This window comes from Aegilops tauschii, chromosome 5, assembly GCF_002575655.3.
Source record: "Aegilops tauschii subsp. strangulata cultivar AL8/78 chromosome 5, Aet v6.0, whole genome shotgun sequence".
NCBI lineage: Eukaryota > Viridiplantae > Streptophyta > Magnoliopsida > Poales > Poaceae > Aegilops > Aegilops tauschii.
This window is the reverse complement of record NC_053039.3, coordinates 39,214,075-39,284,554: the sequence shown is the minus strand read 5'-3', so window position 1 is coordinate 39,284,554 and position 70,480 is coordinate 39,214,075. Positions and strand designations below refer to the sequence as shown.

Sequence of the window (70,480 nt, the reverse complement as noted above, 5' to 3'; positions counted from 1 at the left end):
GGTCTCGCTGGAAGGGGTCTTGCGGGCAGAGGAGGTCTTGCCGGCCTTCTTCCTTCCCGGGGCTTCAGCGGTAGGAGCAAGTGCCTTGGCGGCAGTTGCTGCAACTGCCTCTCGGCGAGCGCGTCCTTCTTGTCAGAGGGAACGGTGATGATGCTCAGCGGCCCTGGCATCTTCAATGTGTTGTAGGCATAGTGTGACGCCGCCATGAACTTGGCCAGTGTTGGGCGGCCAAGGATCCCGTTGTACGGCAAGGGGATCTCGGCAACATCAAAAACGATCTTCTCCGTCCTATAGTTCAGCTCGCCCCCAAACGTAACCGACAGCGTGATTTTACCTTTCGGTTGACTCCTTCCCGGGTTGACCCCTTGAAACGTGCTCGTCTCCACGAGATCTCCATTAGGAATCTGCAGCTTCTTGATCACAGCGGGCGAGATCAAATTCAGACCGGCCCCACCGTAAACCACCACTTTCGTCACCTTGAGGTTGCGTATCATTGGTGAAACCAACAACAGCAAACACCCGACCGCAGTTGTGCGATCAGGGTGATCCTCGGTGTCAAAAATGATGGGCGTGCAGGACCACTTCATTGGCCTCTGGGCATCGAACGATGGCTCTGCCGCAGTGCCCTCACACGCCCACTGCTTCGGTTGGCGGTGACAGGTGTGCAGCGAGGCGCCACCATCGACGCACATGGCCTCTGTAGCTTTCTGGAATTCGGGCTCGCCGGTCTCGTCGTCCTCGTCGTGATCATCATCTTCCTCCTTCTTCTTGTGGCCCCAAGCGTGCCTCTCTTGTTGATTATCTTTGCCGCGACGACCTCCTTGGCCGCCACGCTTCTTGACGGACCCCTCAGCACCATCCTGACCCTTCTTCTTGTCCCTCCTTTCATATTTAGCTTTTTGCTTTTCTGCAAGCAGCTCAACCTGTCGGCAGTTCTGGAGGTCATGGCCCTTGGTGCGGTGGATCTTGCAGACTGTTTGTCAGAGCCTCCTGGCTTGTCGGCAGCCGCCAAGGCCCGGCAGGCGGAACACCCAGCAACCTCCTTGCCGGGGTCGTCAGCCTTGGCCATTTTGGCAGCGCCGGGGTCGCCGGATCCCTCAACGGCAAGCACAGTCTTGCCCTTACACTTCCTGTTGCGGCGTCGGCCCTTCTTCGTCGGGGCGGAGGCGTCTTCGTCTGTGGAGTCGGTTTCTGCGTCGGCGTCTTCGCCGAGGTACTTCCTTCCTTCCTCAGCCTAAGCACATCTATCAGCCTGAACATAAAGTTCGGCTTCATCCTTAACCTTGTTCATCGCCAGCTCTTCATGCATCTTGCGGTTGCGTATGTTCTGATGGAACGCACTGATGATAGCGGCGGGATGAACATCTGGGATGGTGTACTACACATGGCTGAATCTTTGTATGTACTTATGCAGGGACTCACCATCCTTCTGGGGAATGACATGCAAGTCACTTGCTTGGCCAGGAGCTTGGTGGCCTCCAGTAAAGGCGCCAACAAACTCGTGGCACAGATCCGACCAGGAAGAGATGGAATCCACTAGTTGGTGCATCAACCACGACATGACGTTGGGCTTAAGCGCCAACGGAAAGTAGTTGGCGAGCACCTTGTCGTCGCGAGCCCCGGCGGCTTGCATCGCGATGGTGTAGATGCTGAGGAACTCCGACGGGTGAGTCTTGCCGTTGTAATTTTCCCCAACATCAGGCTTGAACGTGCGGTGGGAGGGCCACTAGAACTGCCACAGCTCTCGGGTAAAGGCCGGACAACCCACCTCGTAAGGCAAGTCGCCAGAGCCCCCCGGCGCTGGGTGGTCCATAGTAGGCCCCGCACACCGATCCGACTGATGGCGTGCCTCCCGCCGTTGCTCGGTGGTATTTCGAGCGTCTTCCTAAGCTCGCTCACGAAGAACTCGACGTTGGTCGTAGCGGGTTCACGGGTCGGACGACGCTGTGGAAACATTGTCACAGGCGTCGGCCCGACGAGCCGGTGGCTCCTGTCGCGGCCGTGGGGGAGGAGAGTGCACCGTGGTCGCAGCATCTCCGGTCCTCCCACCGCCGGCATGCACTGGCTCGACAGAACGCCGACATGAGGGTCCCGCTGGGAGCGGCTCGTCTTTGTTGGCGAAGCTGATGAGGCTTCGGATGGTGGCCCTCCACTCGTCGAGCTTCTCCGCAACAGGGGGAGTCGAGGAGCAGTTGCACGCGCGCCAGCGCTTCTGCTGGTGTGGGCGGTGGCGAAAGCTGCGTTGACCGTGACGCGCTCCGACTTCAAACCAAGTTAGAAGGAGCTATGTCACGGTCTCGCGGTCGCACGCCGCTTCCGCCGGCGTCCGGGCGCGCCCGCCGGCCTGGTGCGTCCTTAGAGTGGTGCACAAGGCTCTTCGCGTGGCGGTGCCCGGGAGCTCCGGCGTCGCTCATCGCGCGCAGCCTGGGAAGGCCACAGCGCGGGTGCCAGCTGGGGCACCGTAGAGGTTGCCGCGCCGCCCATGGGCAGCATGGCCCCGCCCCCGGACCCAGCGGCATGTGGCTCGTCATCTCGAACTCGAACGACGCCGCTCGCTTGGCTTCGATTGCCAGAGTGTCGTGGATGCTCACGGGCACATCTCCGGCACCATCCGTGGCCACCCGGTCGCCTGCTCGCGCTGGCGCGGACGGGCCGGCTCCGGACGCCCCGATCGCTGTGATCCCCTTTTTCTTGGGGGCCATGGTGATGATGAAGTCGATGCGCTAACTCCCAAACCGGATTTTCACAGCTTGCGCCCCTACCTGGCGCGCCAAAGATGCCGGTGGAAACGACACCTATGGGATCACGGGGAATCCCTTCTACGGTTGGCGGGCGCGGGGCTATGGAAAGAGCGGGTTTAGAAGATCAACACGGGGGATTTATCCAGGTTCGGGACGCAAGTGATGCGTAATACCCTGCTCCTGCTTGTTTGTGTTTATCTGGTGTTCTTGGACTAGCTACAAAGCGTGTAGGGTCCAAAAAGTCCGAATCCTTCTCAAGTATGCCTCGGGCCTCCTTTTATAGCCAAAAGGGGTCGCCACAATGGGAAACTTATTTTCTTTTATTTTTTTGACATTTCCATCATTTTCTTTTATTTTTTAAAACTGAAAAGGCGGTCCAAGGGGGGGGTTTGCATTTAGCACCAGGGTTACTAATGGCGCACCTGGTGTGTGGTGCGCCACTAGTAGTTTTGAAAAAAAATAAAAAAAATTGTTAGCAGTGGCGCACCAGTGGATAGTGCGCCATTACTAGTTTTACTAGTTAAAACTAGTAATGGCGCACTATCCACTGGTGCGCCACTGCTAACATTTTTTTTATTTTTTTTCAAAACTACTAATGGCGCAAGGAGGGTGTGGTGCGCCATTACTATGTCAACTAGTAATGGCGCACTATCCCATGGTGCGCCACTGCTAACAATTTTTTTTATTTTTTCAAAACTACTAATGGCACACCACACACCAGGTGCGCCATTAGTAATATGTCAATAATGATGCACCTGTATCTGGTGCGCCACTGCTATATAGCAGTGGCGCACCACATACATGGTGCGCCATTAATTTCCATATCAGCTATAGCCCTTTTCCTAGTAGTGTACGGCCAGCAGCAACAGCCAGGCGGGTCCCATTGTTATTTTTTTAGTAGTGGCGCACCTTTCGTCCAATGCGCCATTGCTATTTTTTCCCCGGGTCCACCCCCTTCCCCAGGCTTACCAATGACGCACCTTTGCCAGGTGCGCCATTGCTACGTGCGCCATTGCTATTTTAGGTAGCAATGGCGCACCCGGCAAAGGTGCGCCATTGGTAAGCTAGGGGAGGTGGGCATTTTTGGCTAGCAATGGCGCACCACCCCCTGGTGCGCCATTGCTATGTGCTACATCGACCGGCCCGCCTTTTTCTTTTCTTTTACCCTCTCACCTATCCACCGCATAGCTCGAGCTCCCTCTCACGATTCCTCACCTCCACCAACAGCCGCACGGCCACCACGTCCCCTCACCTGCGCCGCCGGCCGGCCACCGCAGCCCTCCTTCCGCTGTCGGCCCTAGACCTCTCCTACCCCATCCGCCTCCCAGTCCTCTCCCGAATCCCCCTTTGTCCCTAAGCTGCGCGAGACCCAGCCTCGCCCCACCTCCGCCCCGCCACCTACCAGCCCTCCCGAACCTCGCCACCGTCCAGGGAAGCTCCGACGCCGCCCCCTACAGATTCCCTCGCGGACACACCTCCAATCGAGCCTCAAGCGCGCCGCCACGAAACCCTAGGCCAGTCGGGACCTCGCATCTGGATGCCGTGTCTGTGCTGGTGGAGGCGTCCAGCGGCGTCGCCGACGCCGTGATGTCGACCACCGTAGCTTCTGGTCAAGGTATGAGTCGTACCCCAAGAGGCAGCCCCCAATCCTCTTCTCCCCCCGCGGGATGCAGTGGTAGCATGACGCAGGTGAGACGAATTCGTCGATCTGCTGCATTGATTTGTAGCTGCAGGATTTTTTTAGGGGAGAAGAAATGCAGTTTCTTGTCACGTTTTGCTGTGCGTCGATGGAAATCAGCTCTATAGATGCAACAGTCCCGGTGCATTATGTACTGAACTGTCACTAGCCTAGGGTTCAAGCTCTGAATTTTTAGATGTTTAGATCGATTCAGTAGTTGCTTAGGTATATAGGAATCTATGTAGTGCTTAGGATGTCCTAGTTGCAGTAGAACATGTGTAGGTGTTTTATTGAATTTTACTTCTGATTCAAGGTTTCGTGAGTGGCTGAGATACATGTTGAGAGAACATGGAGGTCCCTTATTGGATGCTTTCAGATCAAAATACCCTGAAAGGTATCGTGGCTCCTGTTTTTTACTTGCTACTCTTATTCTTCTCATAATTTTGCAACTTTGTTATAACTTATTACTCCATGTCCTCAGAACCAACAATGTAAGTACATATTTTACTATTGGTTAAACAATGTCCTCAGAACTTTGCACGTATCAGTGCTGGTTTCCATCTTTGAACAACTAAAAGAAGTTAGTAATTTGCTGATGTGGTAGGCTGTGAGGGTAGGAAAAATGTTCAGTGGGGATTGACTTTTTAGTTATATAGGATTATTACAACTATAGTGTACTTCATGATAATCACATGCTAACGATGTACCGTATGCTTCCTTCATTTGTTTTGTGCAAGGAGGGAGCTTATACTTGCTTTAATCAAACCATTGGAGCTGAAGAATTCAGTTATGGTTCTAGAATAGATCACATTCTCTTTTCAAAACGCACACACTGTCGAGATGAGGACCCTACGGCACAGCGAGCCGCACTGGACGGTGGCGCAATGCATGAGGTACAGAACTTAAACTCCTTCATAGTCACATCAATCACAACGTTTATGTCACTAAATAGTTAATTTCTTAGGAATAGAGCATGTCTCCTTGGGCTAAACTGTAACAAAGTTCAGAATATTAAAGTTTAGATTATTAACCTTAACTTTCATTTATCAAAGATCTGCACACTTTGTTTTGGATCCACACACCTAGGCTCGTCTAATGTGACCGGATCTGGCCAGATTCCTTTTGATGCATCACCTGTTACTCTTTTCGGTGAATTATGTTAGTAGTAATCTTGATTAGCTAGTTGCATGTGTGTTGTTAGCAGGATTAGCGTGGCCGTAGCTTAGGTCAAGCATGTACCTTATGTTTTGTCTCATGTAAAAAGCTTAGGACTGTGTTTACTGAATAATTAAGTTCCTCTAACAGGGAACTATGCATCCTGAATGGCATAGACTCTTGGCTTCATGAAATGACCCATGTCTATGATTCAAGGTATCTTAGATCTTCAATGCCGGATGCAAATAATTGCTCAATTTCACTTGTCTGCAATGTTCATTCTCACATATTTCTATCCTTCTTTGCAGGGATAAAGTAAAGAAAAAGAAGAAAAGATTACTCGAAGATTAGTTTTAGAATTTTCTTTTATTTCCTTGTAATTTTTTTTATTTGATACTTGTAAAGACATTGTAATATTCTTACTTTAATAAAAATTATGATTCTATTTCATTTTTTGTTTTTAAATTATTTTTCCTTATAGGTTGTTTTCTGTAAATTTGGTTTTTTTTGTTTTTCAAATACATTACTAGTGGCGCATTTCAGCCCTTATTAGTGGCGCACCTTCCTTTATTACTAGTGGCGCACCTATAAGGCTATTAGTGGCGCAACTAGAGGGAATACCAGTGGAGCACCTAAGGATTAGTAGTGGCGCACCAGAGGTGCGCCATTACTATCTGTTACTAGTGGCGTGTTAATAGTGGCGCACCTATAGTGCGCCATTACTAACGAAAACAGGTGCGCCACTAATAGGGCTTTTTCTAGTAGTGCACCCTTCGTCATATACTTCGGAGTTTTTCTTTCACGTCGTGTCATGCATGTCGCGCCGGCAAACATGCTCGTCTCCCGTTTAGGGCTTCTTCTCATGTTGCATCGTACCCATTTGAGTTAATTCATAGTGATGTTTGGACCTCTCCTGTTGCCAGTAATACGGGTTACCTTTATTATCTTGTCATACTTGATGATTTTTCGCATTATGTGTGGACCTTCCCGTTGCGCCGCAAGTCGGATGCTATATCCACTCTCGCCGCCTTCTACTCCTATGTTCTCACGCAGTTTGGTCGTCCCATCCTCGCGTTGCAGACAGATAACGGGAAGGAGTTCGACAACCTAGCTGTTCGTACTCTCCTCGCCACACATGGCACGACGTTTCTCTCACTTGCCCGTACACCTCGCAGCAGAACGGTCGCGCTGAGCGTATCCTTCGCACTCTTAATGACTGGGTTCGGACTCTCCTCTTTCATGCCAATGTGCCTCCGCGCTTTTGGCCTGACGCCCTCGCCACAGCTTCACTCCTCATTAACATCCGTCCATGCCATACTCGCGGGAACTTTGCACCTCATCACCTCCTCTTCGGTGCACCATCCTCTTATGATGAGCTTCGCATCTTCGGCTGTCTCTGCTACCCTAGCATCGCCGCTACTGTGCCTCATAAGCTTGCACCCCGCTCCGTCGCCTGCATCTTTCTCGGCTACCCATCTAACACTAAAGGCTACCGCTGCTATGATCCTGTCTCCCATCGTGTTTTCACCTCCCGACACGTTTACTTTGATGAGATGGTGTTTTCGTTTCAGCAGTAGGTATCCCTTATCGCCTCGTCGCCGCCGGCCACCGGCGGCCCTTCGGCGACTCCGTCAGGTGGACGGGCCCGCCCGGCTCTCGGACCGCCTCCGGGCTTTGGCGGGGCTCGCGCCGTGGGACGAGCTGCATCTCGCGCCCCCACGCCAGCGCCCGCCCTCTCGGCCTCCTCGGCCGACCACGACTCGGGCGCCGCTGGCTCGGCCGACCACGACTCGGGCGCCGCGGGCTCGGGCGCCGCTGGCTCGGTCGCCGCCTCGCCGGCCGCCTCGCCGGCCGCCTCACCGGGCCCAGCACCAGCCGCCTCGCCGGTCCAGTCGCCGGCCCCGTCGCCGGCCGCCTCGCCGGCCCTAACGCCGGCCGCCTCGCCAGTCCTGTCGTTGGCCCCGTCGCCGGCCGTCTTGCCGGCTGCTTCGCCGCCTGCCTCGCCGGCCGCTCCGGTGTTGCCGTCTGCCCTGTCACACAGGCTAGACAGGCATTCACCGTCCGAGCCTGCGGTACGCGGGCGATGAGTACCTCCTCGCCGCCTCCACTGCGGAGCCGTCTCCTCTTCCCGCGTCCGCTCGCGCAGCCTTCCGTGATCCTCACTGGCTTGCGGTGATGCAGGAAGAGTTCGACGCTCTTCAGCGGAATCGTACCTGGACACTGGTTCCCCGGCCTCCTCGCGCCAATGTCATCACGGGAAAGTGGGTCTTTCGCCACAAGACCCGCTCGGACGGTACACTTGAGCGCTACAAGGCTTGCTGGGTGGTTCGTGGTTTCCGACAGCGCGCTGGAGTTGACTTCACTGAGACGTTTGCCCCGGTTGTTAAACCGGGCATGATCCGCACCGTCCTCCAGCTTGCGGTGTCCCGAGGCTGGCCAGTTCACAGATGGATGTCTCCAATGTCTTCCTCCATGGCCATCTTGAGGAGCAGGTTTACTGTGAGCAGCCCACCGGTTTCGTCGACGCATCTCTACTTGGCCATGTGTGTTTGCTGTCCCGGTCTCTCTACGGGCTCAAGCAAGCACCCCGCGCCTGGTACCAGTGGATCGCCGGGTTTCTTCAGACACTGGGTTTCAGCGTCACTCGCTCGGATGCCTCACTGTTTGTCTATCGCCACGGTGACACGACTGCATATTTGCTCCTCTACGTCGACGACATCATCCTGACGGCCTCCTCCACAGCTCTACTTCAGCAGATTACTCTTCGGCTGCGTGACGAGTTTGCCATCAAGGACTTGGGTGCTCTACATTATTTCCTTGGCATTGAGGTCGTTCGGCGCCCGGACGGTTTCTTTCTTCATCAGCAGAAGTATGCGCACGAGCTCCTTGAGCATGCTGGCATGCTCAACTGTCACCCTGTTGCTACTCCTGTTGATACGAAGGCCAAGATTTCTGCTCTTGAGGGCTCGCCAGCGTCGGATGCTCCTTTCTACCGGTCCATCGTCGGTGCTCTTCAGTATCTGACTCTCACCAGACCGGATCTTCAGTATGCTGTTCAGCAGGTGTGTCTCCACATGCACGCCCCTCGTGACTCCCATTGGACCCTCGTGAAGCGGATCCTCCGTTACATTCGCGGCACGATGACTCTTGGGCTCACTCTCACGGCGTCCACTTCTCTGGAGATGATGGCTTACTCCGACGCGGACTGGGCTGGCTGCCCAGACACTCGTCGGTCCACCTCTGGCTACTGCGTTTACCTCGGTCCTTCACTCATCTCGTGGTCGTCCAAGCGACAACCCACGGTTCCGCGCTCTAGCGCGGAGGCTGAGTACCGAGCTGTGGCTAACGCTGTTGCTGAGTGCACCTGGCTACGACAGTTACTTCAGGAGCTGCATCACGACGTCTCCCAGGCTACAGTTGTCTACTGCGACAACGTCTCTGCGGTGTACCTCTCCGCCAACCCCGTTCATCATCGCCGGACTAAACACATTGAGCTGGACATTCACTTTGTGCGCGAGAAGGTGGCCCTTGGACGTATTCGGGTTCTCCACGTTCCGACTGCACAACAGTTCGCCGATGTGATGACGAAGGGACTGCCAACTTCCACCTTCGAGGAGTTTCGTTCCAGTTTTGCGTCACTGGCGCCGCTTCGACTGCGGGGGTGTGTTGAGTATATTGTGTACGTGTATATTTGTGTATAGGGCTCACCTCCTATCTCCTCTGTATAGTTGAGGTTGTGGCCCCCCTCTGTACTTATATATACATGTCTGGTGCACCGATCAATACATTGCGATTGCACAGCCCACATCTTTCCCTTCTACACTGACCACCTCATATGCATGTGTTGAGATTTGCGCCAACGGCCACCTCACGGTCAGATTGAATCTCCGCCGTCGACCACGAAGGCAATGGTAATGACGATGGCCATGCCTCGCGTTATACTTTTACCTTTTCCGGCCACCAATTGTTCATTGCTTGCTGCGTGCACGATTCCCTGTTGAGAAATACAGTAGTATCCATATTCCTGGGACCTTTCTCTCCAATTTTTATGAATTGATCCTTTTTGCTTTGATTTGACACAGAAAAGAGCTAGGGTGTCGTGGCATGTTCGCTAATGCAAATGTGACAGCTAGAAAAGAAAAGTGTGTATCTTAATAGAATAGTGAACAATTACTAGTAATGATGGAAGAATGTGTTAAAAAAAGTAATGATGGAAGAATAGGATGCTTAAGTAGGAGATTAAGACGGTGAAGTGTGCCTTATTAGTTGATTGTTATTAATCCTCGGGTGATCGACTATACACCTGTTTATACCATGAACGGTGAAGATACGGTTTTCGCCTAGTTCCCCGCAAATTAATTGGGCAACTTCTTTTTTAAGAAATCGAGATCCTCAAGGGCCGAGTTTTGAAACGTGAGATATTTCGCCGCACTTTGATGTGACATGAATTAGGGAGGGGGTACCCCCGGGGGTACTCTTGAACCTCTCCTTGGTTCAAGCAAATGAATAGAATTTTAAAAGTTATTTAAACTCTAAAAATACAATTCATTTAGTTAAACCAAAGGGTACCATTTGCACCCGGCCTTAAAATGAATGCAAACTAATTCTTAAATTCTTTCCAACGAGCGGATATCAAACTTCAGAGAGTGGAGACTAGATTGTTAACATAAAAGATCACTTCGTAGATGTGAGATAAAGACAGCCGTATGGTTATGGTCAGGCACTGAGAGGGTTTTAAACTTGTGTGAACTGGATTGCCGCAATCCAGGTTAATTAATATACAACCCTTTTCCCCCGCAAATATATATATATATATATATATATATATATATATATATATATATATATATATATATATATATATATAGTGGTGCGACTTTGTTTTCTGTTATTGTCTGACAATACACTACCTTAGTAAAAAAAAGTTGTATTTAAAAGCATGCCAGCTAGCAAAAATCTTATTTGGGGAGCCAATTCATGAGGAACAAATGATATTGTGACATACTTTCCCGTAATAATATAAAAAACCCAACCACCTTCAAAAAAATTATATAAACACCCATGTATATGTTTAGAAACTATGGATACATATTGTCATGTACGGAATTTCGTTTTGTAGCTCGGGACTCCATGTAGCTTCTTTAATGAAAACTTTCAAAAATCATTGTTTCAAGTTTTATTAAATTTTAGAAAAAAACACATTTCACATGTGTAATTTTTTATTATGAATGGTTTAATATGTGAGCTACAAAAAAATTGTGGAGTTTTAGTACTCTCCATTCACTATTAAAAATCTGTGAATTAGTTTTTGTGTGTGTGTAGCTCACATCTTATGTCATTCCAACATGATAATTTATACGAATGTAAAATACATATGGACATGTGGATTTTTTTCCTGAACTTCTTTGAAAACTAAAACTTTTGATTTTTACCTTTTTTTCGAAGGTCTCCATGGAGCCTGAGTTCCAAAACATCAAACTCTTGTCAGGTTGTCTTAATATACAAAATTTGAGTCATAATGCAAAAAATTTGCATCCCATAAGGAACAAAAAGTAGGATGCCTAAATGTACTTGATTTGTCTTCTGTGAACTACTAGGGAGTAGAGTCCATAGAAACAACTAATTTTTTTTTTTTGACGGGGAGTCCATAGAAACAACTATGCATGCAAACTATCAAGAGTACGACTGTGAAAGTTAGAACTTGCAAGAAAATGGGGATTCAATTTAAAGAGATGCAAATAGGAGGTGGCTCGACGATGTAATTTCGAGGTTTAGAAGTTGTGATTATCCTGCTCCTCATTGACGGAGGTTCGAACCATAAAGGTTATAAGACAACAAAATGTCTCGACGTTGTAGCCCACAAAGAGGCCACGAATTGGATGCCCACCTACTAACCAGTGACTGCGTCAGGCTGCCTAGGGCCGCCGCCTGGGGCATGGCCGAGATGTGCTTCTTTCACTGTAGCGTACAGTGGTACTGTTGCATATTATAGCCCACTGTAGGTGCAAGGCTGGCCTGGGGTATGGTCGGATCCTGGCTCCACCATTGTATCCAACCATGGCTTATGGACCACAAAGGTCCAACGTCACTAGGCGAGGTCTTCCAAAAACAAGCAATGTTCGGACCATAACCCCGCAGCAGGGACACACCAGGATATGCAAATGTTCTACGGTTACCGAGCTGGAGGAAATGACAAAGCACAATCTCAAACTAGATTCATCTTCCACCGTCGCATTGAGTTCCCATGGATGGTACGTGCGGGTGGGAGGGCATGCAAACAGAAACAACCAAGGAACATGGACGCGGTCCCTAGGTCTTCATCATCTCTACACAGATCGCCGTGGCATCACCTTGATGGGGTGGCCTCTCCAGCGATGATGAGTTCCTCTCTCTCCCCAACGCCTTGTGGTTGTTAATGAGAAAAATTTGTGTGCAACAAGTAACAAAACACAATGGGAAAGGGGGGAGGCGGGCTCGCAGCAACAATATGTGTGCGCGAATCTGCAAAACAGTCAGTGTAGGCAGGGAAGTGACTGTGCACGAAATGAAGAAAAAAACAGTCGACTGTTTCTTTGGGGGAAAAATGAAGATTTGAGTGAACGGTCTTCATCAGCCAGCACAAACCATGGCAACCCCTTCTTGACGAGTAATGCTACACCTACGTAATGATAATTATGTGATTAACGTAATAAGCAACGTGAGAAGATGGGATGGAAGAGCCCACCCCGTGAAAATCAAGCCATAATTAGTTAGTTAGAAGTATACGTAGCGAAAATTGGTGGGAGAGGAGGATGCAGTGATCGGATTTGATATCGACCGTGACGTGACCGGCAGCTCGACGCACGCACGGACAAACCAAGCACACGGCCGGACAGGTTCCGTTGTACTACTACGATATTGCTGCCAGCGACCACCATGCCCGGCTCCGCCGTGGTGCTGATCGGCGCCTTCGTGGCCGCGCTTCTCGGCGTCTCCCTCTCCACCGTCGTCCTCTGCTCCAGCCGGCGCCAGGCGCACCGCGCGTCGCCGTCGCCGTCGCCGTCACAGCGGAGCGTCGTCGACCTCGAGCTCGGCCTCGGGCTGGGGCGACAGTGCGGGATCGACGAGGCCGTCCTGGCCGCGTACCCGACCGCAGTGTATTCTTCGGCTGCGAGGCGACTGGGCGAAGGCCAGAGCCTGATGGCTGCTGCCGCCGCGTTGGGCGAAGATGGCCAGGCGCCGGGAGACACGCGCGACACGACGTGCGCGGTGTGCCTGACGGAGTACGCAGACGGCGACGATCTTCGTTGGCTGCCCGGGTGCCGGCATGCGTTCCACCGGCCGTGCCTCGACGAATGGCTGCGGCGGCGGCCGAGCTGCCCGCTCTGCCGCACGTAGCCTCCATGCATGCATGCACTAGCTAGAGCAGAGTGTAGAAGAGGAACACGGTAGCGCATGGGTCGAATGAATCACACATTTGTATTCATTCCTTGACTTTATTTATTCAGTGTACGATGCTCCGCGTGAAACTCTAACAGACAAACAAACTGCCTAGATAGATTGCCTGTCGTGTCCTTTCGTGTCGGGACCGGGCGGCAACATATCAGATGGTGTAGCTAGTCAAGATTTTAATATAGATTATATGCGGATACGGTATGCACTGTACCATATGTAGTCCATATTATGTATGTAAGCCATATTGAAATGGGAAATGTTTGTAGCCGGCGGACCGCGGCCAGTCACGCGCGGATTGTTGGATGTTTTTAGCGATCTAAGCGCCTGTTTAGCCACACACGGGGAACAAATGCGAGGCTGTTGGGGTCCGCGCACCGCCCGCGACACGCGTGGCTTTTTTTTCTTATCCCTTCGTTGCTCATCTCCTTCCTTATCCAGTCGCGTCTTCCTCCCCATCCACTCGCATCCCGGGCGCGCTCGTCGCCATAGCTGCCGGCAACTCGATGCTCCTCGTTTTGAATCATGCGCGGATCACCGGCGCCGGATTCACCCCTCTCCATGGCCGCCGACAGCCAGGGGCGCGCTCGTCGCCTTGTCCGCCGGCAACTGGACGAACGCCCTCTCCATGGTAACCATAGCCAGGGCTTCGTTAGTTCACCATGACCAAGCTGCAATCGGCCACGGCAGCGACGAGTCTGTGCTGGAGCCGGAGGGTTGGTGGAACCAGATTTTTTATTTGCTGGATCCACTCATTAGTTTTGCTACAACCCTTTTCTTTTTTGCTACCATCCTCATTTGATTTGATGAACTTTTTTCATTTTTGCTGGAAGCGGTGTCCCGATTTGCTGGAACCAGCTGGTGGATGTGCTGCAAGGTTGACACCTCGCCGGAGGAAGCTGCATCCAGTGGGGAGGAGGGCTGCATCCAACGTCGTTCAAACACCGGGAGTTGCAACCATGTACGCCGGAGCTACAACCGGTGACCAGGGGAGCTGCAAGAAGGGGGTGGCCGTTTTTGCTGATGTTTTTTTCTTTTTTACAGAACCAAAATTTTTGTTTTTGCTGGAACCGATGTATTGTTTTGCTGGAACAGATGTAATTTTTTGCTTCATCGGCTGCAGAGCTCTCAAATGTTTTATGTCATTTTTGCTGGAACCTAAGTTTGGTTTTGCTGCAAGCGTTGTTTGATTTTGCTTCAATCAACCACTGGAATTCTGTAGGTACGATGCATGTCGATGGAGGCCAGCAGAGACGGCGACGCCTGCGGCGAGCTCGACGGCGAGGACGGAGGGGGGTGGTGCACCAGATGCTGCAACCACGGGGGCGGGGAGCTTCAACCGCTGCCGACGGAGGCTCCGTGTCAGCCATGGCCAAGTTTGGCGGGGGATCCGACCACGACGGAAGCTGCGAACGAGTGAGATGGTTGGGAGGAGCAGTGACGCGCGTGCGAAGGAGGCAACCTACGGCGAGGGCAGCAACCGGTGGCGAGGGCGGTGACCGGCGTTGGGGGCGGCCAAGCCGGGTGGTGCTTCGAGTCGGGGGCCTCGCTCATCCATGACGGCTAGATGCGTACGCGGAGGAAGGAAGAAGAAGCTGGGGCGATTTGTTTGCTTTTTTTTGCCCGGATCCAACGGTCGCACGGCTTAAATCCAACGGCCTGGGCTGGACCGGCTAGCGCTGGCCTATTGAAATCTACAAAAATTTATATCTAAAAACGGAGGGAGTAGTCCGTATGGGGCCACAGCCGCCGCGGAGTAAACCATTCATGTCTCTGCCCATGTATGCAAACAAAGCTGAAGTTTTCGTAAAAAAAAAGAAAAGAAAAGGGGCAAAGTTTTTTTTTTGCGGAAACACTTGTATTACTCAAATAACAATGTCTTTATAATCATGAAAGGAGAAACCCAAGACTTCATCCGGCCCAGATCCTAGCCAAGTCATAGTCCACCTTTCAACTCGAGCAAACCTAGCTAAACTATTACTAGCTTTATTCTGAGCTCGCGAAACATGAGTAATACAAATTTGTCTAAGACCGCAGATGATGCAGCGACTTCGGTCACATTTACTTCAGTTTTTCCTTGTCCAAGCATAGTAATACATTATAAGGATATGCTAATTCGTGCAACTCTATAATGCAGTGTTTCTTCAGTAATATAAATATAATTAGTGTAGTATTTCTATTTCTTCTCTTGCTTAGTTGGGCTCTATTTCTGTCTGTGGGAGAGCTGGGACATGGGCATACGAAATTTACAAATGGTGCACGGGCACCATGGTGCCCTTAAAAAAACAATTTTCTACGGTGCAAAAATAATATTTGTTTTTTTGATAGAAAAGCACATACTGTATACTACGTATGTGCAAAATTTCAAAATATTTTACTTCCACACGTGGCGTATAAAGAAAAGACTTTTTTTTTCAAATGGGCCGCTTTTTTGTTGTTGGGCTGGAATTTTTTTTGTACAGCTTACAAGTTACATTTTTTTTCAAAACAAAATTTCATGGATCCATATTGAACACATACAAGTTTCCACAGATTTTATTTTTATTTTTTGGAAGTTCTAAATGTGGATATTTATTTATTTTTTCACAAAAACGGGCACCATGGTGCCGGTGCACCATAAGTTTGAACTAGCCAACCATAGGCATTTTCCTTGTCATGTCGTCTTTCTTTTTCTTGAGGCAAACCTAATTTTGCTTCTGGTTGTTGGGGCGCCGCACACCCTTCGTTCATAATTGGGTTGGCCCTTTTTCGTCTGGTTTTGTATAGGGGGAGAGTGAGTTCGACCGCCTCTATTTCCTGCTCTTTCCTTGTCCGTGTGTCTCCTATGTTTCCTCCTCCCCTCCTCTTGATTCTTCGCCACCATTCGTTTCTCTTCAGCTTCTCGTCTCGAGCAGTACGTGGGTGGTTCTTCTTCATCTTCTCATCCCTTCTGACATGTCTTTCTCATCCCTTCTGGTTTTTTTACTTTTTCCTCTTTCAGAGCTAGTTTCAAGGTGGTGGTTGTGGTGGGTAGGTAGGTTGTTAGTCATTTCCTTAGGCACTTGAAAAATGATTTTGTGCGAGCTGGTTTTTTTATTCATTTAAAACCATGAATAGTATGTACATATATAAGTAATAATAAACAAAAAAGATTTATGAAATACACATAACCAAACTCGGTGAGGCCTTGTTAGTTACAGCATGAACCCACACATATCGCAGGGCGTTTGTTCGTTTCCAAGCCGGCTCCGATTGGATCTCTCCATCGCGCCGTGCCGCCGCCATCGATTTGCACAAGAATTATTTATCTTTTAGACACTCAAAATTTCTTGTTACATACTATCTAATAAGTATTCTCTGTTGATTGCATCAGTGGTTAATGTTTCAAGCATGTCCTTTTAGAAGAAATGGTGAATATTTTTTTTGAGAGCACACAAAGCACGTGCCTTACTTTTATAGAAGGGAGCAAAGCAATTTACAAGAGGTCTAGCGAGTGCTGGACACTCGAAGACTAACACCCACCACCACTCCTACAAGGAACCCAAAACTAATCTCTCACAAAGCGTTGTAAACTACCTCCTCCCCCGCCGCCATCTTCCAATCTCTAAATTCATCAAGTATCTTCACGAGATCCTGTGCATCCACCTGTTGCCCAGCTCTATTAAACACCCTGGCATTCCTTTGCTTCCAGAGTGACCATGCCGTGCAAATGACCAGGGTGTCGAACCCACGTTTGTCTTCCTTCGCGAAGCCCGATCGTTGTAGCATCCACCATTCGACAAAGGAGTCCGTGCTCGCGGGACAGGAGATCTGAATATGTAGCTTATCGAAACAGCCCGTCCAAGTGGCACGCGCGTAGCCACATTGCACCAAGATGTGGTCCACAGTGTCTTCGTCCTGCAAACAAGTATCGCAAGCCGAGGTGTGATCTTGCAACCCATGTCGAGTGCGTCGATCCGCCGTCCACAGGCGATGTTGTGAAGCAAACCAAGCAAAGATCTTGCATTTGAGGGGTGCGAGGCTTCTCCAGATGGCTGCGGCGTAAGGGCAAATCGGCAGGCCCTCGCAAAGTCGAGTGTAGGTAGATTTGGCCGAATAAGTCAAGGAGGTCGCACATGGCCAAAGGAAGCTGTCAGGCGACTGATCATCCCGATGCACCGAGGCAATGCCGTGCCTCAAATGCATGAGCTGAATAAGTGCCATGTGTGAGGAAATGAAAGGGACGTCCAGTGACCATTGCTCCTCCTCTAGTGCCCATTGTACTGTCCTGGTGTTGATGCGGCGTGTTTCTACCATCTCGAGAATGAGAGGCGCGATTGAGGGAGTCCTGGACTAAGGGGTCCTCAGGCGTCCGGCCTGTTATCCATGGGCCGGACTGATGGGCTGTGAAGACATGAAGGCCGAAGGCTGCACCGTGTCCGGATTGGACTCTACTTGGCATGGAGGGCAAGCTTGGCGACCGACTATGAAGATTCCTTCTTATGTAACCGACTCCGTGTAAACCCTAGATCCCCCCCGGTGTCTATATAAACCGGAGGGGTTAGTCCGGAAAGGATAGATTCATTACCATATACACATAGGCTAGGCTTCTAGGGTTTAGCCATTACGATCTCGTGGTAGATCATCTCTTGTAACACTCATATTCATCAAGATCAATCAAGCAAGAAGTAGGGTATTACCTCCATAGAGAGGGCCCGAACCTGGGTAAACATCGTGTCCCCCGTCTCCTGATACCATCGATCCTAGACGCATAGTTCGGGACCCCCTACCCGAGATCCACCGGTTTTGACACCGACATTGGTGCTTTCATTGAGAGTTCCGCTGTGCCGTCGCCAAGAGGATTGATGGCTCGCCTTGTTTTCAAGGATAATATCATCTCCAGAGGAGTCCTGGCCCCAGGCCAAACTCTCCGGCTGGGCGGATTCGTCATGACCGCCGGGTCGGCCCTTAAGCCGACGATGACCTCTCAAGTCATCGAAAATCGCCTCCGCGTCGATCCTGAATACTCCGCCCGCATGGATCCAATGGAGTTGTCGTCGTTAAACGAACTCCTGGATCGCATGGCCGCCTTGCGGGTCGCTACATACTACGATCGGGTTGGGCTTAAACCCGACCAGAGAGAAATCAAAACTCCGCCGATCACCCATCAGATAGTGGTAGTCGAGGAGTGGAGCAACTCTTCTACTATATTGAAGACGAACTATGTTCGGATCTCCGATCTTGAAGGGCCGGATATTCTCCGGCAGAAAGGCGTCTCCCGTCCCCCGAACACTGAGTCGGACGATGAGCCTAAAAAATCAGTCGATATCCCGGAGCCCGAACTGCCAGGTCCGGTAGATCTTCAAACTCCGGATCCAAAATCGGGTCAGGGTTCGGATTTCGCTCCACCCACCCACCCGGACATAGACGCTCTCATGAGCATCAAACAAAAGTCTCAGGAAACGGTCCACCACTTCTGGGCCAGATTCCTCCTTGTCAAAAATAAGGTAAAAGATTGCGCGACGAAGACGTGATAGCGGCATTCCGCAACAACTGCGCGGACGAAGGTATCCTCAATGCCATCAATCGCCGCCGCATAGTAAAGTTCGCTGACTTAGCAACTATCGTACAAAAGTACAGCGCGATGGAAAGCGCCTGGAAAACTCAGGCAGCTCGCTGGGAACCGTCGGTCCCAACCCAACTCATCCTACAGGCGAAAAGGACGCACCCCCGTGGCACGCCCAGCCGAACAGTCAAAAAACATAAACCCATTACGCTGCACGGCACCGTTCTGGAGGGATGGCTCAATGGCCCATGTAAAATACACACGACGCCAGATACCGTGGCAACCCACAGCCTCAGAGCATGTTGGATACTTCGGCAGGTAGCCAAGAGCGGCGAGGACATCCTTATCAAGGACACCCCAGAACAACACCCTCCAGCAAACGACGACAATAGAGTATTGACAGTCTTCGAGACATTCGCTTCAAACAATAAGTGTAAAAGGGCACTGCGCGATCTCGCCGAAGTTTGCCAGGTCGCCGCAATTAACCCCTGGAACGACAGGGACATAACCTTTAACGCCAGTGACGAACCTAAATACAGAACTGTCCGAGCGCTAGCTGCATTAGTCCTCAGTCCCATCGTGGACGGTTTTCGACTCACGAAAGTCCTCATGGACGGGCAGCGGACTAAACCTCATTTACGAGGACACGCTCCACAAGATGGAAATAGACAGGAGCCGCATCGAGAAAAGCAGCACACCCTTTCGAGGTATCATTCCCAGCCGGGAAGCACGGTGTGCGGAAAAAATTACACTTGATGTGGTATTCGGCACGCCGAGGAATTATTGGTCCGAAGAAATAACTTTCCACGTGGCCCCTTTCAACAGTGGATACCACGCCCTATTAGGGCGAGAGGCCTTCATGCGCTTTCAAGCCATACCTCATTATGGGTATATGAAGCTAAAAATGCCCTAGCCTAATGGAATAATCACCCTCATCAGCGATCCAGATATAGCACTCCGCGCCGAGAACAAAACCGCATCCTTGGCCCTCGAGGAATTGTCTGAGGCCCTTGCGGCTGAAGAACTAACCGCACTACGCTCCACTGTGGATAGAGATGATGTCATCCTGGACAAACGACCCAAATCTACTTTCTTCAAGCCAGCAGAAGAAATGGTCAAATTCCAGGTCCATCCAACAGACCCGAAGAAGACAGTTTCCATCGGAGCGCAACTCAGCCCCACAGTAGACGCCGCACTACGAGACTTCTTGCGCGAAAACTGGGATATATTCGCCTGACACCCCTCAGATATGCCAGGAATCCCCCGCGAGTTGGCCGAACACAGCCTCAACATACTAAAGGGATATAAACCGGTCAAGCAAACACTGCGGCGCTTTTCCGAACCCAAACGACAAGCTATGGGTGAGGAGCTAGCCAAACTCATTGAGGCCGGATTCATCAAATATATTAAACATCCGGACTGGCTGGCAAACTTGGTAATGGTACCAAAGAAGGATAAATCCTGGCGCCTATGCGTCGACTTCAAAGACCTTAACAAGGCTTGCCCTAAGGATCCCTTCTCTCTTCCACGCATTGATCAAATCATTGACGCTACCGCAGGACACGACTCGCTGTGCTTCCTTGATGCATATTCTGGATACCATCAAATCAAAATGAAGGAGTCCGATCAAGCCGCAACAGCATTCATTACGCCATATGGGCCATTTTGCTTCAACACCATGCCCTTCGGGCTCAAGAACGTCGGCGCCACCTACCAGCGCATGATCCAAACATGCCTCGAGAAACAGATCGGCAAAACAGTGGAGGCCTACGTAGACGATGTCGTCATCAAAACTAGACACGTTGAAACACTGATAGACGACTTGCGTCTCACATTCGACAACCTCCGCACATACGACATCAAGCTTAACCCGGAAAAGTGCGTCTTAGGCATCCCCGCCGGTAAACTACTAGGCTTCGTCGTTTCCAACAGAGGAATTGGAGCAAATCCAGCCAAAATCCGAGCTCTGTCGCAGTTGGCCACGCCAACCGAACTCAAACAGGTCCAAAAACTTGCCGGGTGCGTGGCAGCTTTAAGCCGCTTTATCTCCAGGTTGGGGGAAAAGGCACTGCCCCTTTATCGCCTTCTGCGGCGCACCGATAACTTCAAATGGACAGACGCAGCGACAGCCGGACTGGAGGAAATAAAATCCCTTTTGGCAAGCAACCCAATCCTGGCTGTGCCAAACGTCGGCGAACCAATGCTCCTATATATATCGGCAATACACCAGGTGGTGAGCGCCGTACTCGTTGTCGAACGAGAACAGGACGGACACAAATTTCCGCTCCAGAAGCCGGTATACTACATATCCACCGTCCTCACACCATGCAAATCCCGGTACCCTCACTATCAGAAGATAGCATATGCAGTCTTCATGGCATCTCGAAAATTGCGACACTACTTTCAGGAGTGTTCGATCATGGTGGCTTCCGAAGTGCCCCTTAATGATATAATCAACAACCGGGATGCAACGGGCCGGATTGCCAAATGGGCCATTGAGCTCCTGCCATTCGACATCACGTACAAACCACGGCGAGCCATCAAATCCCAGGTACTGGCTCATCGCCGAATGGACAGAGGCCGAACTCCCTAAAGAGTACGGCGCATATTCCAACTGGGTCATGCATTTTGACGGCTCCAAAATGTTGGCAGGGCTAGGGGCAGGCGTCGTATTAACGTCCCCCACAGGAGATATCGTCTAGTACGTACGCTAAATATTATACACAGACTCCAACAACGCAGCCGAATACGAGGCCTTGCTACATGGCCTCCGGATGGCCGTATCAATGGGCATACAACGCCTGGAGGTGCGCGGGGACTCGAACCTCGCAATATCCCAAATTAACAGAGACTTTGATGCCAAAGATCCAAAGATGGCAGCTTATCGCAATGTCGTCTTGAAAATGTCGGCTCGATTCGAGGGGCTCGAATTTCATCACGTTGCCCGCGAAAGTAATCAGGCGGCAGACGTCCTTGCTCGCATCGGCGCTAAGCGCGACCCCGTCCCACCTAACATCTTCCTCGAAAGGCTCTTCAAGCCATCCATGGTGTGGCAAGGGGGAGATAGCAACGACAGTCCCGTTCCGAACACAAACACAGATAGCGAACACGCCAATATCATCGGAGGCTCAGCCACCGAAATAACACCATCGGCCCACCTCATCATGGCAGTAATTGCCCCGTGGACCGAACCATTCTTGGCCTACTTTAATAGGAAGGAGCTCCCAGAAGATCAGAACGAGGCTCGCCGCATAGTCCGACGTTCGAAGGCCTATAAAGTTCACGAGGGAGAGCTCTACAAAAAAAGCACTACCGGAGTCCTTCAAATGTGTATCTCCGAGGAGGAGGGGCGGAAACTCTTGGCAGAAATTCACGCCGGTCTCGGTGGGCACCACGCCGCAGCCCGGGCACTTGTCAGCAAGGCCTTCTGGATAGGATTCTATTGGCCTACGGCCCGGGCAGACGCACAGGACCTCGTCCAGCACTGTGTTCGATGCCAACTCTTCGCCAACCAAAGCCATATGCCCCCAACCGCCCTACAAACAATCCCCATTACATGGCCCTTTGCAGTCTGGGGCTTGGACATGGTTCGACCCCTTAAAGGGGGAAGCCATAAGAAAAAATATCTGCTGGTCATGGTGGACAAATTCACCAAGCTGATAGAGGCTAGACCAGTTAAAACGGCCGAGTTCGGACCGGTGATCGCATTTATATCCGATGTGGTGCACCGTTATGGTGTACTGCACATCATCATCATTGATAACGGTTCCAATTTCACAGCTGATGAGGTGAAAACCTGGTGTGCTAATCTGGGCATTAAGCTCGATTACGCCTCTGTCTACCACCCGCAAACAAACGGTCAAGTCGAGCGAGCTAATGGTCTTATTATGAGCGGCATCAAACCCAGGCTAGTGCGGTCTTTGAAAGAATCAGACAAACACTGGGTCGAGGAGCTTGACTCCGTACTCTGGGGGCTGCGGACAACGCCCAACCGTACTACCGGATACACACCTTTCTTTATGGTGTGTGGTGCAGAGGCTGTATTGCCCTGCGATATTATACATGACTCACCTCGAGTGCGTATGTGCGAAGAGAAAGAGGCCGAGTTGGATTGGCAGGACAGCCTAGACGCCCTGGAGGAGGAGTGCGACGTCGCCAAAGCCCGTTCAGCATTTTATCAGCAGCAGGCTCGAAGATATCAAAGCAGAGAAGTACGGGCCAAGAATTACAATGTTGGCGAACTCGTTCTACGCTTGCCGAAGAAGAAAAAGGACAAACTCAAGCCCAAATGGGAGGGTCCCTTCATAATTGACGAAGTTCTTACCGGAGGAGCGTACCGTCTTCGTGACGCATCAGACAATTGCCTAGAGCCGAACCCCTGGAACGCGGCCAGACTCCGAAGGTTCTATGCCTAGCGCCGAACTCTTTGTTAGTGTCCTTCTCCCTTATAGTTTCCATTACTTTTTCTCCCTTTTACACAATTCCTTTTTTTGCTTTAAAGCTCTCATTCGGCTTGACCGAACACTCTGACGTACACATTTTTACATATGTACGCCCATCATACCTAGGGGCTTCTTTAACAGAAGCTTGTTAATACTATTCTCCGAGCATCAAGCTCACCATACATACGCATTCTTCCCGTATGTCTTTTCTTCACCATTATATGCATCGATATGACTTAAGTTTTGGCCAAGCTGGGTTGCCTGGCTCCTGTGTTTACCCCTACGTTCCCGATTGTTCGGCTAGGTGGTAAAGGGAGCACCTCTGCGATTGTTACTGCCGGGTTATCCGGATGTGTACCTCAGACTGGGTGAAGCCGAAAGCTAGCGTTTTAAGGGAATATTCGGTCGGTGGATGAAAAATACTCTTTGCACTCACTCTATTGTGAACCCCCAGAAGCTATACACACTGTGATTTTTACATCACAATTCGGACATGTCTACTAATGCATGCACACCCAGGGAAAGGAACCCTTAACGGAACTATTCTCCCAGGAAGATGTTTCTTACAATCTCAATGTAATATAACATAACTAGCCGGATACAACTTGTCTGTTCAAGCAACTATGACCCCTGCGCCTAGTTTTCCAAGCATACCCCGGTCTATTCGGCCGCGAGGGTATTCGGAAACACTCCGCACCATCGAGTCTGGAGGTTGAAGCGAAAAGGTCTGCCATGACAAATGCTATACAATTCAGCTAGAATTACATAGGGTAAGGAAAGTACATAGTCACTAGGACTCAAACACTTCCTTCTCTATACCGTCCAAGAAGCGGTCTAACTTACAATCCTGTTGGGAATATTTGGCGGCCACCTCTACTTGGTCATACACTAAACTAACGGGAATTTCCTCCCCATTCGACCCTAGCGGTCCGACCCGAGCCATGTGATTAGGATCAAGCTTGGTATATCGAGTTTTCACCATGGCCCAAGCTTCCCGCGCACCCTCTCGACAGGCCGATATCTTCCATAATCGGATACGCCGCCGCGCTCCTTTGAACAGCTCTACAAGCTCCTCCATATTTCCTGGAGGGGAGGCGGATGGCCATAAGGCCTTGGCAACACTCCGCATGGCCAGCCGAGCATGCTCGTGCACCTGCGACAGTCTTTGCAGCAGATCACCAGCTGATCCGGACACCTCCTCTTCAGGACGGCCCATCAATATACCTGCAATCATAATTATATCAGTTCTATCTATCTCCGAACTACTTTAACAATAGTTCGGACACATACTGAATATGCCGCCCCGCAGCTTCTTGTTCTCCTTCACGGAATCGGCTAGCTGGGCCCGCACATCCTAACTCTTCGCCTAGCTGGGTCTTGCAATCCTGGAGCTAGTTTTTCTCAACAATGGCCTGCTTCAGCACACATTCGCCCGCAGCATGTAGCCTCTTGGCTTCTTGTTCATTCGTTTGCGCGACTTCCAGCGCCTCTTTGAGTTCCTCTGACAATCATGTCATAATATAGGCAGGACTGTTAGCATTACTGGCATATGATTATATTTTCTCGATGGAGGGGAAAATTACCAGGCGACGCCTTTTTGGACTTTTCCAGTTCGGCGGTGGCAGCATTTAGCCGCGCCCGACATTGTTCCAGCTCTTGGGTCAGCAGGTTGTTCTTCTATGTAAGAACCTGGTCATACAATGGTCCTTAAATCAATTGTACCAACTGCTTTCAGTCTCGGGGGCTACGGGTATATGGCTATCCTTTTTGACAAAGAAAACTTACCTGCACATCTGTCAGATATTGCCTCGTGGCTTTTCTAAGCCCGTCTCGAGCAGCTCGGATGTATGCGTCGCCCGAGCTAAAGGCATTAAATGCCTCGTCCGAGAACTTCGGGTCTCGTAAAACAGCTCTGCGGCGCCGATGATTCATGGCGCTCTCTACTTCCGAGTTGGTAACAGACATATTGTCCGAACCCTCGGCCGAAGGGCAGCCTGGCTTTGTTCCTACATCGGCTCCCGTCTCCCCGATTGGATATAAATCTTGGTCGTTGGGAGCGCGGCCGGCCGGACCCCCGGACACAGTTCGGCGAACCTTTTTCTTGTAATCAAACAGGCGCATAGGTCACAGTTGGACACAACCACTGAAAAATATATTTATCTGTACCTCCTCGACGAGGGCCCGGCGCAGGAACAAATATATCCGGCCCTCCTCTTTGAAGGCCTGCCCGGCGCAGGAACTGATTTCCTCGGTATCGCCAAATACCTCCCCTGTAGAACGCGCGACAATGCGGTGGGTGAGGCAGAGTACGAGCACCCTTTCAAAGGAGGTGTTTCTTGATTACTTACCTGTGAAGCAGGAAGAAGACCGGGGTAGTCGGCGATAATGGCCACTTCTGTGCCATCATAGCTTGTCTGGTAAAACACCCCCTCCGCGAGCACCACAAATATATCCGGATCCTCTTCAAACCCGGGATCAAGCTCCCGGTTGTGGTCCTCCGGCTGTGGGGCGGGACTATAAAATCCCTCGGTGACATTTCGCCAGTGCTGTCATAAGCAAACAAACTAGAAATTTATCAAAGGCAATTCGGAGATGGAAGGAGTAAAAATAGAGGGGTCGGGCCTTACCCAACTGGGAGGGTTATACATAGAGTACCCGTCTCTGAGTTTGATGCGAAGAAATTCCTTTTCCTCCCCTTTGAACAGTTCGGCAAATATCTTAGCCAAAGTGGCAGGGGTATCCGGACCTTTCCGGCTGCAGCGAGAGGCGTCGTCCTCCCCATTGTAGTGCCACATTGGAAGCCCTCTATATTGGAGCGGCTAGACCCCTCGCGCTATGGAGATCGCCATAACCTCGATTACTGTGAGTCCGGACTGAGTGAGCTCTTTTATCTTGCTCATCAGCTGACGAACCACCGCACCATCTTCCTCTTCAAGACTCCAGGGACGCCCACTGTGGCGTTTCTTCAGCGGGACGCGCGCAAATTCAGGAAGACCCTTTCGAACCGGGTTGGGAAGCACGACGTCCTCTATATAAAATCATTCGGATGGCCATTCATCAGGTGCCTTCCTTGGTGTGCCGGATGGATATCCGGTATCGGCGACGCGCCATACTTCGGCTCCGCCCACTTCAAAGATTGACCCTTCGTGATTGCGCGGGACGAGACAGAACAATTTTCTCCACAGTTCAAAGTGGGCTTCAACACCCAGAAATAACTCGCATAGAGCGACGTAACCTGCGATGTGCAGGACAGAGGCGGGAGTGAGGTTGTGCAGCTGGAGGCCATAATATTCCAGAAGCCCTCGGAGGAATGGATGGACTGGAAATCCGACACCTCTTAGCAGATAGGGGACGAAGCACACTCGCTCCCCCCCCCCCCGGGAGGGATTGGAGAAGTCCTCCGCCTGAGTCACGCCATTGAAGGAGGCCGACCCTGCTCGAACAGGGACCAGATCTGCGGGAGGAAGAAATCCCTGCGTTTGCAACTTTGCTAGTTGACTATGAGTCACAGAGCACTTCTCCCACTCGCTTCTCTTAGGATTGGAGCGGGAGGAGGAGCTGGGAATGCTAGCCATGATGGAATGGTTTCTCCTGGCAGTCTCTGGGGATTTTCTCGACGCAGTGTAGCCTGGATCTAAGATCCAGTATCTTTAAATAGGCGCTCTGCCTTGCGTGGATGGGGTGTAATTCGCAAAAAATACCTTGTCTCCCCGCATTCGCTCGAGACGTGGAAGACGAAGATATTAGCACACAGAAGCCGAAGGGAGTGATATTGGATCAATGGCCGAATATACTACTTGGAGAGGGTACCTGCCTTGCAATGCCGAAGACAATATGAGTGCCGAGCATCTCGCTATTGAAGACTGGTTCGGGGGCTACTGAGGGAGTCCTGGACTAAGGGGTCCTCAGGCGTCCGGCCTGTTATCCATGGGCCGGACTGATGGGCTGTGAAGACATGAAGGCCGAAGGCTGCACCGTGTCCGGATTGGACTCTACTTGGCGTGGAGGGCAAGCTTGGCGACCGACTATGAAGATTCCTTCTTATGTAACCGACTCCGTGTAGACCCTAGATCCCCCCGGTGTCTATATAAACTGGAGGGGTTAGTCCGGAAAGGATAGATTCATTACCATGTACACATAGGCTAGGCTTCTAGGGTTTAGCCATTACGATCTCGTGGTAGATCATCTCTTGTAACACTCATATTCATCAAGATCAATCAAGCAGGAAGTAGGGTATTACCTCCATAGAGAGGGCCCGAACCTGGGTAAACATCGTGTCCCCCGTCTCCGGATACCATCGATCCTAGACGCACAGTTCGGGAACCCCTACCCGAGATCCGCCGGTTTTGACACCGACATCGATGTCTTGCACAGAGTGGCCATGTATCCAACGATCCTTCCAGAACAACACTCTGTCTCCTCGTCCAACTTCGATGCGCACCAAGCAGTCAAAACGGCTCTTGCCTCCAGGCTCGGTACATCTCAACCATTCCCACCTAAGCCGCAAGGCCAGCCCCTGAAGTTTCAGATTTTTGACGCAAAGTCCTCCGTACTTCACCGATCGACAGATTCTGTCCCAAGCAACCAAACACTGCCCACCATGAACTTTGTCCTTCCCAGCCCAAAAAAATGACCGCATCCAGCTGTTTATATCTTCAAGAACCCAAGCGGGTGGCTGTAGCACCAGGAGCTGGTGGATTGGCCGAGCAGAGATAACTGACTTGGCAAGCACTAGCCTGCCCGCTCTCTGGACAAGCCCTCTATGCCAAGCGGGCATGCATTTCCTCACCAGATCAAGCAGTGGTTGCCAGTCTTGCTTCGTTAGTTGTTTGATGGCTACCTGCAGTCCCAGGTATCGACATGGGAACTCCGCAAGCTTGCAGTGCAGAAGCTCAATAACGCGCTCTTTGTCCTCTTGGTCATCGTGGATGAGAGTTGCAGTGGATTTCAGATAGTTGACCTTAAGTCCAGAGGCTTCTCCGAACATATCCAGCGCAAACTTGATGAAGCTGAGGTCAGTGATGGTAGGATGGACGAATAGCGTAACATCATCAGCATAGATGGACACCCTTTGCTAAGTTGAAATACCTTTGTAAGCGGATAGCACTCTCTGCTCCAACGCCTTGCCAAAGATCATGGTTAGGGCATCCATAGCAATCACGAAGAGGAGCGGCGAGACGGGGTCGCCTTGCCGAAGACCACAAGCATGTGCAATGCTTCTTCCTGGCACGCCATTAACAAGAATCTTAGTAGTTGTAGATTGAAGCAAGATCGAGACCCACCGGATCCATTTGTTGCCAAACCCTTTTGCTCTCAAAACCACAAAGAGGAAAGGCCAAGAGAGAGAGAGAGAGTCGAACGCTCTCGATATGTCAAGTTTTAGAAAGACTCCTTTACTTCTCCTCGCCGCAATCTTCCTGGCCACTTGCCGAACCAAGAGAAAATTGCCATGTAGGTTTCTTCCTTTAATGAATGCCGAGTGGTTGATGTTGACCAAGTCCTTCATGTTCAGGCGTACTCTGGTGGCAAGAAGCTTCATGAATATTTTGGTCATGCTATGTGGCAAGCTAATAGGACGATAATCTCCCACTATTTCTGCATCCGGCTTCTTTGGTAGCAGCACAATAAGAGCACGGTTCAGCTTGGAGAAGCCATGACCACCACCCACATAAATCTTGAGCAGGACGGCCATGATGTCATGTTTGATAATTGGCCAGGCTTTTTGGTAGAAAGCACCAATGAATCTATCAGGTCCGGGGGCTCTGTCCGGGTGAAGCTCTTTAATGACTGCCCAAACCTCCTCTTCAGTAAAGATGGCCTCAAGATCATCGAGGTTTATAGGTTCCATGCCAAGATAGTTAAGGTCCAGAGTGAACTGGCTTGCATGCGACGTGCCAATGATGTCCTGATAAGTCTCAAAAAAACTTGCTCCATGCGATCCGGATCCGTGATCACCTCGTCTCCATGCTTGATCAGCGGGATAAAGTTCTTCGCTCTCCCCCCATTAGCGAAGGCCTGGAAGAACTTGGTATTGGCATCCCCTTCTTTGAGCCATCTGTATCTCGACCGCTGCCTGTCAATGGTTCATTGCAATGAGGCCAATCCGAGCAGCGCTAGTTTAAGGGAGTTTCTGAGCCAGCGTTCGAGCTCCGTGAGCTGCCTTTGCTCCATGGCCTTGTCGAACCTGAGAACGATCCAATTAGCCACTACCATTTGCAACTTGATGTTGTCGGTCTTGCGTTGTCCCCAAGCTTGGAGGGCGGTAGCAGTGTTACGCAACATCTCATTAAGCCTCTGGAAAGGGTCTGTAATCCGTTCGTCACATGTCCAAGCCTCACGCACAACCTCTTCAAAGCCTTCCAACTTAAGCCAAAACATCACAAACCTGAACCTCTTCCTATGATAGAAGGGAGCATTGGTAGTTAGATGAAGTGGCGCATGATCAGAGATCCCGGTGGACAAGGCCTGCAACAGGTTGTCCGTGTGATCCATCTCCCAATCAATGGAAACCAAAACGCGATCAATCTTGGTAAGCGTGGGCCTCTCCCTCTCATTAGACCACGTGAAATGCCTCCCATGCATGTATAGCTCCTTGAGCTCATGCTCATCCACGAACCGTCTAAATTTGTTCATCATGCCTCTGTTGAGATTGTTGTTGCTCTTTTTCGAAGCTCTGAGGATCATGTTAAAGTCTCCTAAGATCATCCAAGCTCCCGGACAAGTTGCTCTTCTTGCCGACAAGTCCTCAAGAAACTTGGTCTTGAGCTCATCGCCTTGTGGTCCGTAGACCACCGAGATCCACCACGGCGCGCTTCCTTTAGGTTGCATCCAGCCTATCAGGAAGTTAGCATCGTTCTGCACCCCCACCACATCCACCATAGTGGAATCCCAAGCCAGCAAGATACCCCCTCGAGTTTCCTCCGAAGGCACGTAAGCAAAACCGTCAAAGGACGGCCCTAGACATTGCATAATAGTGTACTTATCAATTACATCCAATTTCGTTTCTTGCAAGCAAACTAGGCTACTCTTGACAGTGTCAATGTACTCCTTGACCGCCTTTCTCTTGGCCGGGTTGTTAAGGCCTCGAACATTCCAACAGATGAGTGTGGGGCTTAAATCCATGACAAAGTAAGCCACCCACTCCCACCCTTCACGCGTGAAGCCTATATGGCCCCAACGCTTCTCGCCTTGCTTGCCTCCGTGTCATGCATCAGGACTGTCTTGCCGAACAAGGCCGCAATCACTCTCACGTGCTGCTCTCGAAGGAGGGAGTCGAGTAAGTCCTTGAGCTCCTGGACCGCCACGTCATCAGCAGTGAGATCCTCTGGGACCAAACCAAGCGCCCTAAGCAGCACGTTTTCCGCCGGAGTGGCCTTTGTGGTGCAGGTAGGAGCCGATCGCTTCGTCGCGCGAGTGGTGCACCTAGGGGTGAAAGGCTCAGATTGTGGCCGAAGCGTTGCAGCTTGTACTTCTTTCAACAGAGGAGGAGCAAGCTTCTTCACGATGTTGGAGCAGAAGCTTTTGAGCCGGGCGAATGCCAAAGCTTCTTGAGATGCCATCCCCTCCGTGATTGTTGCAAGAGCCCTTTGCTCATCACTTGAATCAGGCCGCTGCATCTCCAAGTCGTCCAGGGCAGCCAAGTTGGAAAGATCAGAGTCGAGAATAGTCTCCGTACGTGCATGTCCAGGAAGAGCTACCACCGTACGTGCATGGCCATGATTCCCATCACAGGTCCCATCAACGAGCCCCACATGCAGCGTGAGTGGAGGGCCCGACGCATCCCGCGTGCCCACGTCCGTGATCGAATCTGCATGCCTCAGGATGCCTTCAGTGGCTCCCACCACCATCACCGCAGGGACAGGCGTGGGCCCAGACGAGGCTTCACCCAATCCCACTGGGCCCGCTAGGATCTCAGCATCGGGGCCGGCGGCAAATTTGACAATTTTGACCTCGAAACGAAATAAATTCACAGAATGAACTGGGTGCGAAACTATTTCACACCCCTAACCCTTTTGTGTAGCGCCCGCCACGCCGGCGCCACACCCTACGGTGCAGCGCCTAGCTCCACGGCGTTGCACCTCTGTCCACCGTGGCAGCCCACGGGCCCGCACCCAGCCGTGCAACGCCTCCGAGCTAGGCGCTGCACCTGTAATGTGCAGCGCCTAGCCGCTAGGCGTTGCACGTGTAATGTGCAGCGCCTAGCGGCTAGGCGCTGCACTGTGACTTATCCAGCCACTTGGCTGGGCCCCCCTCCCCCACCCCCCCACCACACACTCTCTCACTCTCTCCCCGAGCTTTGCCCCCTCTCCCACTCTCCCCCCCTCTCAAATCTTCTTCCAAATCTTGCAAATTTGAAGAATTTGTCCGTGGATTTCGAAGTCAAACCCTCCCTCAAGGTAATAATCTCCGATCCCCTTGTTTTGATCGAAGTAAAGTTCTCCCATTGCTCATTTGTTGGTAGTTTGGGGAAACCCTAGTTTAGTTTGGATCTAGAGATTTGCATGGAGATGTGAGATGTTTGTTTGCCAATTTCTATGATTAGGCTTTGTTAGTATGCTAGGGTTATTCTTATGGGTGTTCTTATGTTGGTGCTAGGGTTAGGTTTAGGGCTAGGGTTATGGTTAGGGTTAGGTTTAGGGTTAGGGTTATGGTTAGTGTTAGGGTTGTTGTTTCATATATATATTAGGGTTTGTATTCGGTGTTAATCCATGGATTAGTACTCATGGAAGCAATGTTACCTTGTGTTCATTGCTTATAGGGATGGGAAGAACATGTGTGTTTGTTCATCATGGGGACAAAGACGCCTTTTTGAAAGGCAATAAAGAACCGGACCCGGATGAGCTTGACATTGTGTTTGATAGTAGTCCTAGCTATGCGGAGCTCTTGCAACAAGTTAGGAAAGATTTGAATTGGATGGACCCTAGTGATATCATTGAGTTGGAGGGAAGGCATAATGTTGGTTTTGGAATGCACATCCGTTGGAAGACAATGCGTGTAAACTCGGAGCAACGTTGGGTTGCATACAAGGAGACGGTGGCCGAATCACTAGACAAGGCTCTTGAGTTATTTGCAACGAAGAAGGTTGAGTCAAGTTTGCATTTGGACTTGAACCGGAACCCCTCCCCTTTGACCCAAGAAGTGAGGCCAACATTGAGCCCGTGTAGAAACAACCAAGATGAATCTTTGCAAGAGGACAACGATGAGTATGCGGACGATGACAATGAAGTTGATCTCCATGACAACAATGTGGGTGATCTCGACAAATATCATTTGCAAGAGACAATGGACCATTCCATCCCTTTTTCCCGTGCATATGCATCGGACTCAGATGACGATGGTCCCGATGAACAAGTTGATGCGGAGGGGTTCACGGTGAAGGAGGCCGAAGCTTTCGAGAAGGTATTTGGTCGGGATCATCGGACTACATTGTTCAAGGATATTAGTCTCGCGGATGAAGCCGTGGTAGATGGTGGCCAATGTGTAGCTCTTGGGGTTAGGCCAAGCTCCTGCGGGCTAGGCGCTGCACTCTATAGTGTGGCGCCTCCTAGCTAGGCGCTGCACAAACACTTAGCGAAAATTTTGCCTGAAACTGGAGGCATACCTTCTGTTGGTTGCTGGATACCTACAGACATGTGCAGCGCCTAGCACGGAGGCGCCACACTCTATCGTGCAGCGCCTGAGCGCTAGGCGTTGCACTATACAGTGCGGCGCCTCCAAGCTAGGCGCTGCACATGTCTGTAGCTATCCAGAAAAGCAACAGAAGTTTGGCTAGTTACAGACATATGCAGCGCCTAGCTTGGAGGCGCCACACTCTATAGTGCAGCGCCTGCGAGCGAGGCGTTGCACTGTACAGTGCGGCGCCTCCAAGCTAGGCGCTACACATGTCTGTAGCTATCCAGAAAAGCAACAGAAGTTTGGCTAGTTACAGACATATGCAGCGCCTAGCTTGGAGGCGCCACACTCTATAGTGCAGCGCCTGCGAGCGAGGCGTTGCACTGTACAGTGCGGCGCCTCCAAGCTAGGCGCTGCACATGTCTGTAGCTATCCAGAAAAGCAACAGAAGTTTGGCTAGTTACAGACATATGCAGCGCCTAGCTTGGAGGCGCCACACTCTATAGTGCAGCGCCTGCGTGCTAGGCGTTGCACTGTAGAGTGCGGCGCCTCCAAGCTAGGCGCTGCATATGTCTGTACCTATCCAGAAAAGCAACAGAAGTTTGGCTAGTTACAGACATATGCAGCGCCTAGCTAGGAGGCGCCACACTCTATAGTGCAGCGCCTGCGGGCTAGGCGTTGCACTGTAGAGTGCGGCGCCTCCAAGCTAGGCGCTGCATATGTCTGTACCTATCCAGTAAAGCAACAGAAGTTTGGCTAGTTACAGACATATGCAGCGCCTAGCTTGGAGGCGCCACACTCTATAGTGCAGCGCCTGCGGGCTAGGCGTTGCACTGTAGAGTGCGGCGCCTCCAAGCTAGGCGCTGCATATGTCTGTACCTATCCAGAAAAGCAACAGAAGTTTGGCTAGTTACAGACATATGCAGCGCCTAGCTTGGAGGCGCCACACTCTATAGTGCAGCGCCTGCGAGCTAGGCGTTGCACTGTAGAGTGCGGCGCCTCCATGCTAGGCGCTGCATATGTCTGTACCTATTCAGAAAAGCAACAGAAGTTTGGCTAGTTACAGACATATGCAGCGCCTAGCTTGGAGGCGCCACACTCTATAGTGCAGCGCCTGCGAGCTAGGCGTTGCACTGTAGAGTGCGGCGCCTCCGTGCTAGGCGCTGCACAAACACTTAGCAATTTTTTTGCCTGAAACTAGAGGCCTACCTACTGTGCCTCCTCCCCCCCTCTACTGGGTCTTTTTCAGCCACAGTTCAACAACTAGTATAACAAACATTCAGGTACGACATCATTTCTCCAAGTATAACAATTAGTATAAGAAACAAAGGGTTCACAAAAGACTTCATTTCATAGAAATGACCATCACAATAAGTTCCAGTTTACCATAGAGCTACCACCACTCCAAGTTCAACGACATAAAAGGTACGACCACTCCAAGTTCAACGACATAACAAATCGCACTCGAAGTTCAACATTATAAAAAAACTAAGATGACTAGTGCTTTCCACGCTTGCTGGGTCCTCCCCCCCTCTTGACGCTTATCTTCTTCACCTTCCTAGGAAGAGGAACCCGCTCCGGCTCCGGCTCTGCCTCCGGTTCGACATCGTCATCCAAAGCCGCCATCCGCGAGGTGCCGACCGTCCTTTTGCCTCTTTGGGTGAAGTCTTCAGGTGTGTACTTGTTGATTCCCCTCCTAGGCTTCAACTCGTATGCAGACCGAGCCCGGTACGTCCCCAAGGTCATATCATCAGCAACCTATGCATCAACAAAAGATATGGAAAGACCGTGTGTGAGGATATAGTTAGCAATGCATCAACAAATGGATATATATCGTCATGCCATACCTCTTGGGTGACCCCACCCACATCCTCATCCGTGAAAGGTTCACCATGGCTCTGCCCCGAAGCGGGATCTGATGGTGTCGCCGACCTAGACCGTTCTGGTGATACATACTCGGGGTCACGACAACCGAAAAGGTTTGATAGCCGCCTTAACTTTTGGCCCTGGCGCTGCAACATGTACAAGTGAATGAGACATGGAACGTACCAACAAATGTTAAGTGCTAGTTTGGAGGAGATGTGAACCTTAATGAATTCTCGAAGTGCACCTTCCCCATCGCTTTTGCCAGCCGGGGTTGTTTCCAGAATAGTCTCGGTCTCGTCAGCTGCTTTCTTGATCTGGGCACGCTATGAACAGAAACGGTATCAAAGTGTTAGGCAAGCGAAGATGTGAAAAGTGCAAATGGAAAAGCAAAAAGGGCTAACCACAAAGTTCATCATTGGAGCTGAAGGGATCACCGAGTTACCTTTCCTGACTAATGCGTTGTACTGGTGCTGGGCTACCTCATCAAAAACGGTGGGTTCTTCCAGAATCTCCTCAGCATACGCCGGCTGGCATACCTCCACGCGGGTACTTGCAAGAAACCATGCGAGATAGTTGTTGAACGCGATCGGGCAGTGCTCACGAAGCTGGGCTCGTTTTCCAGCCCTTGCTTGCTCCACACTAAGAGCGAACTGCACGACATACTTCCTGTGATGGCTGGCCCAATCCTTGATCTTCCGCTGCTTTTTCCTATCCAACCTGCAAGTTAGAAACAAGATATTAGCATCATCGAAACCGTCGAGAAGCTGCTAAGTGCTCAAGGTTAATTATATCTTACGCGTGTAGCAACTTGTCCGTGTCCTCCACTCCGGCGGGTGTGGCTGGAACAAACCAAACTGGCGGAACACCCGATGTGGCAGGTGAAGCTCAACCGCCCAGTTGCATATCAGTGGGCACCGCATATGCCAGAGATCCCTATCCCTAATGCACATCGGATTAAGCCTGAACTCTATAGGGTTATCAAAACTCTCTCCTTTTCCATACGGCTCCCATTCCACCTGCAAAATGGGATTGAATGCAAAATTGATATCGAGTGAAGATACAAGCATGATAATCACTTATGCAAGGTCGGTTCACCTGCTCAGGCGTGATCGCGTCCAGCTTGCTCTTGTACAACTTGTACATTACAGAGGGATCATCCGTCGTCTCATTTAACACATCCCACTTGTAAGCCCAAGTGGGGAGCCGTAGTGGGTCGTCTTTATCGTCCCAATCCTCGTACTTCACGGTCTTAGGTCGTCCAACCGGCAAACGCTCCCAGCTCCATATGGAAAGTGCGAGCAGACAACCACCAATACCTCCAGTGTGCCTACAACTGGCATCGTCCAACTGCACATAAAAAAGAACATGGTCAAATTTGCCGCAAGAGCGCATTGATAATGTATCAATGAAGTGAAAAGGAAACAACTTCATACCTGTCGATACAAGTAAGCTAGTGTCGCCGAACCCCAACTCCATTTGCTATCGAAGACGGTCAACGCCTTCAGCCACATCCATGGAGCATTCTTGCCTGTGCCATCAGCAAACATTGTCCTCGATACCACATGTAGACACGAGCATAAGTCTTCACCATGTCCTCATTAGCATCATCGGGGCAATGAGCCAAGTTCGATGATATCCACGTGAAAGTAGCGCCCGCTGCGACTCTTTCCTTCTTCTTATCTTCCCTTTCTGGCTCCCGAGGCTCCGGAGGAACCATACCGATAAGGGCTTGCATCTGCGCGCGCCACCCTTCAGAATCGGTGTTCATACATAAAGGATTGCCATCGATAGGAAGACCGGTGATCGTAGCGATATCCTGCAGCGTCACGGTCATCTCCCCGGTCCGAAGATGGAAAGTGTGTGTCTCCGGCCTCCAATGATCAATAAGCGCGGTGAGTGCTGCAGCATTGTTGGGTGGCGTCGACCGGCGGACCAACTCAATGAAAGGGAGAAGTCCTGCCTCCCTAACATAAGGTGTGTACCGCTCATCATAGCTCATCCCTCCAAGGCTGATCCCGTGAGACCGAAGCTTCAGAGGTGCAAGCTCCTACAAACAAACAAATCATAACATTACATATGGGGCATTTGTGTTTGAACAAACATACGAAATTCATAACACCGGCCACTTTCAGTATTACCCGCTGCTGCACCGACATAGCGTACGACCGGTGTTGATGGTCCCAGTGATCATCGAGAAGCCAAACCATCCTAACAATTTCAACAAAGCATTCTTGTCAACACGATTATCTTTTCAATTCAAAAAAACTAAAGTAGGCCTACTACATGCAAGATCCAAAGCATATGGTGCTTCCCCCTACTTGGGCCTACTTCATACAAATAACATGTCAATCTATGTATCCAAACTATAACATGTCAATCTACTTCTCCATACAAATAACATGTCAATCTACTTCTCCATACAAAAAACATGTCAATCTATGTATCCAAACTATATAAATAACATGTCAACCTATCTATCCAAACCACATTCTAATCTAACAAGGGTTCCCCAAATCTAATATACGCAAGATTCAAACAAAAGTTGCCCAAATCTAATACATGCAAGATTCAAACAAGGGTTCCCCAAATCTTCAAAATATAATATTTTCTATGGATAGAAAGAAGGGGATCGGAGGAGAGTACCTTCTACGATGGATTGGTGAACAAATGCACGGACCAAATCGTCGGATCGGAAGGATTTGGGAGAGGGGATTGAGAGGGGGAGTGCAGATGGCCGCCGCCCTTTTTTTCTGTAACTGCCAATGGGGAGGGTGGGGGAGGAGAGGGCTGGCGCGTTTGCATATAAGTCACAGTGCAGCGCCTAGCCGCTAGGCGCTGCACATTACACGTGCAACGCCTAGCAGCTAGGCGCTGCACATTATAGGTGCAACGCCTAGCGGCTAGGCGCTGCACATTATAGGTGCAACGCCTAGCGGCTAGGCGCTGCACATTACAGGTGCAGCGCCTAGCTCGGAGGCGTTGCACTACTGGGTGCGGGCCCGTGGGCTGCCACGGTGGACAGTGGTGCAACGCCCCGGAGCTAGGCGCTGCACCGTAGGGTGTGGCGCCGGCGTGGCGGGCGCTACACAAAAGGGTCAGGGGTGTGAAATAGTTTCGCAACCAGTTCATTATGTGATTTGCTTTCGTTTGGAGGTCAAAATTGTCAAATTTGCCGGGGCCGGCAGGTTGGTCATATCCGTGTCTCCCTCGGGATTCCTCCTGTCCTCATCCGCATCCAGTTGGCGCGGCGCTGCGGGATTGGCCGCATGCGGCTCGCCGACCGAGCACACGACCGTGCCCACAGGAGCCGTTGGTGGGGCGGTAGGCGCCAACTCCCTAGATGCAATTGGCGGAACCGCGGGCTCCGGAATAGAAGATCCGCTCGCAGTGCGTGTCGCCCCCTCCTGAACTGCCACGTTGTCCTGGACTGCAAGCTGGACTGCACCTCTCGGGTCGGGCTCTCGTGCTGGGTTCCCAGCATGCACTATCGTGTAGTGCAGGGTCAACCAGCGTCCAGCACGTGTCCCCGATAGACCCATCAGTTAATTAAACGTTTTCTTTTTCCTAACTGATTGAAAATAGTTATTTTTCTTTGCCTTATCCGAACACACCACTGCTGCCACTCCCCGTTCCACAGCCACTGAATCCACTGCGAGAGAGGATTATGACAAGGTGAAATCCACCGTCCGGGTCGTGGCCGGCGGCAAGGCCGGAGATGTCGCTGCTAGCGCCCCCCGTCTCTGACACGCTTAGTGAACTGGAGCTGTCGCGGCTAGCGCGCTTCGCCGCCTGGAGTCGTGGGGTTGGAAGGCGGTGAGGCGGGAGTCGTCGCCACTAGCTAGTGCCGCTCGCCTCCGGCACGCTGCGCTGCCTGGGGCCGTGGTCTTGGGTGGAGGCGAGATGGGATCCGTCGTGGCTAGCTCTGCTCAGGTGCGCTGCGGCACACCCGTCCGTGTCCTTGGCCGGCGGCAAGATGGGAGTCGTCGAGGCTAGCGCTGACCGTCTCCGGCGCACCAAAGGCCAGGCCAATGTTCTGGCCGGCCTGCTCCCTGGGAGATGGTGCCATGGTGGAACTGCTGCGCGGTCAGCCGGTGGCCGAGATGCGCGCAGTCGTACTAGAGGGTGCGAGCTCGATGCAGACTCAACAGGCAAAGGTGCGTCAAGATTCATTAAGTCATCTAGCTCTGTACTGGAGTAGTAGGTAACTAGCTATCATACTGAACTTGGAAGTATGAGAGCTATCCATTTTTCTCTGCTTCTCTGCTTTTCAATAGCACAGTACAGTGGAAATCACAAATTGGTGAAAGCGCCTTTTGAGTAAATGTAGTGCCCAAGACCACATTTAATTGGAAAACAAAAGCACAATTACACAGCTAACATATCAAAAGGAATAACCAGCAACTAATCCATATTCATGTATATAAATTTATTTGAGCATAAAACCATTGCGCATCTAACATCAAAAGGAATGGTACGATAAATTATTACATTGCAGGGTAACTGTTTTGTAGAGCAATCCTGAGATACACACTTTATATAGAGCTATTTAGAAGTGTTTATCTTGTATGTGACTTGATTGGCTACCCAAGACCTGGAAGAACAAAGAAATGATTTCTTGTTAGATATAAACTTGAATTGGTTGAATATGACATGTGAGTGAACAATACCTTAATTGGCAGCTGGTCATTTTTTAGATGTTGGCCATCCCGAGTCCGAGAACATTTGGGAACTCTAGATACAATGTTGATCCAAAAGTCAATACAAGTGAATGACATGTGCATGTTCATTTTAATTTCTAGCGAGTAACTAATAAAATTATACCTGACTTGGTTGAGTGCTAGTTGGTGGCTGGTGATTTTGAGACGTTGGCCATCCCGAGTATGATGACACCAGAGAAGTCTACATAGTGTTAATCAAAAAGTAAATGACACACGCATGCTCGTCTTAATTTTAACAATTAACTAAACAATTATACCTGGCTCGGTTGAGTGCTATGATAGAAATATGGTTCTTGTGGTCGCAAACCAAGCAACTGTTGAAAACTAGTAGTGTCTGCCTGCGATAGCGGAGGCAAGCCATGCCGTAAAACTTGCAAATTGTAGTTCTCAGGTTGTGGTACCGATGTCACATTACCCGGCAGTACATGCAAATTGTAATTATGTCCACGTGGTAATGGGGAAACAACTTGTGGTAACGGAGGCATAGCACGCGGCAATACTTGTAGATTGTAATTCGCAACATTTGGTACTGGAGGCATAGCATGTTGCAATACTTGCAAATTGTGATTAGCAACATTTGGTAGTGGATGCATAGCATGCTGCATTACTTGCAAATTATAGTTCTCATTTGATATGTTGAAGCTAGGATTTGTTGCAGATGATGCAGAAGCACAATCACCACTCTTATTCTTGCATGTTGCTCCTTGACCTATTCGCAAAAGAATTTGTTAGGTCTATTTCAATAACATGAACAAATATTTATGTTGCTACTTCTTGTGCAATACCATACCTTTCGTATTACGTTTATTCTTATTTGGTACATTGAAGCTAGGATTTGCTTCAGATGATGCAGAAGCACAATCACCACTCTTGTTCTTGCATGTTGCTCCTTGACCTATTTGCAAAAGATTTTGTTAGATCTATCTCAATAACATGACCAGATATTTATGTAGCTATTTCTTGTGCAATACCATACCTTTCGTATTACGTTTATTCTTATTGTTCAATTCCAGTCCAGATTTAATCCTCTTGTTGCTACTTCCTGGTTCTTTTCTCTTTATTCCCTGTGCTTGGACTACATTCTCAATGTTGCATTCAACTGGTTGCTTCTTTGCTTGTTCATGATTTAGTGATTCATCTTTTGATTGATTTCCATGTAAAATTTGGTCCACCTTTTCCATTAGTTCAATTGACATACTTTGCAATAGTGCATATGCCTCTTTGTTTGCTGCTGCTTTGCTCAAAATGTTATTGTAAGTGCGGCATAGTGATCCATACTGTCTAGCTAGCACAACTCTTGCATCTTCATCATCAGAGCACTTTTGAATTGCTTCTGATGGCCCTGATTTTGCTCGCCTTGTCCATCTTTTCAAGATATATTCTAGTGCCAACTCCTTGATATTGTTGTGGTCCAACACCTTCAATGCATGACGACACAATACCCCAACAAATTCAAACTTTTTGCATGAGCATGAAACTTTTGATCCATTGGGATCAAATTTCACAGTATGACGATTTTGGCTAGCTGAATGGGTAACCTTGAATTCAGAAATAGAGCCAGTACGACCATTCTCGTACACACAATATCCCATTACCATGTCAAATTCTCCTTTAAATATCTCAAACATAGCAGGTGTATATACTTTCAAAGTATGTATCAGCATCTGCACATATGGCACCTTCGGTGATGTTTGACTCGCATAGAAATCACTTTCCACTTCAGCATACCTTCTATCATCCACGGCCCTCTCATAGGGCTTGAAGAAATCTAATAAATCAAGGCGTACATGCAGGTATCGTTTCAATAGTGCATTCATACTCTCGCTTCTTTGTGTGGATTTCATATCTGCACAGAAGGTTTGTCGACCATAAACCAAAGCCCACTTCTCCTTGTTCTGGAATAATCTATGTAGCCATTCATTATCTTCCAAATTATATTTCACTAGCATATCATTCCAACCTGCTAAGAATTCATCAACTTCTTCAAAATCATAAACACACTTGCCAAAATCTTTCTTAAATGTCTTTGAACCTTGGAAAACATGACTCAAATGTTTTGCAGCATTCTGATACATGTGCCACACACATAGACGATGTATTGAATTAGTAAAAACCTTGCCAATGGCACTAATAATGGCAGCACATTGATCGGTCAATATTGTCTTTGGTTCTTTTCCTGACATGGCCCTTTTGAATGTTTCAAACAACCATTCAAAAGTCTCAGATGTTTCATCATACAATAATGCAGCTCCAAAAACCACTGTTTGTTTATGATGGTTGACACCAACAAAAGGGGCAAATGGTCTGCCATAACTATTTGTCTTAAAGGTTGTGTCAAAGCATACCACATCACCAAAGTAGTGATAATCTAGTATTGATCTTGCATCTGCCCAGAATATATTGGTTATCATCTCATCTTCATCTACTTGTATTGCATAAAAGAAGGAAGGATTTTCCATCTGCTTGTCCTGAAGGTATTGAAGAATGGCACCCGTGTCTCCTTCTTGGATGGATTGCATACGCTTTGATCGGAGATAATTTTTATAATCTTTTTGACCGAAGCTAAGACACTGTCGACCCCCTGCTTGTCTACTCATCACTTCATGACCAGATTTTGGTCTAATTCCTGAATCATTCAATATGTCAATTTGGGCCTTTTGACCTTCTGTAATTTTTCTCTGGGATCGCAGTAGATGGGCTTTGCTTGGAGTTACGAGTTCATGATTATGAGCATCCTCAAAGCTGCTTACAACATATTTTCCGTTAGCACTTATTTTGATGGTCATCTCTGCCAGACAACCAACTCTTGTATCTGCTCTCTTTCTCTGACATTGTTCCTTGCTCTTGTCCTTGTAACCTGCCTTTGAGCATACAAATTTCTTTGTTCGAATAACATTAGTCGTCGAGGATTTATCATGCCAAGATTTCCTGACACTGAAACCTACATGTCCTGCATATGTATTGTAAAACTCATATGCTATATCATCATTCTCAAATTCCATTCCTATCTCTGGTTTTAACCTTTTGATGTAGTAATCATTTGTATTTCCACCTGCCTCTCCCACATTTGTGGTCTCATGATCTACACAACATAAAAATTATCATATACTAATTAGTTCATGGATGACACACAGAGTAAAAATCACACGATATTCAGAGCCCTGGTTTTAGTGAAACCTGAAAATCACACGATATTCACACAATGAGCATTAGCAAAATATTGATCCTTTTCTTTGCTAGAACATTCTCTATCATTAGAGTTAGCAAAAAGGAGAATATGTCAAAGGAGAAATCTCATGCAGTAAAGTTTATAATAAACTTAGGTGGTACTCTGATGCATAATGTGCGCAACATCGCAGGAGTGATCAGCACTAACATAATTATAATGCAATTCCGAAGGATTAATTTGCATGTGTTTGAAAGAAACGGGGCTACGGACCATGAAGTACGGGGAGCTATTTCTGAAGGAGTAATTTGCATGTCATAGATCAACTCTTTGTTTGTTTCTTTTAATCTTATCACCTTTGTATGATCAAGAGTGTTGATAATCTGTACATTGCAGGTGCAAGAACATTACCTCTGGACAATGAACTGTGAAGAGCTCCGTCCATGCTGAAGAACACTGTAGATGTTGATCCACGCAGAGGAATAAATTTCTATCAATCTTGATCTATTCTCCTGTGATCCAGGGGCTACAATGAACAATGGAATAGATCGGTAGGAGAAAGGATGAAGCCACGCAAGAGATTTTGGCGGCAATCTGTTGTAACGCGGGAGAGAAACATGTCGTTTTCCTGATTTTCTGGAACCTAACTGATATTAGAGAGATACGCTGGTTTTATTAAGTGGTGGGTCCATCGGGGACACATGCTGGGCACTGGTTGGCCCTGCACGATAGTGCGTGCTGGGAACCCAGCAGGAGAGCCCGACCCGCACCTCTCTCCATCGAGTCGTTATGATTTTGAATTCCAGAAGGCATTGCGGTCCCCACCTTATCGGATAAGCGGTCAAAAGCAGAAATCCTGACCGACAACCTGTCCTTCACCGCCAGTGGGGCCCCACCGCCGAGATCATCTCCTTCGGCGCCATCGGCGGCAAGCGCCAGGCACCACAGCGGCCGCCGGCGGCGAGGCTGTACTTCCACCATGGCCGCGCCCGAACTGCCAGCACGGGAGTCGCGCACCCCGAACTGCCAGGCACGCTGCTGGGGCACGATGCCGGCGCCATTGCCTGCGCTGAACCCACTGCCCGAGTCCGTAATGCCACTCTGCCCACTATCGTAGGACGCCACCCCCGTCAAGAACCACGGCTCCTCCCTCTCGCCGAAATCGGCACTGATTCCAAATGGATGAGAATCTTGTGTATTGCAGCAGCGCCGGCTCCACCATCGGGACGAACAATCCAGGCTCAGGGATAGCCAGCCACCGCAGCGTCGGGATGGCCTCGGGGTCTGCCGTCCACGTCGTGAGCTTGAAAGTAGAGAGATCACGAAGCGAGCTTGACTCCGGCGCCACCATGTCCACCATGCAAGAACAGCCAAGCAGGTCTTCCACCACCTCTCTGTCCCAAGCGTGCGGCGGGATGCCTTCAAGCACGAGGGAACTTTGTAGCTGAATCTCGAATGCACCGCGTGCGCCTGGCGATTCCATGGCCTGAAGAAGATGCGCCGCCCCAAGTGGTCGATCGAAGGCTTGCTCGCCATGAGATTCCTGTGCTCCGGCCTGCCGAACACCACAAGGAAGTCCTCTGGACGGAAAGGGTAAACCGACAGCCACTCTGGACCGATGTCGAGCTGAGCGCTCAAAGCCTCCAACACGAACTCCGGCGAGATGCCTCTGTTTGCGCCACCAACGTAGGCCACCATGGCCAACTGGAGTCTCCGCTCGAGATCTCCCAGCCCCATGGTGCGCCTCGTGGTGCACAGGTCGTTAGGCGCGAGCTCCTCCGCCGGCGGGCTTTGCAGACGGGACGCCATACTCCTAGGCCACGCCGCCGGGGCGGCATGCACCGTAGGAGGCAGCGGCGGCGGCGGAAGCAGGGGGAGCCGTTGCCGCGGCCGCGCGCACCGCCTGCGCCCCCTGGCTCACGACGTGCCACCTTGGACGCGGTGAGGCGCCTGAGCTCCTCCTCCGGGGACGGACTCCTGGGTCGCTTGCAATCCTTGGAGACATGGCCAGGAAGGATGCAACGGAAGCACACGATGTCGTTGGTGCAGTCCTTCCTGAGATGTCCCTCCTCGAAACAGCGGAAGCAGAGGTCGACCATCTCCGGCGAGATCTCGTGGCGCTCCCTGGCGGCCGCAGACCCCGCTTGCTCTTCCTGGCGCCGGCGCTGACGCCACAGTTCCTTCTTGGAAGGGGGAGGAGCCCTCCAAGCCTCCGCGGGGGCCGCCGCAGGGGGGGGGGGGCAGGCAGCAACGCCGGCCCCTGTGCCTCGGACGCCTCCGAACACGACGACAGTCCCAGGCCCGAAACCATCGGCCGCTCGCCGTCTCGGCGGAAGGAGGATGTCACCAAGCGGGGGTTGGAACCCATGTCGAACGAAGCGAGACCACGCTCCAGATCTGAGGGGGAAGGTGGCTGCCGGGGTCGGAAGGACCAACGGCAGGAGGAGTGGCCGCCGTGGCCGGAGTAGCTGACGACGGGAGGAAGGGAGAATTCCCATTGATTGTTAATGATCTATAGCAAAAAACAAGACTAGTAGGGGGAGAAACCCCTACTGATTTTTTATTAAGAGAAGAAATGTGAGACAGCAGCTTCCAAGCCGTGGCTCGAACCTGCGTCGGCCACGAGACACACCGGCTCGCTGGCCACTGGGCTAGGAGAATATGAGGATTCTAAGAATCAAGGTAATAGCCGGACCATAATTGAATTGATATGCAAGCTCCTAATAAAAAAATGGCACTAACAAAATTTCATGAATTTACATCTCTTGTGCGGCACATGCCAATGCATGACGACCTACCCACGGACTCTGCTCTAGAGCATTCATGGAGGCTTCGTACGGAACATTTCTTCTGCCACGTACTACATGTCATTGTCCTGGCAACGGCAGCATTTGGGTTCGAACGAGACATGCCATGTACTACGCCGCATTTCGGTTTCGCCGCTATACGGCAACGGCATGCATGCATGGTTCCGGTCGGCAAGCTACCTTACGCCGTGGCGGTTCAGGAGTCATCGGTGGTGGCCGCAGGCGGTGTGCGCGTGGCGAGCGGCGATGTGCGGCACAGCGGGCAGCTCGGCCGCCGCCGGAGCCACTCGTCGACACACAGCCGGTGGAACGCGTGCTTGCAGCCGGGCAGCCGACGGAGCTCGTCGCCGTCCATGTACTCCGTCAGGCACACCGCGCACGTCGTGTGCGTGTCCGTGTCGTCGGGCGGCTGGTCACCGTCGGCCAACGCGTCGGCAACAGCCATCTGGTCTTCCCCCCGTCGCTTCGCCGCTGAGTACACCGTGGTCGTGTACACGGCCAGGACGGCGTCGTCCATCCCTGTGGCCCCGCACCCGTGGCCGAGCTCGACGTCAACGACGCTCCGCTCTGACTGCGACGGCGGCGCGCGGTGCGCCTGGCGCCGGTTGGAGCAGAGGAAGGTGAAGAGGGAGATGACGAGGAGCGCGGCGATGGAGCAGCTGATCAGCAGCACGGTGGAGCCGGGCATGTTGGCGGCAGGAGCATATACTGCAACCTTGCTGCCGTGCCACTTCTATATGTACTATGATTGGTTTGTCCGTGCGTGCGTGCGTGCGTGCGTCGAGCTGCCGGCGACGTCACGGTCGAGAAGGTCGAGATCAAATCAGATCTCTGGTATATGTATATACTCACAGTCACTGCCAAGGAATTAGCCCGCTCCAAATCCAAATTAACGCGGTGGTTGCATCTGCAAGCTTATTAGGCATCACGGTTTGACTATTACCGCCGCTCCTCGTCAAAGTACTACTCCCATTTACGTTGCTTCTTGCTTGCGTCGATGATTCACGTGTCAGTAGTGTATAATAATAGAGCCTTTTACGACCAAAATTTTCGTGTCAGGAGTAAGTTTGCCAGAAAGCGTGCCGCAGCGTAGCTTCGTGTGATTAGTTTATGTGCTGTTCGTAACCTGTTGGCTAGCAGCCCTTGGAGACTCTGGAATTTGCTACCGTGGTACTACGTGTGTTGTCTCGTGGAATGAAACCAGGAGCTAAAGAATTTCATCAGTCAAGAAGGGTTGCCGTGGCATGTTTGACTACTGGAAATGTGATGGCTAGAAAAGGACTGTTTACTCGCATCTCGTCGGTCTCTTGCTTTTTCTCCCATTTCCGTAGGAAACAACCCACTATTCTTTTTAAATGGCAGAAATTATACATACATTAAAAATGAAAAGTTTAGATAGGCTAACAAAGGAAAATCGAGCGAAAACAAGATTACCAGTTAATTATGAAAAGTCGGACAAAAAACCATCACAATTGCTGAGCAGCGCACGTAAGATACTACACTCACATCACTCCGAAGAGGGCCTCACCGATACAGCATGCAGGCGTCATTGTCTGCACTCTGCCCCTAGAGGCGGCGGCGTCATCCCTAAACTCTGAGCAAACGACTCCGATATCATCATAAGCGATCGTCGACTCAACCAACACCGCAAAGGCCGCGTGGAGCTATGTATCGGCCACCTGCGACCAGACAGCACAGCTCCGAGTCTAACAAAGAACCGCGAAGAAGAATTAGGCACAGCTGATGCCGCAAAAGGTCACCAAACGAACCACCTGTTGCTCGTCATTGTAACCCGCCACCTCAGGTTTGACTTCGCGGCAAGAAACCAACGAAGGCAATCCCACGGATACATCGGAGAAGAGCTGACTACCGCAACCATTACCGTGTCTTCGACATCGCTCCCCCATCATTGTCGACACAAGGTAAAACGCTCTTGTTGATGCTGAAATCTCGGGTCCACCGCCCGAACCTTCATCCGCCATGCAATGCCCTACGCAGCCCACCAACACCACTTTCCGGGGACGCTGCCCCGACATGCCACCGCCCGCACTCGAGCTGCAATGTCGCACGACCCGGATTCCCCGCAGCCCACGCTGCACAAGGCAATCACATGCAGACCAAGAATGCCGCACCACATCCGGGGTCGCCGCCCCGACAGGCCACCACTCGCTCCTGAGTTGCAATGCCACAAGACACGGATGCCCGCATCCCAAGCAGCTCAAGACAACCACACACAGACCACGAACGCCGCAACACATCTGGGGACGCCACCCCGGCATACCGTCCAGCGGCCCCCGTTGGGAAGCATCCACCGAGTCGACAAACCTGCCACCCAAGTGGCCCAAGATTGCCACCCAAGCAAACTACGAGTCGCCGCCCCACACCATGGAGCCGTTTCACGCATTACTTTCCAAGACCGCCGTCTCGGTGCACATCAGCCATCAGGCGCCGCTGCCTCGGCATTCACCAAAGCCGACACAAGAGAAAACCATGTGCACCAAGCACAAGCTAGCTCTTCCAAGCAATGCCTCCCATGGGAGAAAGGACGAAGACGCCACCGTTACCCACGCCTAAAACCATTTGGAGCTCATGTTTTCACCCAGAGAGCCCAAGCCCCTCATAGAGAAAGAGGAGTTTCATGACGATGCCTCCAAGAGGGGAAGCAACAGCTGAAAGCGCCATCGTCGACGGCACCGACAGAGTAGGGTCTAGGCTTTCGCTCGGAACTCTCCCATACCAACGGGGCTTGTAGATCTGGACAACCCGTGAGCATCGAGATCATCAGAGCCATTTCCATTGCATAAATCGGTGGCTGCAACTTTCATCAATGACACTTGTATCAATGATCTTGCGCACAATAACATCACTCTTCTGCTTCAGGCGTTCGTCATTTTTGCAGTGGAATTTGCAGCAGACCTCCATGATGGAGACGTGCTCCGACGACACCGCATCGGAGCCTGCGCCTGTGCACGCCGGCTTCACCATGAAGCAGGCACAGACGCACTACAATGCTGCCATGGCGGAGGAGCAGCCTGCACCGGAGCCCAAGTCAGTGTTCCAGCAGGCGTAGGAGGAACGGTTGCACAACCTGTTCCTCCAAGAGCAGTGCCGGCTGGCGGATGGTCAGATCGAGGCGAGCGAACAGGCCGTGGCGGCCATGGCCGCGGCGAACCCCAAGTTGCATGGTCCCGATGCGATCGACCTAACGCCGCGGCGGTTCAGGAGTCATTGGTGGTGGCGTCAGGCGGCGCGCGTGGCGGGCGGCGACGTGCGGCAGAGCGGGCAGCTTGGCCGCCGCCGGAGTCACTCTTCGACGCACAGCCGGTGGAACGCGTGCTTATAGCCGGGCAGCCGCCAGAGCTCGTCGCCGTCTGCGTACTCCGCCAGGCACACCGCGCACGTCGTGTGCGTGTCCGTGTCGTCGGGCGGCTGGTCACCGTCGCCGACGCTTCGGCAGCAGCCATCTGGCCTTCGTCCCGTCGCCTCGCCGCCGAGGAGTACACCGTGGTCGTGTACGTGGCCAGGACGGCCTCGTCGATCCCTGCGGCCGCACACCCATGACCGAGCTCAACGTCGACGACGCTCCGCTGTGAGAGCGACGGCGGCGTGCGGTGCGCCTGGCGCTGGTTGGAGCAGAGGAAGGTGAAGAGGGAGATGACGAGGAGCGCGGCCATGGAGGCGGCGATCAGCAGCACGGTGGAGCCGGGCATGGTGGCCAATGGAGCATATACTACAACCTGGCCGTGCCGCTTCTATGTACGTACAGTATATGATTGGTTTGTGATTTGTCCGTGCGTGCGTCGAGCTGCCGGCAACGTCACGGTCGAGATCAAATCAGATCGCTGGCATCAGCCCCGGACATATAAATACTCACTGCCAAGGAACTACTAACTCGGTCCAAATCCAAATTAACGCGGTCGTTGTAATTGGCAAGCTAATTAGGCGTCACGTTATTTGACTATTTAGTTAATTACCGGCAGTTTCTCGGCAAAGTAATAATCTTTTATGATTGCTTGTTACGTACATGCGACGATGATTCACGAAGTTACGTACATGCGACGATGACTATTTAGTAATTGGCAAGCTTGTTGTGTCAGGAGTAAGTTTGCCAGAAAGCGTGCCTGCAGCGTAGCTTCGTGTAGTTTCTGTGCTGTTCGTAGCCTGTTGGCTAGCTGCCTTGGAGACTCTGGAATTTGCTCGTGGTACTACCCTGTGTGTTGTCTCGTGGAATTTGCTCGTAGCTAAAGAATTTCAGCAGTCAAAAGGGGTTGCCGAGGCATGTTTAGCTCACGTATTGAAGCACTCATTATACAAAATTACACACGTGTAGAATACATCCATGCACGTCCCCTAAAAAAATGAACACATCCATATGACATGTGGACTTTTTTTTTCTGATTTTGTTAAGACTTGAAAAACTGACTTTTGAAATGTTAGAGAGAGAGAGAGGAGTAAGAGATTTTTTGTCGAAAAGGACTGGCTTACGAACACAATTGACAAAAAAGACCACATGTGGATGAATTTGACAAAAAAGACCACCCTGCCGCCTGCCGGCGTGGCGGCATGAGCTGCCGCGCGTCGGCTGCCGCGCCTGCCGCCACAGCGTGGGTGGTCTTTTTTGTCAAATTAATCCGTAGGTGGTCTTTTTTGTCAATTGCGTTCGCCGGATGGTCCTTTTCAACAAAAAAATCGGAGTAAGAAGAAGGTTGATGTGGACTCCACCCGTCATAATAGTCAACATACCGGTCAAAATAAACGGCGATGACTTTTTTGCCACATCAGCCCCGACGGGTGGGTCCTGCTTGTAATAAACGTGTTTAAATCCTCTAAAACAGTCATCAATAAAATGTGATATTTTTAGGGACAAATTGCAAAAAAAGTGGTAGTTTTTGGTCAAATGCTTGTTCCCTCGGACCCCAAAAGTGGTAGTGTTTTGTCAATTACTCCATTAAAGAGGCTTCATGGAGTTCGAGCTACAAAATGAAATTTTGTACTTGAAAATATATCTATACTCCTATATAGTGTGCAAATAACTTTGAAATATGGTCGTTGGATGAAGCCAATCCGACGGTGCAGAGATGGCAAATTCGAGTACTACCGGGCGTTGGATATCATCTACATTCCATCAGATTCTAACATATGTACAATCTAAAATACTCCACGGTTGAAGTTAAGCATAATGCGCAAACCTTAAAACACAAGCACTTCTCTTTTGTTCTAGAATCTTCTATATCATAATTGCCCAATTTTTTTAGATGAATTACCATTATTTGTTTTTACTTTATGCTTTACAACGCACAATTTTATGAATAAAATAGATTATTTTTTTTAAACAAATTGATTTTAAATGAGATGAACTATAAGAATTAAATGAACACATTATGCATTTATGACTCAAAATTTACATGCAATAGTGTGGTGTTTATTTATAATTTGGTTGTTAAATCTCATGCGTGCAATGCATATACCTTACTAGTATCCATAGTGTGTTTATATCATTATTACGGCGAAGTGAACTGTGACACGATATCATTTTTGCATTTATTGGGCCTCGTCTGGAATAATTAACGAGTCAGTTTATATCATTTATATTTACTTATTTATTTCAACTACATGAATTACTCCCTCCGTTTTACAATATAGGCCGTTTTAGATATTTTAATACGAACTACGGATGAATATAGACATATTTTAATATGGCATGGTGGTCCATCGCATCAATATCCTACTACAACCTGCAGCAATATAGTAATTTTCGAAACTTTCGATGTAGAAATGCCTAGTTAGCTTGTCCGTACGTCGAGCTAGCTTAAGCTGCCGGCCATGTCATGGTCGAGACGGTCGAGATCAAATCAGATCTCGCTGCCAAGGAATTAGCCCGGTCCAAATCCAGATTAACGCGGTAGTTGTAATCGGCAAGCTAATTAGGCATGCATCCTCGTCAAAGTAATACTACTCTTTTATACGATTGCTTGTTGCTTCAGGTTTCGTGTCAGTAGTAAGTTTGCCAGAAAGCGGAGCCTGCAGGGCAGCCTCGTGTGATTTTAGGCCGAAAAAAAAGGCTTAGTTTATGTGCTGTTCCTAAGAGCAACTCTAGCAGATCCCGTAAAAAGCTCCGACCCGCAAAATAACCGTCAAAATGCGGGTCGGCGCGGAAAATCCCGTCCGAACAAAACACGCAAAGGCGGCCGGCTCGAAAAAAAATTTGAGGGATGCGGCAAAATCTCGGCCTCAACCCGCGAATACGCGGGTTTCCCTCTCGCCGCTGCGGTGCCCTACATATAAGCGAAAGCGGTTGGTGGTGGGGGACATTTCAGCCCGCGCTTTCCCCACCAACCACCTCCCCTCTCCCCCTCGCCCTGCCGCCGGGCCGCCGCCCAAGATTCCGGTGAAAGCAGCCGGCGGGAGCACGCCGAAAAGGCCGCCACACGCATGAGGCCTCCCCTCTCCCCCCTCCTGCGTCGGCGGGCCAAAAAGTTGAGGATCTGCGGCCCTTCATCGTGGACCGCCGGATTTGGCTTTTCCGGTCGCCGGTGGCTGCGCCAAGCGATGGAATGGTCCGGGAGCATCTCCCGCAGCCCCGGCAAGGTCGCATCGCCGCATGCAGGTATGGGTTCGTCCTCCCGCCGCCGCCGCCGACGGTTTGCGGGCATGGATTCGTCCGGCCGTCCACCTGGCTCGGCACTCGCGCAACGGCTCTGTGGCTCGCCGATGCCGCTCACACAGTGCGACGACTGCACGCGAACAATGCTGCGGCTAACTTCGGGTACACCGAAGCACCCGGATGGGTGTTCTTCAAATGTGAAAGATTTGGTGATGTCTTATGTATCCAATGTTGTTGAAAAAGCAAAGAAATGCATTATGTTGGATCAAATTAAGGTGCAAATTTAGATTTTCCGGGCCGGTAGGAGCTGCGCCAGATCAGACCACGCAAAGCCGACCCGTAAAATAGCATATTCCGCGAATATCCTTTTTTACGGATACGTTATGCGGGGTTTGCATCCGCGGCCGTCCGCGCCGGCCCGCAAAGCCCTTTTTCCGCGAATTTTTTGAGACTTTTTTTTAGACACCGTTTTTTCGCGAACTGCAAACGCATTTTGCGTGCCGTCCGGAGGATGCGGCGTTTGCTAGAGATGCTCTAACCTATTGGCTTGCTACCCCTTGGTGGAGACTTGCTAGTAGTACTAGTCTGTTTTTTTTTTTTTTTGAACAGTACTAGTCTGTTTGTGGTCTCGTGGAATGAAACCGGGAACATAATTTTAGCGGTCAAGAAGGGGTTGCCGACTTGCCGTGGCTTAATTTGTGTTGGCTAATGAAGACCATTAAGTCCAATCTCGTCATTTTCACCTGAGAGACAGTTGACTTTTTTTTTTTTGCATTTGGTGCACAGTCACTTCTCTGTCTGCACGAAACCTATTCCCTCCGTTCTTAAATATAAGTCTTTTTAGAGATTTCAATAAAAGACTACATACTGAGCAAAATGAGTGAATCTACATTCTAAAGTGTGTCTATATACATCTGTATGTGTAGTTTGTATTCAAATCTTTAAAAAGACTTATATTTAAGAACGGAGGGAATATATACCTAAATAGTTGTTGTTTCCAAGATTCGTGCGCTCATTTTGTTGCTGACGAGCCCCCTTTCTCCCCTTTGTGTTTTTTTGCTTGTTGAAGACGAGCGTTTCTCATGAACTACCACAAGGGATAGGGGAGAGATGGTGGCTCATCATTGCCGGTGAGGCCACCTCATCCAGGTGACGCCGCGTCGACCGGCGTCGACGTGATGCAGACCTAGGGACCGCGTCCAGGTTTCATGGCTATTTCTAGCTGCATGCCCTCCCTGCCCGCTCATACCACCAACGAGAACTCGATGCGACGCCGACAGCAATTAGGGGCGGCGGTAGCGGCGCCTGGTGACTACTGAGAATTTCCCTCGTCTTCATCAGCCCACCATGTTCTTTTTTTTTTCTTTGTCATTTCCTCCTACACGGTAACCGTAGAACCATATGCATAATTTTGTGGGTCCGTGCGGCGGGGTTATGGATAGGAAGATTGCATTGTTTATGGAAGATCTCGGCGAGTGACATTGGACCTTTGTGCATGCAATTGGCGGGCTCTTTGTGGCGGTTCTGCTGAGACATTTGTGGTCTTAGAATCTTTGTGCTTCGAACCTGAGACAATGATGAGCAAGATCTTGACAACTTCTAAACCTTGACATTACATCGTCAAGCCACCTGCTATTTGCATCTCTTTAACTCGAATCTCCATTTTCTTGCAAGTTCTAACTTTCACAATCATACCCCTGATAGTTTGCATGCATAGTTGTTTCTATGGACCCTACTCCCTAGTCCACACAAGACAAAATTGAGTACATTTAGGCATCCTACTTTTGTTCCTTACGAGCCACGGCGACTGCTCTTGCGGGTGCATGGCGACGCATCTGTGGTTGTGGCATACATGGAGCCCCTCGCGGCGGGCACTCGCTGGTGCTGTTCTGGCCCCGACGGCTTAGGCCCGCGTCTCTCCGGTGTCCTTCGCTGCCGGTGTTTTACCGGGCAGCTCCGGCCTCGGTCATCAGGTAGCTGCGTCCCTTCCAGCTTACCTGGCGCGCCGATGTCTCGACGGCTATGGCCACGGCAGCTCGGATCTGCGTCTCTCCAGTCCTAGCTTGTCGGCGTTGTTGGATGCCGTCGTCCCTTGCCCTCCGTGTGGCTCACTCCGTCGCCTGCCCCACCCCAGAGGCCTCAAAGCCTCCCCTTTTGCTGGATCCAACGCTCGTGGGTGCGGTGACGGTGCCACCCTCCGACGGCAAGTGCAGCCCCGCCAACCCCTTCCCGACATGGCGATTCCGACCAACGTGGACTTCCTCATCTTCGATTCCAGACTCGGCGGCTATGGGATTGCTCAGCTTAAGGCCAGGGAGAGATCCCCGCTTGGTTTACCGGTGCTGGCAGCGACGGCGCCCACGGGTGTCGTTTCCTTCTTGAAGGCGCTTCCAAGGCCTTCAGCTTTGCCCCTCTTCGAGCTCAGGGAAACCCTAGGTCTGGTTACCCCGGACCGGATGGCGACGGCGTCTCGACGTCGTCCACCTTCTTGAAGGCGCTATCTAGCTTGCTCGCGGTGTCCCTGGTGTTGGTTCGGGTGATGTTGGAATTCTTGTCGGTTCGGCATTGTCGCTCGTGGTTCGGGTTTGGTAGGTTTAGTTGTGATGTATCTTCTGTTCGGGTCGAGCATCCCTTGTCTCTCTGCTCCGGGCATCATGTTCACGCCTGCCTGCGTTCGTGTCATGTGTTGTACCCCTATGTACTCATTCTATTCCTTCTATCAACGGAAAGATACGCAAGCTTTGCGTATTCGTGAAAAAAAGATGCAAAAACTTACATTATGACTCAATTTTGTATATTAATACTACCTGATGACAAGAGTGAGATGTTCTTGAACCCGTTCTCCATGGAGCCCTTCTGGATTTTTTTTTTACAGTTTCAAATAAGTTCTGGAAAAAAATCCACAACTGTTTTTGTAGCTCACATATTAAATCATTTGTAAATTTACACATGTGTAAAATACAACCATATATAATGTGGATCCCCCTCCCCCCCAATTTTTTTATTAAAACTAGAAAAAAAAGTCTTTTTGAAAATTTTCATTAAAGAGACTCCATGGAGTCTGAGCTACAAAATGAAATTTCGTACATGACAATATGTATCCATAGTTTCTAACATACACATGCATGTTTATATTATTATAGAAAAGTACTCCCTCCGTCCGAAAAAGTTTGTCCCAAGCTTATCCCTCAAATTGATGTATCTAGCATGCATTAACTTGGTGCTAGATACATTTATTTGAGGGACAAGTTTTTTCGGACGGAGAGAGTATGTCACAGTATCATTTTTTTTCATGAATTGGGCCCCCAAGTAGGTTCTTGGCAACTAGCATGCTTTTAAAAGCAACTTTTTTTTTACTAAGGTAGGATATTGTCAGACAATAACATAAAACAAAGTTGCCCCCCCCCCCCCCCCTCCCCCCCACCACTATATAATTAACCGCTATACGAAGCGTCTCTTATGTTATAACAATCTAGTCTCCACTCTCTGAAGTAGGATGTCCGGCAGAATCCTCGTTTAGAAGAATTTAAGAGTTAGTTTGCATTCATTTTAAGGATGCAAATGGTACCCTTTAGGATAATCTCTAATTAACGCTCTTTGAACCCTAATTCCTGTCGCACGAAAGTGCAAGGAAATATCTCATTCCGTAGCTTCATCGATATCACTCATAGTATAAACATGTGTATAGTCGATCACCCGAGGATCAAACACTATCAACTAATTAGGTACGCTTCACCGTCTTAGTCGCCTACACTTAAGCATCCTGTTCTTCCATCATTACTAGTAATTGTTCACGATTCTATTGAGAGACATGCTTTTCTTTTCTAGCTGTCGCATTTGCATTAGCGAACATGGCACGACACCCTACCCTCTTTACTGGTGAATATTGCAGGCTCTTTTCTCTGTCAAATCAAAGCAAAAAAGGTCGATTCATAAAAATTGGAGAGAAAGGTCCCAAGAACATGAATACAACTGTATATCTCAACAGGGAATCGTGCACGCAGCAAGCAACGAACAATCGGTGACAGGAAAAGGTAAAAGGAGAAGCGCGAGGCATGGCCATCGTCATTACCGTTGCCTTTGTGGTCGACGGCGGAGATTCGATCTGACCGTGAGGTGGCCGTTGGCGCAAATCTCAACACACGCAGAGAGTATATGTACGTATGAGGCACGGTCAGGTTGTCCCTGCTTTGCGAGTTGCGACCATGTCAAGGGACAGCCTTCTAATCGGCGCCTCCATGGCTCTGCTCGTCGTGCTTTCCCTCTTCACCTTTTTCTGCTCCAACCGACGGCGAGTGGCGCAGAGCTCGTCGCAGCAGGGCGTGGTCGACATCGAGCTCGGGGACGGCAGGTGCGCTGCCGCCGCCGCGGGGCTCGACGAGGCCGTCATGGCCGCGTGCCCGACGACGGTGTACTCCACGTCGATCCAGCATCATCAGGCGGCGGCTACCGGTGAGCGGACGGCAAAGGAGGAGGAGCGCGGGTGCGCGGTGTGCCTGGCGGAGTACGCAGACGGCGACGAGCTGCGGGTGCTCCCCGGCTGCGCGCACGCGTTCCATCGGCGGTGCGTCGACCAGTGGCTCCGGCGGCGTCCCAGCTGCCCGCTGTGCCGCACGTCGCCGCAGAGCACCACCAGTGCATGCTAACCGTCACAGCGTCAGCATGCGGATCGAGGTAGCCTGTCCGGCGTGGGGACCGTTCGTTCCGGCCGTATAGCGGCAAGATGTGTCGTACTCAATGCCTCGTACGGAGCAACTCGGTGACCAATGACCATCTATGTGCCGGAAGATGTATAGGTGCCCTGTACGGAGCCGCCATGTAGCTAGGGCGGAGTACGTAGCCAAGCTAGGCAGGTCTCATGACCATCGTTGTCTCAACGAAGACACAGCTAAATTTAGAAGCTAGTTGGGACATTCGTTCCTGGATTGCTAACCGCAGAAGCTTTCTGAGTTTGGTACGTACTCTATCTAACCGAATGGCAAAAGGGAGTGCCTAGAAACTATTTTGATGACACTAGCAAAAGGGCCCGTACGTTGCAAGAGAAGAAAAAAAAATCATAATCTCCAATAGCCATGATCACATATTGCTGCACAATCGAGACACTATCTCTCTCAATTTCGTGAAATTATGAATATTTTTTAACTCGTGAACATATTTGAAATCGTGAACTTTTTCAAATTAATGAACACTTTTATAAATTTTTGAATATTTTTTAAACTCGTGAACATATTTGAAATTGTGAACATTTTATACTATTTGCAAACATTTTTTTTTATAAATGGTGAACATTTTTATAAAAACAAAATCTTGAATCGGCGAATATTTCTAGAATGGAAAAACATTGTTTTGAAAATTGGTGGAACAATACTTAAAATTCACGAGAATTTTTTTTTGATTTAACGAACATTTTTCAAAATGCATGATAATTTTTTGAATCAGTGAACATTTATGAGTAAACTATTTTGTAAGTCACAAACAGTTTTTGAATTTTTTGGATATTGTTTTATTCATGAACATTTCTTAAATTGGAAAATTTTAAACAATTTCATTAACATTTTTTGATACATCGAATTTTTTAAAAAGTCATGGGCAGAACACCTTTTACTTTAATAGTTAATGTAGGTATAGATATAATAGGCATTTTCAAAATACACCATATAAAGAAATGTATTAGTTAAGGGTGCATCTTAAACATAATTTTAGAAATAATTAACATGCAAGATAATAGCATATTTGAAATCTACACATTTTTTTAGGGATTTCCATATATAGCATGTTTATTTTGAAGTTATGGTTTGAAAAAAAATTAAAAGCATTTGAATCTGTTAAAATATGAAAAGAAAGTTTAAAATAGAGTGGCTGGGCCGAAATTACAACATTGCAACCATCAGCTAAGCCACGCTTGGGCGAGGCAATTGTATCGTACGCCAATAGTTAAAGTAGGTATGGATATAATAGGCATTTCCAAAATACACCATATAAAGAAAAGTATTAGTTAAAGGTGCATCTTAAACATAATTTTAGAAATAATTAACATGCAAGATAATAGCATATTTGAAATCTACACATTTTTTGAGGGATTTTCATATATAGCATGTTTATTTTGAAGTTATGGTATGAAAGATATTTTTTTAAAGCATTTGAATCTGTTAAAAAAAGAAAAGAAAGTTTAAAATAGAGTAGCTAGGCCAAAATTGCAACATTGCAACCATCAACTAAGTCACGCTTGGGCGAGGCAATTGTATCCTACACCTACAGAAATTAGTAAGGAAATACATCAGCAAAAAGGGGGAGAAGTGGGATTTGATCCCACGTCTAGGATGGAGGACGGTCAAGTCATTGTGCTACTAGCATGTTTGTGGTATAAAAAGAGCTCGCCTTGATAAATAACCGAAATCCGACGGTGATTTGTGAAGGGAAAACGAATCTTTTTTTCCACTTACCGGTGGCATGGTGGGTAAATATTGATAACTCCGGGTGCAATTTGTATGACGTACCACCAGAAGCATTAAGCACTTTATTATTAGGGAAAGATATAGTTTGGTCTCATTTATGTGATATCAGCTGACATCACCACTTGTTGTTATGGTATGTACAATGATGCCATATGGATACAGATGCCCCATGATAAAAAGTAGCTTCAGGCATCTACATTGATTTTTCTCTCCAATGCAACCTATCACTAGTGGGCCGCATCAATGAATAGAAAATAAAGACTCCCACTACACATGCTTCTCTACTTTTCACTTCAACTTTATCTGCTTTATGCATCGGACCATACTTTATTCCCCAAGCACCCGCCTCCTGCAGAAGATCCTTCTGCTTCATCCGAACCTACTATTTCTGATATCCGATCCTATGCATTGTATATGCCCTTATAGCCCAGTTACAATTTTGTGTACGGGCTTGGGCTAGTTAAGTGGCTGGCTGGTTGTTGGTTGGATTTTTGTAATTTGCTTATATGATTTTATTTTAAACGAATTTGCTTATAGGATTGGTCTTTACTTCCTTGCCAGGCCATTCGTCTCCTTTTGTTGCTGGATTGAACTAGATTTCTATAAGCTATGTATACTGCAGATAAACAACAGAAAGGAGTTTGTAGATAGCTTGTATCAGTGATTTTGGACTGAAAAAAGAGATGCATTCAAAATGAAAAAAAATCAACCCTACAGGACAAAATAACAATATTTTACAGAAAAAATAACAAAAAGATTGAAAAAAGTGTGGCCCGACTTGAAACATGCTGGTGGGGCCTCATTTGAAAACATGCAGTTGGGATCCCATTTGAAAATATGCAGTTGTGGTCCGACTTGAAAACTTGTAGTTGTGGCCCCACTTGAGAACTTACAGTTGCGTGTCCACTTGAAATTTGCTACCATTTGTAAACTTGCAATTGCGGCCCCACTTAAAAACTAGCAGTTGTGACCCCACTTGAAAACTTGAAGCTGCGACCCCACTAAAAAACTTGTTGTTATGACTGCACATGAAAACTTACAGTTATGAACCATTTGAGAATCTACAGTTGCGACCCACTTGAAAACTTGGAGTGGCGACCCGACTTAAAAACTTGCAATTGTGTCGCCACTTGAAAACTTCTAGTTACAACCCATTTAAAAACATGGAGTTGCGACCCCACTTGGAGACTTGCTGTTACGACTCGACTTGAAAACTTTCAGTTGCCAACCGACATGAAAACCTGCAGTTGCAGCCTGACTTGAATACTTGCAGTTGCGAGCCCATTTAAAAACTTGCAGGTGAAACCTGATTTGAAAACTTGCCCCATTTAAAAACTTGCAGTTACAACCCGACTTGAAAGCTTGCAGTTGCGGCCATATTTGAAAACCCGCCGTTGTGATCCATTTTTGAAACCCCACAGTGCGACCCCATCTGAAAGTATATAGTTGCTACCCGTCATGAAAAGATAGCAGTTGCGATTCCATTTAAAAAATTGTAGTTGCGACCGGACTTAAATCTTTGATCACACAAAAAATGACCAAAAAACTCATGGAAAAAACATTTCCACTGAAAGGGAGACCTGTCTTTTAATGTCATTGGAATGAAAAAACATGACACAAATAAAATTATTAAAAACAAGTAATAAAAGTAAAATAAAAATATGAAAATAGATAAAAATAATATAGAAAATAGAAAATAGAAGAAAGAACAAAAAGTAGTGTCAAAGAACCCAAATGCAAAAGATCAACAAAGTGTTGAAAAACGAACAAAGAAGAAAAAACACACATGACCTCACACACGTAAAAAGAGACAAGGCAGCACCACTCACCTAATAAAAGGCAGCATCGCTACGTTTTCTTTTTGGCCGCTGCTATAAATCATCCGGATGATATTTGCAAAATATCATCCGTCTGAGGAGCCGTCTGATTAGGCGTACGGGCCGTTCGATCTGTAGCCTCGAAGCCCATCTTCCTTCTCTCGCTAGACATCCACGAGGACAACCCCCTTCCTGACCTTGTCTCTTCTCCATAGCCTGCCGCGATTCTGCATCACAACACCGACGACTAGACCGGCGGGCGGCGGTGCCGACGATGCTCCGTTGGAGCACATGCGACCCCCTGTGATGCTCCATCGCAGCACTAGCTCTGCTCCACGCTCGCCACCATATGCAGCAGTTGTCGACGTTGCCGACCAAGCGACCACCGTATGCAGCACTGGCGCCCCGACGCTCATGGCAGCACCGACGCGACCGACAAAGCTCCGTTGCAGCCTCCGGCGGAGCTCCAACGCAGCACCGACGGCTCCGGCAGAGCTCCAATGCAACTCCGCCCGAGGCTCCATTGCAGCCCGGGAGGAGCTCCAACGCAGCACCGGCGGCTCCGCGAAGCTCCAATACAACTCCGGCGAAGCTCCATTGCAGCCCGGGAGGAGCTCCAACACAGCACCGGCGGCTCCGTGATGCTCCAATACAACTCCGGCGAAGCTTCACTGCAGCCCGAGAGGAGCTCCAACGCAGCACTGGCACCTCCCAGCGAAGCTCCAATTCAACTCCGGCGAAGCTCCATTGCAACACCGGTGCCGGGATGAAGCGGGGATGCAGCAGTGATGTGGGCCGAGATCTCATCACCTCCGTACCTCAGGCGCTCGCAGCACTGCACTTTCCCTTCCGTGTGTTGCAACAACTGATGACAACAGCGGCGGCGACTCGCGGCTCTGGTGGCCGCCGGCCAGGTTGCAAGAGAGAGAGAGGTGATACGGAAAGACAAGCACGGAAGAAGGGAGAGGTAGGAGAAAGAAAAGGGAAATTTTCCAGATAGCCGGTGCGGGGAAGAAGACGCCTGAAGATAAGGGAGGGACACAGTGCAGGCGCCTGGACGCGTGGCATGCATGGACGCGGATGAATTGTCCAGAAAATCATCGGGTGATTTGAACACTTTTCCTTTCTTTTTTTGAGGCGGCGTCAGTACGTACTCCCACTTCATCTGTTAACCAAAGTTCCTCGGGAAAAAGAATCTATCAACCAAAGGAGGCCGGGCCACAAGGGCCACCACCACGATAACAAGCCAATAAAATAACAAAGAAGGCCACGTACTTCTTTTGCTGGGACATCTGCACGAATCGCAACACGCTTTTTGATTCAATGGATGTGCTCGTGAATGAGAGCAAACTAAATCCCAGCTAGCAAAGTTTTATTTTTTATTTTAAGAAAGGCCAAACTTTATTACTCTCAAAGTTTACATGAAGAGGGATACAAAGTGGTTCATGGGGCCCTGACCTAAGATCAACTCCAATGGGGCGACCATTTCGTCTGCTGGCGTCCGTTTGGGTCAGCGCGGACACAAAAGGCGGTCCAACGCGCCAACCCAAACGGACACGCGTCCGCATGGCGATCCATTCCCGGCCAATTTTGAGCCGGATTTGCGTCGGCGCGGACACAAGACGGACGCACGCGCGCGCCTACTTCTTTCCCCGGGTTCGCCGGTTGGTGGCAGCCACCACACTTTCCCCCCATTTGCCCCAAAAACCCTCCCGCCCCACACCCGCCATGGACGACGACCTCGACCTCGACACCGTAGCCGGCCTCGCCTCCCTCGCCTCGTCCGGCAAGACGACCGCCCCCTCCGGCAAAAGCAAGCCTCGTGCCCCGCGCAAGACCGCCGCCGCGCCCAAGCCAAAGAACGCGCTGACGCCCGAACAGCGGGCAAGGGAGTCAGCCAAGAGAAAAGGCCGGAGGCACGCCACGGACGCGAGGGATGAAGCTGTCGCGGCTGCCGCCGTCGCCGCCGCCGCGCAGCAGGTGGTCACCAACGCCCGCGTCGGGGCGGCAACGAGGGAGGCGCTCTACATGCTAGGGTTAAACCCTAGCCAGCACAGCCTCCTCAACGCCGCCGTCGCCGCGGCCAGCACCGGCTCATCGGCGTTCCCTCGGATGGTGCTGCCCGACTCGCCCCGCGCGTCGGCTTGCAACCCGATGCCCGACTTCCACGTGTACCCGCAGGCCTCCCACCTCTCCGGGGAGTGCTCACCCGACGTGAGCGTGGTCGCGCCTTCCACGCCCGCGCCCGCGCCCATCGACCTCAACGCCACCCCGGTGGCAGGTGGCTCGTATCCGGAGGCGCGAGGAAACGCGTGCGGCAGACGCCGACCGGCGTGCTCCCGGACGCCCGCAACCTGTTCGAGGGAATGTCGTCCGCCGTCGACGAGGACTACATGTAGAACCTCATCTTCGAGGGCGGTGTGCCGGCCGCTGGCTACGATCCCGATGAGACACAAAGGCAGGACGGCCGCAGGGCGTTCATGTCGGCCGCTGGCTATGATCCCGACCAGGCGGCCTTCATGCGTGATCAGGTCGGCATGGACCTAGACGGCTTCCCACTCGACCATGAGTTCCCGGATGACTACGGGCAAGAGGAAGAGGACGAGTGCGACATCGAAGTGGAGCCTTTGTTCGAGGACGAGCTCGCCAACCAAGCCGCCGGTCCTAAGCCGAAGCGCAAGAGAAAGCGCACAAAGGCATACACGGCTGCCGAGGACAAGCTTCTTTGCGAGTGTTGGCGAGACATTGGACAAGACCCCAAGACGGGCGCCGAACAAAAGCATTCAACCTTTTGGATTCGTGTCCACCAGGAGTTTCATGAGCGCAAGAAGTTTCCGCCTTACCAAATAGTGAGCACACGCGGGTGGGTGTCCATTTCCAAGCGATGGAGGGTGATCAAACAAGAGTGCAACAAGCTTTGTGCCACTCTTGAGAGCATCAAGGCCCGCCCCATGAGCGGCATCGGCATGCAAGACATGGTATGCTAGCAAGCCACCCTCTTCTGTGTCATCAAGTTCATGCTTGCGTGCTCATTTGCATATCATTTGCCCATATGCTTGCATGGAAACATTTTTTAGGCATTTCAAGCTTTGGAGGCATTCAAGGTCCAACACAATGGCAAGTGCTTCAACCTCTCCCATTGCTTTCGGGTCATCAAGGACGAGGAGAAGTTCAAGGCGCAATATGCCGCCCTCAAGTCGCGTGCGGGGAAGCAAGCCGTGGAGGAGGTTGGGGACGGCGAGCCGGCACGGCCGCGGGGGAAGACCAACTCCAAGAAGGAGGACAAGCGGGATGCGGCATCCAACGCCTTGATCGCAAGCGTGGAGGGCATGATGAACAAGAAGGACTATAGGGAGGAGGAGCGCCAGCGTTTCAAAGAAGAGCAAATGAACGCCTTCATGGAGATCCAAAGGAGGAGGCTTGAGATGGACGCGGAGAAGCAAGCCAAGATGCTTGAGCTGGAGGCGGAGAAGCAAGCCAAGATGCTAGAGATCGAGGCCGCCAACGCCAAGACCAAGACGAAAGAAGTGGCTCTCGCGAGCATGATGACCGGGGTGGAGATCATGAAGGTGGATCTCAACACCGTGTCACCAAGGAAGAGGCCGTGGTTCGAGAAGATGCAGGCCGACATGCTCAAGTTCACCGACGAGTGATCTCGTGGCCCCGAGCGCCTTCCTTTTTTGTATGCCGGCTTGTGTGCTGGCATGACCACGAGGCCGCGATGGCGTGGTCGAACTCAAGTCCCACCCCTTTTTGTGTGCTGGCACGTGTGCCGGCTGCTGCCGAGTGCACCAGCATGAATTGCGGTGATATTTTTTGAAGCCGGCAATGTATGCCGGCGCTGGCAGGGTGCCGGCATGATCTATGGCCGCTGGCATGATCTGTGGCCGCGGGCCTTTTTTAAAATTGAGTGTGTACATGAAATGGGTCAGTGCGTTGGGCGCACCACCGACCCAAATGTAAAACTTGGCGGACGCCGGGCGAACGACCGACCCAAACGGATAAAAACGGACAAATGCGTCGTCCGTTTGGATCGGCCCGTTGAAGTTGCTCTAAAGAATGAGAGAATTTAGCTAATGCATGTGCTTCATAGTTGGAAGCTCCTCCCTCAAAACAAAACTTCAATTGAAATCTAATGCTCTATGCTTTATTTCTGCTTCCATACCTAGCGATCACCATGTTGTGTAGTCGAAAATAATTCGTACGACATAGGCCATCCTTGCAAGCAATTGCTTTAGGACGACCGTTTGGGACACCTAGGTGTCTAGGTTCCTTGCCTTTCCACCATTGGAACACATTTAGATGTGTGCTATTGTAGTGGGTATTGTTGTTAATGATACCCACTACAATTGATCACATGACCCCATGCACCAGTGATCAAATTAATTGTGACATAATTACCACTGGTGAGGTAATTACTGTCGGGGAACGTAGCAGAAATTTAAAATTTTCTACGTATCACCAACATCAATCTATGGAGTCATCTAGCAACGAGAGAGAGGGGAGTGCATCTACATACCCTTGTAGATCGCGCGCGGAAGCGTTCAAGAGAACGGGGTTGATGGAGTCGTACTCGTCATGATCCAAATCACCGATGATCCTAGCGCCGAACGGACGGCACCTCCGCGTTCAACACACGTACGGAGCGGGGACGTCTCCTCCTTCTTGATCCAGCAAGGGGGGAGGAGAAGTTGATGGAGATCCAGCAGCACGACGGCGTGGTGGTGGAAGTAGCGGGATCCCGGCAGGGCTTCGCCAAGCGCAAGCGGGGAGGAAGAGGTGTCACGGGAGGGAGGGAGGCGCTAGGGCTTGGGGTGCTGCTCCCATGCGCCTCCCCACTATATATAGGGGTGGAGGGGGCTGGTTTCTTGCCCTCCAAGTCCATTGGGGAGTTGGCAAAGGTTGGGAAAAGAAATCCCATCATTTCCCTTCCCCACCGATTGTTATCCCCCTTTTTTAGGGATCTTGATCTTATCCCTTCGGGATATGATCTTATTCCTTCTAAGGTGGGATCTTGGTGCGCCTTGACCAGGGGTGTGGGGCCTTTCCCCCACTACCCACTTTCATGTGGGTCCCCCCATGCAGGTGGGGCCCACTTCGGAACCTTCTAGAACCTTCTCGGTACAATACCGAAAAATCCCGAACATTTTTCGGTGGCCAAAATAGGACTCCCCATATATAAATCTTTACCTCTGGACCATTCCGGAACTCCTCGTGACGTCCGGGATCTCATCCGGGACTCCGAACGACTTTCGGATTTCCGCATACTAATATCTCTACAACCCTAGCATCACCGAACCTTAAGTGTGTAGACCCTACGGGTTCGGGAGACATGCATACATGACCGAGACGACTCTCCGGTCAATAACCAACAGTGGGATCTGGATACCCATGTTGGCTCCCACATGTTCCACGATGATCTCATCGGATGAACCATGATGTTGAGGATTCAATCAATCCCGTATACAATTCCCTTTGTCAATCGGTACGTTACTTGCCCGAGATTCGATCGTCGGTATCCCAATACCTTGTTCAATCTCGTTACCGGCAAGTCACTTTACTCGTACCGTAATGCATGATCCCGTGACCAAACACTTGGTCACATTGAGCTCATTATGATGATGCATTACCGAGTGGGCCCAGAGATACCTGTCCGTCATACAGAGTGACAAATCCCAGTCTCGATTCGTGCCAACCCAACAGACACTTTCGGAGATACCTGTAGTGCACCTTTATAGCCACCCAGTTACGTTGTGACGTTTGGTACACCCAAAGCATTCCTACGGTATCCGGGAGTTGCACAATCTCATGGTCTATGGAAATGATACTTGACATTAGAAAAGCTCTAGCAAACGAACTACACGATCTTGTGCTATGCTTAGGATTGGGTCTTGTCCATCACATCATTCTCCTAATGATGTGATCCCGTTATCAATGACATCCAATGTCCATGGTCAGGAAACCATAACCATCTATTGATCAACGAGCTAGTCAACTAGAGGCTTACTAGGGACATGTTGTGGTCTATGTATTCACACATGTATTACGGTTTCCAGTTAATACAATTATAGCATGAACAACAGACAATTATCATGAACAAGGAAATACAATAATAACCATTTTATTATTGCCTCTAGGGCATATTTCCAACAGTCTCCTACTTGCACTAGAGTCAATAATCTAGTTCACATCACCATGTGATTAACACTCAAAGTTCACTAGAGTCAATAATCTAGTCCACATCACCATGTGATTAACACTCAATGAGTTCTAGGGTTTGATCATGTTATGATTACGAGAGAGGTTTTAGTCAACGGGTCGGCAACATTCAGATCCGTGTGTGCTTTACAAATCTCTATGTCATCTTGTAGATGTAGCTACCACGCGCTACTTGGAGCTATTCCAAATAACTGCTCTACTATACGAATCCGGTTTACTACTCAGAGTCATCCGGATTAGTGTCAAAGTTTGCATCGACGTAACCCTTTACGACGAACTGTTTTACCACCTCCATAATCGAGAAAATTCCTTAGTCCACTAGATACTAAGGATAAGTTCGACCGCTGTCATGTGATCCATTCCCGGATCACTATTGTACCCCTTGACTAACTCGTGGCAAGGCACACTTCAGGTGCGGTACACAGCATAGCATACTGTAGAGCCTGCGTCTAAAGCATAGGGGACGACCTTCGTCCTTTCTCTCTCTTCTGCCGTGGTCAGGTCTTGAGTCTTACTCAATACTCACACCTTGTAACACAGCCAAGAACTCCTTCTTTGCTGATCTATTTTGAACTCCTTCAAAATCTTGTCACAGTATGTATTCATTTGAAAGTACTATTAAGCGTTTTTGATCTATCCTTATAGATCTTGATGCTCAATGTTCAAGTAGCTTAATCTAGGTTTTCCATTAAAAACACTTTTTAAATAACCCTGGATGCTTTCTAGAAATTCTACATCATTTCTGATCAACAATATGTTAACAACATATACTCATCAAAAATTCTAGTGCTCCCACTCACTTCTTTGGAAATACAAGTTTCTCATGAACCTTGTATAAACCCAAAATCTTTGATCATCTCATCAAAGCGTACATTCCAACTCCGAGATGCTTACTCCAATCCTTAGAAGGATTGCTGGAGCTTTGCATACTTGTTAGCATCTTTCAGGATTGACAAAACCTTCTGGTTGTATCACATACAACCTTTCCTCAAGAAAATCGTCGAGGAAACAATGTTTTGACATCCTATATGCAAGATTTCATAAATAATGCAGTAACTGCTAACATAATTCTAACAGACTCTTAGCATCTCTACGAGTGAGAAAGTCTCATCGCAGTCAACTCCTTGAACTTGCCGGAAAACATCTTAACGACAAGTTGAGCTTTCTTAATGGTGACACTTACCATCATTGTCTGTCTTCCCTTTAAAATCCATCTATACCCAACAGCCTTACGACCATCAAGTAGTTCTTTCAAAGTCTATACTTTGTTTTCATACATGGATCCTCTCGGATTTTATGGCCTCAAGCCATTCGTCGGAATCCGGGCCCACCATCGCTTCTCCATAGCTCGTAGGTTCATTGTTGTCTAGCAACATGACTTCCAAGACAGGATTACGTGCCACTCTGAAGTAGTACGCATCCTTGTCGTCCTATGAGGTTTGGTAGTGACTTGATCTGAAGTTTCATGATCACTATCATAAGCTTCCACTTCAATTGGTGTAGGTGCCACAGGAACAACTTCCTGTGCCCTGCTACACATTAGTTGAAGTGACGGTTCAATGACCTCATCAAGTCTCCACCATCCTCCCACTCAATTCTTTCGAGAGAAACTTTTCCTCGAGAAAGGACCCGTTTCTAGAAACAATCACTTTTGCTTCCACATCTGAAATAGGAGGTATACCCAACTGTTTTGGGTATTCTATGAAGATGCATTTATCCGCTTTGGGTTCGAGCTTATCAGCCTGAAACTTTTTCACATAAGCGTCGCAGCCCCAAACTTTTAAGAAACGACAGCTTAGGTTTCTCTAAACCATAGTTCATACGGTGTTGTCTTAACGGAATTGTGTGGTGCCCTATTTAAAGTGAATGCGGTTGTCTCTAATGCCTAACCCATAAACGATAGTTGTAATTCGATAAGAGACATCATGGTATGCACCATATCCAATAGGGTGCAGTTATGATGTTCGGACACACCATCACAATATGGTGTTCCAGGCGGTATTAGTCGTGAAACAATTCCACAATTTCTTAATTGTGTGCCAAACTCGTAACTCAGATATTCATCTCTATGATCATATCACAGACATTTTATCCTCTTGTCACGACGATCTTCAACTTCACTCTGAAATTACTTGAACCTTTCAATAATTCAGACTTGTGTTTCATCAAGTAAATATTCTCAGCATCTACTCAATTCATCTGTGAAGTAAGAACATAACGATATCCACTGCGTGCCTCAGCACTCATTGGACTGCACACATCAAATGTATTACTTCCAACAAGTTGCTCTCTTGTTCCATCTTACTGAAAACGAGGCCTTTCCGTCATCTTGCCCATGTGGTATGATTTGCATGTCTCAAGTGATTCAAAATCAAGTGAGTCCAAATGATCCATCTGTATGGACTTTCTTCATGCATATATACTAATAGACATGGTTCGCATGTCTCAATCTTTTCAAAAACAAGTGAGTCCAAAGATCCATCAACATGGAGCTTCTTCATGCGTTTTATACCAATATGACTCAAGTGGCAGTGCCACAAGTATGTGGTACTATCATTACTATCTTATATCTTTTGGCATGAACATGTGTATCACTACGATCGAGATTCAATAAACCATTCATTTTAGGTGCAAGACCATTGAAGGTATTATTCAAATAGACAAAGTAACCATTATTCTCCTTTAATGAATAACCGTATTGCGATAAACATAATCCAATCATGTCTATGCTCAATGCAAACACCAAATAACAATTATTCAGGTTTAACCCCAATCTCGATGGTAGAGGGAGCATGCGATGCTTGATCACATCAACCTTGGAAACACTTCCAACACATATCATCATCTCACCTTTAGCTAGTCTCCGTTTATTCCGCAGCTTTTATTTCGAGTTACTAACACTTGGCAACCGAACCAGTATCTAATACCCTGGTGCTACTAGGAGTACTAGTAAAGTACACATTAATATAATGTATATCCAATATACTTCTGTCAACCTTGCCAGCCTTCTCATCTACGAAGTATCTAGGGTAGTTCTGCTTCAGTGACCGTTCCCCTCATTTCAGAAGCACTTATTCTCGGGTTTGGGTTCAACCTTGGGTTTCTTCACTAGAGCAGCAACTAATTTGCCGTTTCATGAAGTATCCCTTCTTGCCCTTGCCCTTCTAGAAACTAGTGGTTTTACTAACCATCAACAATTGATGCTCCTACTTGATTTCTACTTTCGCGGTCTCAAACATCGCGAGTTGCTCAAGGATCATCATGTCTATCCCTGATATGTTATAGTTCATCACGAAGCTCTAATAGCTTGGTGGCAGTGACTATGGAGAACAATCACTATCTCATCTGGAAGATTAACTCCCACTCGATTCAAGTGATTGTAGTACTCAGACAATCTGAGCACATGCTCAATGATTGAACTTTTCTCCCTTAGTTTGCAGGCTTAAGAAACTTGTCAGAGGTCTCATACCTCTTGACGTGGGCACTATTCTGAAATCCCAATTTTAGTCTTTGGAACATCTCATATGTTCTGCGACGTTTTAAAACCGTCTTTGGTGCCACAATTTTAAACCGTTCAACATTACGCACTGAACTATCACGTGGTCATCAAAACGTGTATGTCAGATGTTCGCGACATCCACAAACGACGCTCGAGGTTCAGCACACCGAGCGGTGCATTAAGGACATAAGCCTTCTGTGCAGCAATGAGGACAATCCTCAGTTTACGGACCCAGTCCGCATAATTGCTACTATCAACTTTCAACTAAATTTTCGCTAGGAACATATCTTAGTAGAACTAAAGCGTAAGCTACGACATTATTTACAAAGACCTTTTGACTATGTTCATGATAATTAAGTTCATCTGATTATTTAATGAACTCCCACTTAGATAGACATCCCTCTAGTCATCTAAGTGATACATGATCCGAATCGACTAGGCCGTGTCCGATCATCACGTGAGACGGACTAGTCATCATCGGTGAACATCTCCATGTTGGTCGTATCTACTATACGACTCATGTTCGACCTTTCGGTCTCTTGTGTTCCGAGGCCATGTCTGTACATGCTAGGCTCGTCAAGTCAACCTAAGTGTTTTGCTTGTGTTCCGAGGCCATGTCTGTACATGCTAGGCTCGTCAACACCCATTGTATGCGAACGTTAGAATCTATCACACCCGATCATCACGTGGTGCTTCGAAACAACGAACCTTCGCAACGGTGCACAGTTAGGGGGAACACATCTCTT

General features: G+C 49.6%; 6 protein-coding genes and 2 long non-coding RNA genes across 8 annotated transcripts; 2 read left to right on the top strand and 6 right to left on the bottom strand.

Annotated features, from left to right (window-relative positions):
- The first annotated feature begins 12,489 nt into the window (after positions 1-12,489).
- Positions 12,490-12,951, top strand: LOC109766063 (probable E3 ubiquitin-protein ligase ATL45). The gene has a single exon (XM_020324832.1). The coding sequence runs from the start codon at positions 12,490-12,492 to the stop codon at positions 12,949-12,951; it is 462 nt and encodes a 153-aa protein (XP_020180421.1).
- A 16,104-nt stretch (positions 12,952-29,055) lies between these two features.
- LOC141022526 (uncharacterized) lies at positions 29,056-30,093 on the bottom strand. The gene has a single exon (XM_073498785.1). The coding sequence runs from the start codon at positions 30,091-30,093 to the stop codon at positions 29,056-29,058; it is 1,038 nt and encodes a 345-aa protein (XP_073354886.1).
- Positions 30,094-33,780: 3,687 nt separating this feature from the next.
- Positions 33,781-34,790, bottom strand: LOC141022293 (uncharacterized). The gene is made up of 3 exons (XR_012183578.1): positions 34,671-34,790; positions 34,431-34,595; positions 33,781-34,341 (listed from the first exon to the last, which is right to left on the bottom strand). It is a non-coding gene; the product is annotated as an uncharacterized lncRNA (long non-coding RNA).
- A 2,704-nt stretch (positions 34,791-37,494) lies between these two features.
- On the bottom strand, positions 37,495-44,966 carry LOC123493942 (uncharacterized). The gene is made up of 2 exons (XM_045228296.2): positions 43,104-44,966; positions 37,495-37,894 (listed from the first exon to the last, which is right to left on the bottom strand). The coding sequence occupies exons 1-2, from the start codon at positions 44,140-44,142 to the stop codon at positions 37,578-37,580; spliced, it is 1,356 nt and encodes a 451-aa protein (XP_045084231.2). The 5' UTR covers positions 44,143-44,966; the 3' UTR covers positions 37,495-37,577.
- On the bottom strand, positions 38,772-42,891 carry LOC109786905 (protein FAR1-RELATED SEQUENCE 5). The gene is made up of 7 exons (XM_020345470.3): positions 42,745-42,891; positions 40,144-42,249; positions 39,958-40,062; positions 39,425-39,876; positions 39,271-39,348; positions 39,117-39,180; positions 38,772-39,040 (listed from the first exon to the last, which is right to left on the bottom strand). The coding sequence occupies exons 1-6, from the start codon at positions 42,776-42,778 to the stop codon at positions 39,133-39,135; spliced, it is 2,823 nt and encodes a 940-aa protein (XP_020201059.3). The 5' UTR covers positions 42,779-42,891; the 3' UTR covers positions 38,772-39,040; positions 39,117-39,132.
- A 277-nt stretch (positions 44,967-45,243) lies between the features above and the next one.
- On the bottom strand, positions 45,244-45,925 carry LOC109786903 (E3 ubiquitin-protein ligase Os03g0188200-like). The gene has a single exon (XM_073499698.1). It carries the CDS (start codon positions 45,826-45,828, stop codon positions 45,337-45,339), a length of 492 nt encoding a protein of 163 aa, XP_073355799.1. The 5' UTR covers positions 45,829-45,925; the 3' UTR covers positions 45,244-45,336.
- A 10,024-nt stretch (positions 45,926-55,949) lies between these two features.
- On the top strand, positions 55,950-56,701 carry LOC109786902 (E3 ubiquitin-protein ligase Os03g0188200-like). Its single transcript, XM_020345465.2, has one exon. The coding sequence runs from the start codon at positions 55,950-55,952 to the stop codon at positions 56,388-56,390; it is 441 nt and encodes a 146-aa protein (XP_020201054.1). The 3' UTR covers positions 56,391-56,701.
- A 2,400-nt stretch (positions 56,702-59,101) lies between these two features.
- LOC120964285 (uncharacterized) lies at positions 59,102-61,594 on the bottom strand. The gene is made up of 2 exons (XR_005756067.2): positions 60,029-61,594; positions 59,102-59,631 (listed from the first exon to the last, which is right to left on the bottom strand). It is a non-coding gene; the product is annotated as an uncharacterized lncRNA (long non-coding RNA).
- Between the last annotated feature and the right edge of the window lie 8,886 nt (positions 61,595-70,480).

Coding starts and splice junctions, on each gene's coding strand:
- LOC109766063 (XM_020324832.1), top strand. CDS start 12,490: ATGCCCGGCTCCGCCGTGGTGCTGATCGGCGCCTTCGTGGCCGCGCTT.
- LOC123493942 (XM_045228296.2), bottom strand. CDS start 44,142: ATGGCGTCCCGTCTGCAAAGCCCGCCGGCGGAGGAGCTCGCGCCTAAC. Junction 37,895..43,103: donor TAACGACTCGATGGAGAGAG/GTGCGGGTCGGG, acceptor CCGACCCGAGAG/GTGCAGTCCAGCTTGCAGTC.
- LOC109786902 (XM_020345465.2), top strand. CDS start 55,950: ATGTCAAGGGACAGCCTTCTAATCGGCGCCTCCATGGCTCTGCTCGTC.
- LOC141022526 (XM_073498785.1), bottom strand. CDS start 30,093: ATGGATTTAAGCCCCACACTCATCTGTTGGAATGTTCGAGGCCTTAAC.
- LOC109786905 (XM_020345470.3), bottom strand. CDS start 42,778: ATGGACGGAGCTCTTCACAGTTCATTGTCCAGAG. Junction 42,250..42,744: donor TCACAGTTCATTGTCCAGAG/GTAATGTTCTTG, acceptor TATGTTGTGTAG/ATCATGAGACCACAAATGTG. Junction 39,877..39,957: donor GAATAAACGTAATACGAAAG/GTATGGTATTGC, acceptor TTTTGCGAATAG/GTCAAGGAGCAACATGCAAG.
- LOC109786903 (XM_073499698.1), bottom strand. CDS start 45,828: ATGCCCGGCTCCACCGTGCTGCTGATCAGCTGCTCCATCGCCGCGCTC.